At 40.8% G+C, this 72,089-nt stretch overlaps 1 protein-coding gene across 1 annotated transcript; it reads left to right on the top strand.

The window, feature by feature from the left end:
* Positions 1-14,238: 14,238 nt before the first annotated feature.
* RTKN2 (rhotekin 2) lies at positions 14,239-71,686 on the top strand. Its single transcript, XM_077822201.1, has 12 exons — positions 14,239-14,289; positions 21,791-21,990; positions 26,043-26,101; positions 34,546-34,599; positions 35,648-35,765; positions 37,809-38,009; positions 49,025-49,119; positions 53,155-53,258; positions 55,217-55,348; positions 65,203-65,368; positions 68,039-68,146; positions 71,054-71,686. Exons 1-12 carry the CDS (start codon positions 14,239-14,241, stop codon positions 71,617-71,619), a joined length of 1,854 nt encoding a protein of 617 aa, XP_077678327.1. The 3' UTR covers positions 71,620-71,686.
* Positions 71,687-72,089: the final 403 nt, after the last annotated feature.

Here is a 72,089-nt window from a genome sequence, read left to right as displayed (position 1 = left end):
GAACAACTTTGTTAGTGTTAGGAACTACTCCAACACTGGGATTTAGCCTCCATGACTGAAGCAAAGTCCTCATGCTTCAAAACATTTCCCTCTTGTGAATGCGACTATTCCACTGAAAAATGGGCACTCAAAATGACTTTTGCCTTGGGGACAGGCATATGCTCAATATGTATTCAGTTTGTCTTTCGTTTTCAAAGAGGACTCAAACAGTGAGAGAGTCCCACCTTAAATTATTTCTCCTAGAGTGCTCGATGAGAGCCTTCCCAGATCTAGAGGAAAAAGGCTGTAACACAATGTTTCCTAAGTGGTGGGTCCTTCAAAAAAGAACTAGGTAAGTTCTTTAGGGGAACTAGGTAAGTTCTTTGATAGGTCCATCAATGGCTATTAAGAAGGATGGACAGTGGTCGTGTCCCTAGCCTCTGTTTGCCAGAAGCTGGGAATGGACAACAGGGGATGGATCACTTGATGATTATCTGGTATGTTCATTCCCTCTCAGGCACCTGGCATTGGCTACTGTTGGAAGACAGGATACTGGACTAGATGGACCTTTGGTCTGACTCAGTATGGCCGTTCTTATGTCCTAACCCACTAGTGGGTTGCGGGAAAGTTCTAGATGGGTTGTGGCACCCAAAGCAAACGTATGTTTCTCTTAGCATTGTGAGGAGGGGAGGCCCAGAAAGAGGAGGCTGGGTATGGAGAGTAAGCCTGCCCTGTCCTCACCCTGGACTGGCAGCTCCTTTCATGTGAGACTAAGCTTGCAACACTTAGAGCAGGAAGCCGGGCACAGCCCTGTGGGACAGGAGCTGCTGCTGTGGGGGAGTCATGAGTGTGGGTCTGTCTCTGTCTCCAACCCCCTTCCCAGGGCTTCCTTCCACACTGGGCCGTGATTAGGGTTGCAGTGCCGGGGTAGATATTTAATTGTGGGTAGAAAAAAAAGAGAAAATGAAGTTGGTGGGTCACTTTAGTGAAAGGTTTGGCAATCACAACTCTAACAGACCTGAACAGGCTTCATCCCTTAGCGCTCCTGTGAGTTGTGGTTTAACTCCGAGCTCCTGGGCTCATTCACCAAAGAAGGCATCATCTATTGAGACTGGTATAGCAGCTAAGTCCTCCTCGAGCTGTCATATGAAAGGGGGTAGAAAGGAAAACTGATTCTTCACCCTCTCCAGGACCAAGTAAAAATAAAAGGCATACATCATTTCAGGCTGCTCAAAGGGTTCACTGCCAAAATTGGGTTCCTCTGACACCCTGACAGAGCCCAGTCTCCAAACAACACTACCGTTTTGAGTGAACCTCAGTACTTCACCTGGTACCAATTGCTTGGAACCTACATCAGCATACCTAATGCTGACAGCCCTGGCACCTGCAACCAAGGTGCTAGCCATCACAAAACAGTTGCTCTCACCACTGAGAGTACCAAACTATTTCTCAGATCACTCTGTACCAAAAGGACTGCACAGCCTGTCACCATTATTGTCTGTGTCTCTGAGAGTGCCTTGTACAGTACTGACTAATGACACCATGATGGTGCTAAACACTTCTTCAGTTCCAACAAAAGGCAGACTTAGCTCACCCTGGAACCCCTGTGAGGGTAGCCCTGCTGCTAGAGGAGGAGTACACCTGTTCTTCCTCCACTTTAGAGCATCCACTACCCACTCACCTCAGCCCCATTCACTTGACCCTTATTGGTCAGACAGCGAGTCTAGGACCATTACTATAACCATAAGGGATCTAGGAAAGCGCGCTCACCATGGTATCCATCTGCATTGCAACTAGACCCTGACCCCTGTTAGATAATGTTAGATCCTGGCCCTACTGAGGGCCTGTGACGTGCAGCCAGCAAGGAAACCAAGCTCTGCTTCCTCCTCTAAAGCTAGATCTCCATCCCCTGGAAAGTCCCAGAGGGTTATTCAAGAGGCATAGGTGGCGCTCACTCCTCACACTCTTCAGCAAGAAGAACAGGGAAGTGAAGATGAACACCTGCAAACTAATAACATCTGATTCCAGCAGCTATCTCCTCATCCTCCCCAGGTGATGCAGTTATGCCCACTACTTCTATTCAGCCAGGTGATTATGAGACATTTCAAGAACTTCAGCTCTGAATGACAGTTACTATTGAAATCCCTGTAAAGGTAGTGCAGAAAAAAATCTCACAAGCTGCTTGACACTTTGCACATGTCAATGCATGGAAGATTGGCCTTGCCATTTAATGAGGGGCTGTTAGAGCCAGAAAAACATCTTTGGCAGACCCTAGCATCTGTGGTGTCGACCTCCAAAAAGGCAGACCAGCACTTTAGAGTACCTTCAGCTGGGTTTGAATACTTCTGGTGTATTCATCACAAAATCAAATCAGTAACTCTGCCCCTGCCAGGCTTTCACAATATGCAAGCAAACCAGTGAAACGGGCAATTCACTAGCAACCATGAATGGGTTGCGAAGGGCTCTATCCTACAGCATATCTTCTACAAGTAGGCATGCCAGACAATAGGTCTGTTTACCATAGATAAAAACAAAAAGTACCAGACTCCTGTCCTGGGGTAGGGGAGAAGATAGTGATCTGAGCCCAGGGGAATCTGTCAGATAGCTAGGTTCTTGAAGGGCCTCATTCATGTATTCTCCCCAGGCTGGGATCTTAATACAGTTTGATCTGGGTTAATGGGTCTTCCCTTTGAGGCCCTGGAAGCATTCTGTAAAGAGACTCTGAACATCCACCGTCTATGAGGTCACTGCTTCTGAATCACCAGATGGGGAATACTTATTGACAATCACTTGAAAAAGAGAAAAATGTTATGTACCGCACGGTAACTGGTTATTTGAGATGTGTTATCCACATGAATTTCACAACCCCCTTCCTTCTGACTACTACAGAGTCATATATCTCTAGATTCTGTATTGGGAGAGGAACTGAGGGACAATTGGCCTGCTTTGCCCTTTTATGCCCTCAGATGGGGGCGGGGAGGTAAGGCATGAGAGTATCTAGGGCGCTGCAGAGAGCTGCCCCAGTAGACACTGCTGGCCAAAAGAATTTGATCTCGTGCATGGGGTGCATGTACAACAGAAGTGGAATCTGTGTGCACAACACTTCTCAAAAACAAAAAGCCACAGTGACAATGGGGTTAGAAACTTTGTATGAGCAATTTTAGTATCTAAAGCGATGTCAAATTGAAGTTCAGGACTAGAGATGTAGTTGCCTTGATTATTAACGTAATTGTTTGACCAACTCAGAACTGCTTTCCAAATTTACATGGGAAGATTTTTTGTAACTATATTTCTATTACAAAATATATTCTGACTGCAGTTATCCAAAATAAAGACATTTGCAAGAGGCTGAGCTATCTAGTCCTAGCCCTGCAAAGCATTTAAGCATTATTCTTAACATTAAGCATGCGAGTAGTCCCAATTTCTGGATTCTATATGATAGGAGAAAAGCACATGCTATTAATTATTAGCCTTATACTGTTTTGGTCTTTTAATATTTCTGCTAGAAATATTACAAACTACAGATATTACTGACATATTTTATTGATCTGGTAAATGTCTGATATTGCCATAAATACTGTAGAAAAGCACTTTCTTAATTTAAAGAATTAATTTAATTTCCATTGCCATCTGGAATTCCAGAAGCAACTAGCAGAGCACTCCAAAATTGTAAAACTCTCGAACAAAAGGTGGGCAAACTATTACTCATCAAACCCTCAACATCCTTTCTTCATCCATCATTTCCATCTTGTTTGAATTAGGTTTTAGCCAGCTGTCTCTCATCCAAAGGATGACATTCACCCTCATAAAGGATATCCATCCAGGTCAAGACTGAGGCACACACATGGAAGGAAGCTTTCTCTGTTCAGTCTGTTTTATGGACAAAAAGCTTGATCTACTGACCATTTAGGTCTACGGAAGGACTCTCATTGACTTCAACTGTTGTTGGATCAGGCTCAGATAAAAGATGTTTGTTGCTAGGGCTAACACCTGTCTCTTTAAATTAGCACTAACTTTACTTTAATAAGAAGCAGAAGAAGATCAAAGTTGAACTAAATTCCTTTGGTGACAAATCTGTGCCATTAGCTGCATCTAAAATGGTGGTATGTGATGGTAATCCTTAGTAATGCTTCCTTTTTCAATTTAAAATTAAACTCTGAGAAATCAAATGCTATAAAGCCTTGCAAATACTTGCCTATACAAGATTTATATGTGACATATTTCCACTCAGGAGAATATCTAAATAGAGTACAGTATGTGTTGAACACATTTCTGCCAGAAATGTTTGATATTCAAAGAGTAGGTGTAACAAGCTGTGGGAACCAAGAAATTAAGAAAAATATTGCAATGCTGTCAAGAGTAAGTGTAGACATTTTATACCCACTAAAGTAAAAAGAAAAGCCTTACATTTAGAATAATTTGCTGACGCAACACTCAAGCAAAGCAGTAATTTAGATAGATAGTGATGTTTCTTTTACTACCCAACTTCTCTTCTGCTAAAAGAAAGCTAAATCTTTTAATCATTTAACTGCTGTGATGTACAACAGGTGGTGAATAAAAGGATGGTTTGAGGGGCTGATTCTTCTGAAAAAATCTTCTGCCTGTAGATTACCAAAGCCAGGATATGGATCCTGGGCCTAATTCCGGCCTCCTTCTGCTGTTTTGTGCTGCTCCATCTTCAGCAGAATAAAGGAGTCAGAGGCTGGTTTTACCGACTATCTAGGTACTCCACTTGTGGCATAGGGCCAGCATAGTAGCTTTATGACACTTGACTGCAAAGGTGGCATAAAGCCCACCTCATCCCCAGTTCAGAATATCTGCCTGTATCTCCATAGCAGGTCAACCTAGTCAGAGTTAATCAAGTCTGGCCTGCAAAAACAGAGACAACTCACTCCTTCTAAAAATGCAACGTAAAAACATCAATCCCACATTTATTTAAGAGAAAAGGAATAACACTTTTGTTGGAAACCCTCTTTTGACATGTTTTATTTTTAAACAAACATCTTTCAGCTCAAATGAATATAAACCCTGATTTTATAGCAAAACTAGGGCCGTTGTAAATAAACACAAATTACAACCAAAGCAAATGGAGATGAAACTGAATGAAAGACTAAATTTTGAATTAAAATGTTTCTAGTATAAAATAAAATGGACTTTGAACCAGCTGGGGAAAAATGGACTCAAGGAGAGTAATAAATACATTCATTGGGACCCAGTCACACTGTGATTATACACACACAACTTTCATTGATTTCTTCTTGGTTCCAATTCAAGTCAATGTCTGTTAAATGTGTAAGGGCTGCAGGCATGACCCCCTTTATGCTATTAATAGAATGACATTGTGAGGCCCATTAAGATGGATTTGACAAAGTGTGCCTCACAAGCATTCTAATTAGCAATGTAAAATTCTAGGAAGGCTCCCACAGAATCCCATTGGTTGTCTTTACTACAAGGGGAAAAAAAACCTCTTTCAGAGATGTTAAAAGAGTAGTTAATGGTGACTGGCCTCACTTGTCCTTGCAATGATTGATCACAGCCACACACCCACACTGTTTTTGGCAGAACCATTTTGGTGCGCTCTTGAGACTTCCATCCTGTTAAACTCTGTAGTATTTCTGGAAGCGAGTGCTCCTGGGAAACTTGAATATAGGTTGATTTGTTCTGGGATGATCGATTGGAAGAATTAGCTAAGTTGTGAAACACCTGGAGCAACTATTGGGTTGCAGATGCACGGTGTTGTATCTGCATTGCAAGTACCTAGTTTGATGCCGACAGACAGGATCGAACCTGGGGCCTCTGAAGCTTAAAGCATGAGCCAACTGGTTGTTAGCTAAGTCTGTAGCACTGACTCAATCTCTTTCTCTAATTCAGGGGTGGGCAAACTTTTTGGCCCGAGAGCCACATCGGGGTTGTGAAACTGTATAGAGGGCCGGGTAGGGAAGGCTGTGCCTCCCCAAACAGCTTGGCCCCCGTCCCCAACCACTTCCTGCCCCCTGACTGCCCCCCCTCAGAACCTCCGACCCATCCAACCTTCCCTGCTCCTTGTCCCCTGACCACCCCCTCGGCTCCCGGGACCCCCGCCCCTAACTGCCCCCCGGGACTCCACCCTCTAACCAAACCCCCCTGCTCCCTGTCCCCGACTGCCCCGCCCCCTGTCCACACCCCCGTCCCCTGACAGCCCCCCTGGGACTCCCATGCCTATCCAACCCCCCCCTACTCCCCATCCCCTGACTGCCCTGCCCCCATCCATACCCCCACCCCCTAACCGCCCCCCCAGTACTCCCATGCCTAACCAATCCCTCCCCGTTTCCCATCCCCTGACCGCTCCCCCCCAGAACCTCCGCCCCATCCAACTGCCCCCTGCTCCCTGTCCCCTGACTGCCCCTCAGGATCCCTTGCCCCTTACCCAACCCCCCCTCTCCCCATCCCCTTACCATGCTGCTCAGAGCGGCAGGAGCTCACAGCCCTGCTGGAGCCAGCCATGCTGCCCAGCAGGCCAGAGCACTAGCAGCGTGTCGTTGTCACTGCGGGGGAGGGGCCGGGGGCTAGCCTCCCTGGCCAGGAGCTCAGGGGTCAGGCACGATGGTCCTGCAGGCCGGATGTGGCCCGCAGGCTGTAGTTTGCCCACCTCTGCTCTAATTGGTCTTGGTGCCACTAGATGGGACAGAACACCACACCCAGGAGGTGTGTGGGTTACATTGGCACAATGGGGTCATGGCCTCTAGGTGCTACCAAAAGACAAATAAGTAATAATTAGCATGTTCTATTCATTGGAATCATGTTACGGGTTATGCAGTATCATAACATACTCTGTCTGTTTATGTTTGGATTGGGACTAAGAACTGCTAGCCTTGTGCATCAATTTTCAAAGCAATTCTTAAAAGTCATTTATACTTATGGAAATGTCCCCCAAAATATTCTGCCAAGTCTGTGGTTTAGTATTAAAATATGTAGGGGATGCAAGTTTAGTAAATGGATCTTTTTTGCCTAGGCCAGTAGAGCCCTGACACGTTACAGTAAAGATGATTTTAAATTTTGGGAAGAGGTGGCCTCTCACATTGGGTGAAATTCAGTCCAGCATAAGGCCCTCTGCACTACATAAACTCTGCAGTTGGGCTGTATAAATGGGCTGTGCTGTGACCTAACATACGGCCTTCTGCGTCCTGAGTGGGTTTCTCCAATGAATTCAAATATTCCAGCACTGAGGCTAGTTCCAAATGGTTCAGCACAAATAGGATTTTGGGGGCTCGAGCCATGCCACTTATGGCTATATAATCTAGGGTTGTCAACCCCCCACCCCCAAAATGTGCAGTCACTATTCTAGTCCATACACTGGGACATCAGCAATGGAGGAGCTATGTTGTAGCCTGGAGCCCATTGCATGTTGGGGACTGAATACCATACTTTCTGCTCCCACTTAGTTCCCCAAACAGTTACACAGACTTCTTGTGGGGAAGTGTGAATTCCATCCCATATGGGCTCTTCATGCCAGTTGATTCAGAGTTGTGTTACCTGCTGTGCAGAAAGCAAGCACTGAACCCTTCTGCTTAGACTGTAAATGCCATGGGACAATTTTTACTCTCAAACGCATGTGTAACCCTGATGAAGCAATGGAGTTTTAGATTCTCTAAATCTCGTAATACTTTATATTAACATATTGTTCCATCCATTAGAGTTCTGGATTTATCCCACTCCAGCCAACAGCATTCAGTTGTGTCACAAATGCTAACTTATATTTTCTGAAGAAATGTGGTTTCATGAGAGTTGTCAAGGTTCCTCCCCCACTCTGAACTCTAGGGTACAGATGTGGGGACCTGCATGAAAAACCTCCTAAACTTATCTTTACCAGCTTAGGTCAAAACTTCCCCAAGGTACAAAATATTTCCCCCGTTGTCCTTGGACTGGCCGCTACCACCACCAAACTAATACTGGTTACTGGGGAAGAGCTGTTTGGATGCGTCCTTCCCCCCAAAATACTTCCCAAAACCTTGCACTCCACTTCCTGGACAAGGTTTGGTAAAAAGCCTCACCAATTTGCCTAGGTGACTACAGACCCAGACCCTTGGATCTTAAGAACAATGAACAATCCTCCCAACACTTGCACCCCCCCTTTCCTGGGAAATGTTGGATAAAAAGCCTCACCAATTTGCATAGGTGACCACAGACCCAAACCCTTGGATCTGAGAACAATGAAAAAGCATTCAGTTTTCTTACAAGAAGACTTTTAATAAAAATAGAAGTAAATAGAAATAAAGAAATCCCCCCTGTAAAATCAGGATGGTAGATACCTTACAGGGTAATTAGATTCAAAACATAGAGAACCCCTCTAGGCAAAACCTTAAGTTACAAAAAAGATACACAGACAGAAATAGTTATTCTATTCAGCACAGTTCTTTTCTCAGCCATTTAAAGAAATCATAATCTAACACATACCTAGCTAGATTACTTACTAAAAGTTCTAAGACTCCATTCCTGGTCTATCCCCGGCAAAGACAGAATATAGACAGACAAACAGACCCTTTGTTTTTCTCCCTCCTCCCAGCTTTTGAAAGTATCTTGTCTCCTCATTGGTCATTTTGGTCAGGTGCCAGCGAGGTTACCTTTAGCTTCTTAACCCTTTACAGGTGAGAGGAGCTTTCCCCTGGCCAGGAGGGATTTCAAAGGGGTTTACCCTTCCCTTTATATTTATGACAAGAGTAAATGGGAATTATTATCTAAGGAAAGGCTTAAAGGGAAAAACAAAGGTCTGACAAATGAGAGAAAGAGGTAGTACTTAGAAGTCCAACTAAACAAGCTTTTGAGCAAGATTAGAGTTGGTAAAGGAAACCCGCCTCTGCAAAACCGCAGAAGACAGAGATGGTTTCCATTCTTATTATGTTAAATGTGATGAATAATTACATGTATAATTTTTCACAATACACATAACTAGCAGAACTAACACAATTACTGAAGTATCATCACATTAATATTGCATAATTAAAAAGAAAATTGACACCCCAAAAATACGGTTAAAAATTGATGTATTACTTCAATTTGAACTCTGACTACATATGGCCCTCCTATTGTTAAAAGCTCAGGAACAGTTGTCTGTTTCAGTCTGTTTAAAGAATATTAATCTGAAAGAACTGGTATTGACCTATTTTAGAAAAAAATAAGATAATGAATCGTAAAGAAAATAAGTGTCAAGAAAATTAATCTCTTGAAACAGGTCATTATTCAACTTTGATTGATTTTCCTGGTTAGACATTATGAAAATAATAAATGTTTCAATAATATTATCCAAGTATTCAAAATAATGCATTTTAACAATGCATGATTATATTCTTGATGAATATACTCGCTAAAAATCTGAAAATGCAGAACTTTATTGCAAACACCACAAATATTAACTGTAGTAAGGTATAAATTTTGTTGTCATTTATAAATTGTTGTGATTGATAAATGATGCAAAATATTGGCATCCTTTCAATTTCTATTACCTCCACCCCTTCACATAACTTTATTAGCATTTCATTCTAAGAGTAGGTGTCCAAGGATTTGTAATTCACCTACAAAAATTCATTCTGAAGTGAAGCTTCAGATTCACTGTTGTTGTTCAGAAGAGACTGACCCCTTAACAACCACTGGATTCCGCACTCACAATTTTTCAAGAGATGCCTAAAACAGATAACTTAAAACACAAAAAAACAAGAAGAATTTGTATTATTTTAATTTTTCTGACACTCCTGTAGCAGAATCCAGGCACACATTCAGAAAGGACCTTAGGACATGTAGACCAACATTGAGAAACAAAAAGATCTTTAACTTTTTCTTGTAGCCCCAAATCATGTTTACACTGTTCCATCACAGCTTTTTATGAAACCTTGTTATTTATGAGCCATAACTATGCATGTAGCTCTTCCAAAGGAATAAAAGCCAAAGTCCTTACTTTGATGAGTTTATGCACCACGGACCCAATCCTGCTCGCATTGCAGTCACTGTTAAAACTCCCATTAACTTCAGTAAGAAGAAAAGGAGGACTTGTGGCACCTTAGAGACTAACCAATTTATTTGAGCATAAGCTTTCCTGAGCTACAGCTCACTTCATCGGATGCATGCAGCGCAAAACACAGGGGGGAGATTTTATTAACTTCAGTGGGAGCAAGAGCCAGTGTAATTTTGCAAACTGCCACTGTCACAGATTGCAGTTGCGGACATCGGTGGGTGTGCTGTTGTGCCGCCTCTGCCGTTCACCAGGCTCCCGTCCAGCAGGGGGGAGCAAATTGTGACAGATGGGTGGGGGGGACACTTCCAAGTTTCCTTTAGCAGCACCTCAGCCCAGATGGGGAAGCGCTGCTGGGTCGAGGCACTGGGAGGCACCACGCCTCCAAGAACACAGCCCTGGGAAGCGGGAGCTGAGCGGCACCGGCCTGCCGGGAGGGTGCGGAAAGCCCCGTTGCCCCTCTCCTCCCCCACCCTATTTTTGCAGCTCCTGGAGACAGCTCTCCCTGCCCTGGCCGGGTAACTGTCACCCGAGTCCCTAGCCCTCGCCAGGGCAGCGGCGTCTCTGGATATTACTGCGCATGCTCAGTTCCAGCCATGCCGCACGTTCTGACGAGTTTCAGAGTAACAGCCGTGTTAGTCTGTATTCGCAAAAAGAAAAGGAGTACTTGTGGCACCTTAGAGACTAACCAATTTATTTGAGCATGAGCTTTCGTGAGCTACAGCTCACTTCATCGGATGCATACCATGGAAACTGCAGCAGACTTTATATATACACAGAGAATATGAAACAATACCTCCTCCCACCCCACTGTCCTGCTGGTAATAGCTTATCTAAAGTGATCATCAGGTTGGGCCATTTCCAGGACAAATCCAGGTTTTCTCACCCTCCACCCCCCCACACAAATTCACTCTCCTGCTGGTGATAGCCCATCCAAAGTGACAACTCTTTACACAATGTGCATGATAATCAAGTTGGGCCATTTCCTGCACAAATCCAGGTTCTCTCACCCCCTCACCCCCCTCCCAAAAACCACACACACAAACTCACTATCCTGCTGGTAATAGCTCATCCAAAGTGACCATTCTCCCTACAATGTGCATGATAATCAAGGTGGGCCATTTCCAGCACAAATCCAGGTTTTCTCACATCCCCCCCACCCCCATACACACACAAACTCACTCTCCTGCTGGTAATAGCTCATCCAAACTGACCACTCTCCAAGTTTAAATCCAAGTTAAACCAGAACATCTGGGGGGGGGGTAGGAAAAAACAAGAGGAAATAGGCTACCTTGCATAATGACTTAGCCACTCCCAGTCTCTATTTAAGCCTAAATTAATAGTATCCAATTTGCAAATGAATTCCAATTCAGCAGTTTCTCGCTGGAGTCTGGATTTGAAGTTTTTTTGTTTTAAGATAGCGACCTTCATGTCTGTGATTGCGTGACCAGAGAGATTGAAGTGTTCTCCGACTGGTTTATGAATGTTATAATTCTTGACATCTGATTTGTGTCCATTTATTCTTTTACGTAGAGACTGTCCAGTTTGACCAATGTACATGGCAGAGGGGCATTGCTGGCACATGATGGCATATATCACATTGGTGGATGTGCAGGTGAACGAGCCTCTGATAGTGTGGCTGATGTTATTAGGCCCTGTGATGGTGTCCCCTGAATAGATATGTGGGCACAATTGGAAACGGGCTTTGTTGCAAGGATAAGTTCCTGGGTTAGTGGTTCTGTTGTGTGGTATGTGGTTGTTGGTGAGTATTTGCTTCAGGTTGCGGGGCTGTCTGTAGGCAAGGACTGGCCTGTCTCCCAAGATTTGTGAGAGTGTTGGGTCATCCTTTAGGATAGGTTGTAGATCCTTAATAATGCGTTGGAGGGGTTTTAGTTGGGGGCTGAAGGTGACGGCTAGTGGCGTTCTGTTATTTTCTTTGTTAGGCCTGTCCTGTAGTAGGTAACTTCTGGGAACTTTTCTGGCTCTATCAATCTGTTTCTTTACTTCTGCAGGTGGGTATTGTAGTTGTAAGAAAGCTTGACAGAGATCTTGTAGGTGTTTGTCTCTGTCTGAGGGGTTGGAGCAAATGCGGTTGTATCGCAGAGCTTGGCTGTAGACGATGGATCGTGTGGTGTGGTCAGGGTGAAAGCTGGAGGCATGCAGGTAGGAATAGCGGTCAGTAGGTTTCCGGTATAGGGTGGTGTTTATGTGACCATTGTTTATTAGCACTGTAGTGTCCAGGAAGTGGATCTCTTGTGTGGACTGGACCAGGCTGAGGTTGGTGGTGGGATGGAAATTGTTGAAATCATGGTGGAATTCCTCAAGGGCTTCTTTTCCATGGGTCCAGATGATGAAGATGTCATCAATATAGCGCAAGTAGAGTAGGGGCTTTAGGGGACGAGAGCTGAGGAAGCGTTGTTCTAAATCAGCCATAAAAATGTTGGCATACTGTGGGGCCATGCGGGTACCCATAGCAGTGCCGCTGATCTGAAGGTATACATTGTCCCCAAATGTGAAATAGTTATGGGTAAGGACAAAGTCACAAAGTTCAGCCACCAGGTTAGCCGTGACATTATCGGGGATAGTGTTCCTGATGGCTTGTAGTCCATCTTTGTGTGGAATGTTGGTGTAGAGGGCTTCTACATCCATAGTGGCCAGGATGGTGTTATCAGGAAGATCACCGATGGATTGAAGTTTCCTCAGGAAGTCAGTGGTGTCTCGAAGGTAGCTGGGAGTGCTGGTAGCGTAGGGCCTGAGGAGGGAGTCTACATAGCCAGACAATCCTGCTGTCAGGGTGCCAATGCCTGAGATGATGGGGCGCCCAGGATTTCCAGGTTTATGGATCTTGGGTAGTAGATAGAATATCCCAGGTCGGGGTTCCAGGGGTGTGTCTGTGCGGATTTGATCTTGTGCTTTTTCAGGAAGTTTCTTGAGCAAATGTTGTAGTTGCTTTTGGTAACTCTCAGTGGGATCATAGGGTAATGGCAACAAAGCCCGTTGCCAATTGTGCCCACATATCTATTCAGGGGACACCATCACAGGGCCTAATAACATCAGCCACACTATCAGAGGCTCGTTCACCTGCACATCCACCAATGTGATATATGCCATCATGTGCCAGCAATGCCCCTCTGCCATGTACATTGGTCAAACTGGACAGTCTCTACGTAAAAGAATAAATGGACACAAATCAGATGTCAAGAATTATAACATTCATAAACCAGTCGGAGAACACTTCAATCTCTCTGGTCACGCAATCACAGACATGAAGGTCGCTATCTTAAAACAAAAAAACTTCAAATCCAGACTCCAGCGAGAAACTGCTGAATTGGAATTCATTTGCAAATTGGATACTATTAATTTAGGCTTAAATAGAGACTGGGAGTGGCTAAGTCATTATGCAAGGTAGCCTATTTCCTCTTGTTTTTTCCTACCCCCCCCCCCCCCAGATGTTCTGGTTTAACTTGGATTTAAACTTGGAGAGTGGTCAGTTTGGATGAGCTATTACCAGCAGGAGAGTGAGTTTGTGTGTGTATGGGGGTGGGGGGGATGTGAGAAAACCTGGATTTGTGCTGGAAATGGCCCACCTTGATTATCATGCACATTGTAGGGAGAATGGTCACTTTGGATGAGCTATTACCAGCAGGATAGTGAGTTTGTGTGTGTGGTTTTTGGGAGGGGGGTGAGGGGGTGAGAGAACCTGGATTTGTGCAGGAAATGGCCCAACTTGATTATCATGCACATTGTGTAAAGAGTTGTCACTTTGGATGGGCTATCACCAGCAGGAGAGTGAATTTGTGTGGGGAGGTGGAGGGTGAGAAAACCTGGATTTGTGCTGGAAATGGCCCAACCTGATGATCACTTTAGATAAGCTATTACCAGCACGACAGTGGGGTGGGAGGAGGTATGGTTTCATATTCTCTGTGTATATATAAAGTCTGCTGCAGTTTCCACGGTATGCATCCAATGAAGTGAGCTGTAGCTCACGAAAGCTCATGCTCAAATAAATTGGTTAGTCTCTCAGGTGCCACAAGTACTCCTTTTCGTTCTGACGACTGTGATGGCAACAGACTCGGGCCTGCCGCGGGTACCACCGAACGCGGCTCGCGGGACGGGCTAAAACGGGAAGTCGCCGTGGGGGCGGAGCCCGCTGAAGCGCTGTGCGTGGGGGCGGGGCTGGGGCCGAGCTCTCCCTTTGTGGGCGGGGCCGCGGCTACCGTTGGGCTGGACGGGAGGCTGGGAGCGGGAGTTTTGAACGCTGGTGCGGGCGGCTAGAGATGCAGCGCTGCCGGGGTCCCTGGGCCACCCGCCCGGAGCAGGAGGAGCCGGTGAGCAGCTCCCCGCTACCCCCGCGCGTTGTTCCACGAGGCTGCCCGGTGCTTGGAGCCTGTCGAGCCGGATCCCGGCCCGCTTCCCTCCGGCAAGTGTGTGAGGAGCGAGCCGGCACCCCCAGGCCAGCACCCGGCGGGGGAGTGAGGCAGGGCCGGAGCTGTAATTGACCGTGCGCTTACGAACGGAGCATGCTCAGTAACGTCCGCTGAAGCCACCGCCCTGAAGCTGCCCTCCCTGGGGATTGCAGGCTGCTCCCTGCTGTTTACAGCGGTACAGCCTGTGTGGGGGCTGACTGGTTGCGAGGGAGGGGGCGTGAGGGGCTCAGTCAGGGCCGGGGGTAGGGGCGCTGCCAGACAGAGTCCGAGGGGAGCTCCCGCCGGGCTAGGGAGGGTCCCAGGGGGAGTTATCCAGCCGGGGTGAGCCTTCTGTAGGGGCTGCAAAAAATAAGGGGTGGGGGCAGCGGGGCTTCGCCCGCCCCGCAGGACGGTGCAGCTCAGCTCCCGCTTCCCAGGGCTGTGTTCTTAGAGGCGTGGTGCCTCCCAGTGCCTCGACCCAGCAGCGCTTCCCCATCTGGTATGATGCATTGAGCTGCTAAAGCAGATTTGATCCAGTGAAATATTTCACATGCACCCCCCCCCCCGCCTTCCAAAATTATAATTGTCTTATTTTAAAGTTTTAAAATAATTCCTTATTCATTTATATGTCTCATAGCCTTTACAAATTTGTCTCAGCTGCTCTTTTCACTGCCAGAATCGGACTACCTTTTTCTTGTAATCCACTGTAAATGTAGTTTTGGCTCCTTTAAATTATTTACTTTTAAAAATGCTATTTTGCTTACTCTTAGCACTTAGAATGATAGACCCCCATCCATCACAAATTATAACCCCAGGCCGGATCAAGGCATAAACCAACTAAGCTACAATTTAGGCCCTTGCACTATGAGTGGCCTCTAAAAAAGGAAAAAACTGACTTCATTTCAAATGTTATCAAAATTGGTTGATAAACAAAGGAGATGGGGGGAGGGAAAAGAAGATTCTCTCTAAATATAGACATTTTCATTAAAATATGACAAAAATATACACATCTGGCTACACAAATACTCTTACCCTGCCCTTACCCTTCACTAATTGTTCATTATTGACAGGCGGGAAGCCAGAGCTGAGAAAAAAACGATAATTGCACTTGTAATATTAGTATTTCTTTGAGTACGTCTGCTTCAGTCTCCTAAGGCAGCATTTTTTTGGACAGCTGCTACTGGTAAAATTCTGACCATGCCTTCATAACTTATTTAAATAAATAATCTCACTGCCGATAGAATCTGGGAAGAATGTGAGGTTGCAGATGGCAGTGTTGTGAAGCAATCCTGCCAAGCTCATACTTGTATGGGACTCATCCTAGGAGTGACATTACGTATAGCGTCTCCCTTGGCTGGTAATAGCTGGAAGGCCGCCATCTTTTGTTTACGATCCAGCACGCTCAGTTGTATAGGACCTTTGTGCCTGGTTTTTCTTCGTTTTCTTAAGTGTTAGTGTGTTCTTTCTTCTTTTGATCTGTACATACGTACTATTGTGAATTTTAGTGCACACACCGCTTTCTGCTTCATGCTCTATCCATACTTCACATGATTGAGTTTGCAGGTGATCGTCTTATGGACTTGGGTACAGTGGCTCTTGGGGAGGATAAATTTGTGTTGGCTTCCCTCCATCAGTTTCGGGAAGCTCCACAGTAAATATCTGACAAAAGGATACATGGAGGGTTTTGAGAGAAATGAAGGAAGATATGCATATATATATCAAAATATTCTGAGTACTTGGTGAGCAAGTTATTTCAAACTATGTGCATATATGATTTGTAGGCTATTAAAACCTATAATATTCATTATATTTGCTTGAATATAGGCCAGTTTTTCTCACTTTCTCAATGCCATTTCTAGAGATTACCAGTCTTTTTTCTGATGAATTCTTTTTCGCGCATATAGCTTGTTGTTACCTGTGTGTCCGAGGTGTTTATTTGAGATTAATTAGAGGTCCTGGGAGAGACTGATGATAGAAAAGTGAACGTGAAGAGAGATGTCTGCTTAGAAATGCTGAAAGAAAAGCTATGTGCCCTAAACATTCTGTGTGGGTTGCCACTGCGGGTGGGTTTTGATAAGGGTTGAGAATGTGGAGATGGAGAGGAGTTTTAATTTTATTTTTCTAAATTATGGCAGGGTGTTTGTACAGAGTGTTGGATAGGTGTCCCTTAGTTTAGAACATAAATCTAAATATAGTAAAGATCAATTTGCTGTTGGAGCTAACCACGAGTACTTTTATGAGTTGCAGACAGGCAGGAATCCCATTTTTCTAATAGTATGTACTTCAAAAATTCTCTCAGATGGGGTAGCAGTCTCATCTAATGGTTAGATTACAGGAGTTGACATCAAGAGGCTTGGGTTTTATTGTCAGTTGTGCCCTTGATTTGATTTGCACTTACTCTCTCTCATTTTCCCAATCTGTAAAATGGGGCCCATACTTTTACTCACTTCTAAAATGCTTTGTGAGATACAGATGAAAAACACTATGTAGGTGCAAGGTACGATTATTGGACCACTAAGATTCTGTGCATGGAGGAAGCAAAAGGGTAATCAGAACATGGTAATCATGTCTCTTTTTAAGAGCCATGATGTTGCATTTTGTCATGATAGAAACATTTAGCACATGATAGCACAAAAGCTTCACAGCAAGAAACTAGTTGTCGGAAAGAAATTATTGTAGTGCTATCATCTAGAGTAAACATGTTTTATTATTTTATTGCAAAATTCTGTAGAAGAGATATGCTGAAGTGCATGAAAAGCCATTGCAATGAACTGCATACATTTTTGAAAATTATTTGCTTCTAAATTGTGGAACATATGAATTTTTAATAAATGATTTACTGATGTAAACAGCACTTGTACTCTGGCTTAGACCAAAAGTTGAAATACCAAGAACCCATTTATTTACAGTATAGGATATATAGTAGCTATTGTGGAATAGATGCTTTTTTTGTCCGCTAAAAGCTTACTAAATTAATTTCTCCATTTTAACTGATTTCTATGGCTTTTTTTCCAGGAATGATTATAAATGTAACGTTTAAAAATCTTTCTCACAATGATGGAAAAAAAGCCCAATGCTTTAGCCCTGAAATGCTCAAAGAATGTTGTGATAGCAGTTCTGTAGCTAAGAGTGACTTGGACATTCTTTATAAATATAGTCAATTTATATTTTATACTCCATAGCTGCTTTTGCTTTGGTGAGACTCCCTGGCCCCATCAACACCGGGAAACTTTCTAGAATTTTGCACCAAAAGTAGGAATGCTAAGAAACCACTAATGGGGATAAGACTCTGGGAACTTGTGGCATCTTAAGTGTAACCTGCAAAGGAAAACCTGCTTTGAGACGAGTTAGGTCTTGTCTACAGGGAGAAGCTATTGTGAAATAAGCAAAGGTGTGAATTTAAAGTGCAGTAGTTATGCTATAATAGCTTCCCACATGGATATTTCTGCATTAAATGCATGTGTACAGTTTAGTTTAATTCACTTGTAAAGTGGATTAAGCTAAACCTCACACAAGCACTCTTAGAGTGAAATAAGTGTCCACAGGGAAGCTATTGCAGACTACCATTGTAGGCTATTCCCCCTATAGACAATCCTTTAGCATAGCATGCTTAAAATGGCAGTGACTGTCTGGAGCCCTGTCCATGCTATTGCTACCAGTGATATAACTGAATTGGTGAAATTAACAATTGGGGAATCCTGTTGGTATAAAAAGACTAATGTACTGGTAAACTCAGCCTTTGATAAAATGATGGTCTGCCAGTCCTCTCAATGGCATGCTATCACTTTCAGAGGGAAGCTCTGTAAGGTTTAGAAAAAATCAAGTAACCCTTTGCTGATATGAGGAACCCAAGTGATTCCCAAATTAAGCCACTAAATCACTCCTCTAATCAATTAGTTGCCTCTCTTTAGTCATCCTGTCATCTAGGGCTACTCTGATGAAGTGAGCTGTAGCTCACGAAAGCTCATGCTCAAATAAACTGGTTAGTCTCTAAGGTGCCACAAGTACTCCTTTTCTTTCTGAAAGCACAGTAAGTGCTTGCACTTTGCCTGTTCCACAGTTATACTGAAGCTGGCAATGATAGGAAGTTCTTGGGCAAAATTTTTACACAGTAGCATGGGGATAGATGTAAGTAATGTATGGCTATTCCACCCATGGGGAAGATCCAAAGTTCAACTGAACATGAGGAGCACTTCCAACCAGCACACTTGCTTTCAAAACTAGATATTGTGAGAGGGGCCAAGAGTCTTTTGTGAACATTAGAATGAAGCTGAAGAACTGCATAGCATAAGCAATTACCACAACTGTTCTGAGTCCTTAGTACCCTATCACAAAGATTTTTTTCAACAGAATTTGCCTCAAAATATCTTATCAATTTCTGTCTTTCCTTCTGCCCATGTTCACTGACTTGCCCAAGCAGACACAAGTTCAGGGCATTCTACAGCAGAGCCTGGAAAACCCACACTCTGAGAGAAGGAGAAATTTTGCCTGAGCAAGTGGTCTGACTGGTTAGGAAGCTACTGACTCTTTAGAATGGGATGGGAAAGGAGTATAGTGGTCTGTGCACCACTGCTCTGTTATCAGGATTGGAGACAGAGGAAAGGAGTAATGAGAGCTGCTCCCTTTTTTAAAGCTGGGAGGTGAGAGAGAGAGACTCTGCGCTGCTGATCCCTTTAAAAATAGGGAAAGTGGGTCTTCTGGAGTGTAGAGGTGTGAGAGGAGGCCAGCTGGAAGATTGAGAGCCTTCTGTACAGCAGAAGAAAAGCTGGGCCAGAAGCAACAAAAGAGCTCTGCAAAACAAGGTGGGGCATGGTAGTGGTTGCCAAGCAAGTTTACCCTAAACTGCATGTTTGCTTCCTGAATTAGGAGATATCTGGGAGGAGGCCCTTCTTCCCCATTTCAGCTGATGTTCTTGGCTAGAAGTAAGGGTTCTGGGGCTCACCCTCCTCTCTCCTTGCCATTTTTACTCCGCCTAGCTGGAGGGCAGTAGGCTCTGGGGCTCCCTACTTCTTTCTCTCCCATGTGTGAGAGAGAGAGAGAGCAGAACAGGGAGATCATGAGTGGGAGGAGGAGATGATGATGAATGTGGGATATGGAATGAATCGGGGAGGGAGGATAGTGAATGATGGAGGGGATACAGTAAGGAGAAGGGAATGGGAGAAACCTGCTTTTTTTTTTTTTTCTGCATCAAAGGTGGGCTGTTGTCTAACTTACTGAAAAAGGAAATTTCTCCAAACTCCCAGTCTCTGCAGGGTTGCGAGAAGCAGCTAGTGCACCCTTTAATTCTACCCTTTTCGAGGGGAATCCATTGCTTGCTGCCAGGAGCAGGCATCTTAAGGTTTTCAGTCTTTTAAACAAGACAAGTTAATTGTACCACAAAACCTCAATTATTTGCTAACATAGTTTGTTTATTCCACAGGGCACCAGGCAGTTGCTTCTAGTACAAACACACCCATTCAATACAAACCTGCCCCACTGCTTCATAGTCTAGAAGTAATTATGCCCCCACCATTGACTGAGATCAAGACACAGTGCTCTAATCCAGTGATACTCTGACCTCAGTAGTTCAGGAGCCAAATTAGCAATCAACATTACCCAAAGGAGCCACAGTAATGTTCAATTGATTGTTTTATTTACTAGTATATATTTATTTATTTTATTTTCCTCACAGCAAAATGGCTGACCAAGTATTATTATTTTATCAAAGACAATTGGTTAATAACATAGTAAAAACATTCTGATTGGATAATAATTAAATCAGAGTTTCAATATCATGTGCTACAAATAGCTGCAGGAGACACATTAAAGAGCTGCTTACAGCTTGCTAGCCTCAATCTGAGTATCACTGCTCTAACCTGAAGCATGATACAACATCCTTCACTGCGATAGCAAATTGATAGCCTATACAACCAGTAACCGAAAGAAAAAGGAACTGTGATGGTCTGTAGCAGTTGGAGGGAAGAAAGAGACCCGATTCTGATCAGTGCTGCCTTTTACAAACAGCCATCTTCTGACCAGTGCTAATGCTTAGGAGCACTGGCATTATACCTGCCTCTGGAAATTTCCACTACATGCATCCGACGAAGTGGGTATTCACCCACGAAAGCTTATGCTCCAATACGTCTGTTAGTCTATAAGGTGCCACAGGACTCTTTGCCGCTTTGGCATTATCTAGTGGTAGCCCATTTAATGAGAGGACTGGCTGATGGGGGGCAACTGCAAATGGCAATCTGCTATGTGTTACACACCATCCTGTTTCCTTGCTCCCCGACATGGTGCTAGCTGTGAGACCTGGCTTCCTTTAAAATAAATTCTCATCTGTATTAATATGAATTGTTGACAGATTTTAATTTGCAAACCAAGATGATGATATAGTGCAAGTAACCTTTGCAGATTTTCAATTTTTTGGAAGGTAATATGGAAAGTTAACTAAAATTCATATTTCCCACAAGATCTTAAGTATAATGCACAGATAATATTTCCCCACCTCCCCAAGTAGCAAGGTAATATATTTCATGCTGTATTTCAGTGGTAAGTGAGATAATATTTTATAATATATATGTAGCTTCCTTCTGGAAGAAAAGTGCTTTATAAATATTAATTCCTCTGTCAGAGAGAATGCACTCTTTGTAGGTTAATCTTTAAACTATTACAAACTAGTTAAAGTCCGATTTTTAGTTCACTTTAATAAGCATTAAATTCATATCCTATTTGAACAAAGGACAGTAGCATCCTGCAGTCTACCTTTTTACATATTCAGGTGTATCTGAATTCTTTAACTACATTTATCAAAAAGTGCACATCACTATTGATTATATCCCCTTCAAGATGACCAAAGAAGGATATCTAAAATATATATATATATATATATATATATATATATATATATATATATATATATTTTTTTATTTGAAATCTTTCCCTCTCTTTTAGTTGTACTGTGTTCACCTTAATACACAGATGCTCCACTTAAATAAATGTTTTTCAGTGGAATGTTGAAAAGCTTTATACTCTGTAAGCATTGTTTAATTAGGCCTCACAACATCTATATGATGTAGAGAAATATCATTTTTTACAAACGGGATGACTGAAGCATGTATGTTAAGTGACTTTCAGGTCATACAGTGAGTCAATGTCAGTATCTGAATTAGAGCTCACCCTAATCTTCTGGTTGAATGCACAATCCAGTATGCACCAGTTCATTCCAGTATTCTCTTTTATGTAGGAAAAAAGGATACTCATTTCAAATACTGAAGTAGTCTTACTGACTGTGTAATGATTAAAGACCTAGGGTACCACGTGCTTTTGATGATAGGCAAATTCTTAGTTCTTCTAAAAAAAAATACTTAATACGATTTCTGTACTGTTATTAATTTGGATACGTTTGCTCTCTTGACAATCTTGTATGTATCTTGATATCTAGGAATGCAGCATTCAAGAAAAGATTGACTTTGAAATCCGCATGCGAGAGGGAATCTGTAAACTGCTTGCAGTGAGCACCCAAAAAGACCAAGTGCTGCATGCAGTTAAAAACCTGATGGTTTGCAATGCTCGCATACTTGCCTACAAGACAGAACTACAGAAACAAAAAGAGGAGCCAGTCTCGTACAGAACAGGAGGATGGTCAGTAATAATCTCTTGTGTTTTGTTACAAATTAAGAATTCAATGGCAAGCTATAGGTTGTGATTTAAAAAAATAAAATAAAAACTGTTTAGGTAATCGTTAGTGTTGTATCAGGAGGCTTACCCAGAAAATTGGATCTAGTAATGGCTTCCCGCGTCCCACCCCATCAAACTCCCGCTCCCCCCCAAAACAAAAACCTACAGAGACTTGATCTTTTCATTGTACTGGAGCATTAAATCTGCATTTCATAACCTCCTTTCAAGCTACTGGATTTGGTATTTCAGAAAATGTAAATTGAGGTAATTTGTTCTCTACTAAAACATATTATGGGCATTATCCATTAGTGTTCAAGATGTAAGTGTGGGATACCCTGATGAGCATGTTTTGTACAATAGAAGTTTACATTGAACATGTGCAGAGATATCAGGTTATGTGTGTGAAGGAACAAAGCATGGAAAACCTTATGGGTAAGGCTGTACTTGAATTGCAGGATGATTTTCAAAAAATTGCAGCTGAGTTGCAGACAAGTCATGGAAAATTGCAGAAAAGTAATAAAGTCCATTATTACTTTTTCGCGATTTTCCGCTGTTGACCACCTGGGGATAAGAGCGGCGGATCCCGCTGTCGGCCACGTGGGGCTGAGAGTGGGGGCCTGGGGCTGACAGCGGGAATACGGGGCTGAAGACAGGGGCTCCCGCTCTCTGTCCCCAGTGTGGCTGGGGCTCCCACTGTCAGCTCCACAGAGAGAAGGGCTCCTCCTGTCAAAATTGCAGTGCAAGACTAATATTGTGGAATCCTCAATATTGCAAGCTAAGTAGGGCCTTACTTATGGGAATATCTCCAAACTAGCATACCTTTATTTCTAGTTTTCAATCTTTTACTCTTTCTAAATGTACTTTAATGATCGACTGTACACAGTGGTTAATTGGTACCCTCTGCTGGCCATTTTAGTTAATTACAACATAGTAATCAAAATACACAGTTCTTCACAAACATGAAGACAAATGCTTTGTTGAAAATATGCCCTAATTATGACTCCTGAGTGAGTTAAAGTATGACCAGTTTACTTGTATAATGTTGCTCTGCAGAAGGGACTAGAACTTGTATAAAATATTGAAGAGTGATATAGAGCTACCATTTCTTTCAGATTATCATTTTAATGAAGTATTATGTAGCAATTCAGTGCAGAAACTCTTCAAGCAACTATGTGCTTAGTCCCAATGAACTGTATCCATAGCAACAAACTTCTAACATTTTGCATCTAGAAATGTTGCCTTTTGGGGGTAAATCTAGCGAATTTTATTTTGTGGCCAGATTAACCCTGATGATTAAAGCTAATTTTTAAAATTATTGCATATACACAAAACCACAGTACATTTTATGGCCTCATCAAACTTTTACCAGTTATATTGCTTTTTCACATTAAGTTAAAGACTTATATTATCTTTTCTTTCTCCATCACCAAAAGCAGAAAGACCAAATATTTATGCTGATTCTTAGATCTGTGGGCTTTTGATGCCATTGACCACAAGGTAGTGGTTAGGGTAGATAAATACCTATGATTTAAAAAAATTAAATAAAAAAATCCAGTTTTTTTATTTAAATTAGATGTTTCATATTTAAATTTTTTTTTTTAAGAAACCTGTTTAAAATGAAATTTGAATTAAATACAAAATATCGTAAGGTCTAAACTTATTACAGTTTCTTAAAATATGCTGACTCCATGGGCCTCTATCAAAAACTTTGAGTTAAAGGTTGCTTTTCTATATAAAGAAAGATATTTCCCCTACTAATTCTAGATTTTTGAGGCCAAGCTTTATAAATATGGCACAGTAGGTCAGTCTAACTTAAGAGATTGTCTTATTGTCAAGAGACTTAGGCTAATAGGAACTTAAGCTTCGATCACTTTCATTTAGGAATATTTAAAAATGTTCCCCAACTGACCTGAAATAATCAGTTAAATTCGCTGACTACAGTTAATCCTACTGTTTAATAAATCATTTAGTTGTAAATATGAAACCTGGTTTGATAAGAGGAGTTTATGTATCCAAAACATTTAAGATTGTGTTGTTTAATAAAAATACATTTTATATGCTGTTTTGTATGTTTAATTAAATTCAAGTTACTATCCTAACGCAGCTTGACACAAATCTTGAGCAAAACATTAATTATTTAGTAAATAAGCAATATATCATTCACTATTTTCTGACATACTGAAATGTACAAGTAATGAGAATCTGAAAACATTAAACTATATAATTGCTTAAATAAATGTATATAGCTATAGTGTATCCTCCTAGGTAACAAAAAGATGTACCAAATCTAGTGTAAAGGCTCTATGTACTTGTAAATCAACATGTCATAATGGCTATATCAACCAATGAGAATGCACCATTCTTTAGAAAATAACTGACGTACAAATGCCAAAGCTGATTAAAATCCATTATTTAACTTTCCATTAGGTGATTTAAACCAATCCACTTTGGTAGTGGTGATACAGTTGCAGATCAAAGCATAGATTCTTGGAGATACATTTGTGTGTCTGCTGGATTTTTTGGTTTTTTTTGTCAGCGATTTAGAGAACAGCACTGGATGGCTGCTTGTCCACCCAAAAAGCTCTCTTTGACAGGGACTTTATAGAGTTCTGTCTCATCCCCTTTCAGAGGGCACCTGAAACAATTAGCTTTGTGTTACAGTGCCATCAATATTCTGACAACATTTGGGGCAAGTCTACACTTACAAGCTGCAATAGCGCAGCTGCACCGATGCAGCTCTCGTGCTTTAGTGAAGACGCTACTGCGCCAACAGGAGAGCATGTGCCAACAGTGTAGTTAATCCACCTTCACAAAAGTCGGTAGAAACTTTCCCATCGACATAATGCTGTCGATACAGGGGGTTAGGTTGGCATAACTACATCGCTCAGGGGAGTGGATTTTTCACACCCGAGTGATATAAGTATACCAATGTAGTATAGACCAGGCCTTGGATTTTGTCTCTGCTTTGTTGAATGGTCATAATGCAGTCAATCATCTGTACCAGTGTCTGGCATTTGGCTGAGATTTAATCCAGGTAAGACTGGTGGTGCCTGAGGGCTATGGGAGGCAATTGGTTGTAATTGTGGAAGTGACTTCTGCCCTCTCAAATGAGTGATGTGCTGACCTCTTCTTACTTAGATTTACAGTCTAGGTGTCCTAGCTGCTTCTGGATGCCCAGATATCAGTAGTGACTAGGAACTGTTAACTTAACTTGGCCAGGAGATAAGAGAGGTTGCAAATGGATGTGGCGCTCACTACTGTTCATTCCTTTGTTACCTCCAAATTGGTCCACTCCACTATGATTTACATGGGACTACCTTTGAAGACACCTTGGAAACTTTAGTTAGTACAGAATATGGCTGGCCCCATACTTAGTGGTGGTTCTCTCAGGGAACACTTCACATGCTTCAGAGATTGTATTGGCTCCTGATTTGTTTCTAGGTTCATTTCAAGGTGTATTAATTAGAGTTTTTCCCTTATCAAAACCTCAGGTAATCTGCATATTAATTATCATCCAGAAAACACAGCACTTGGAAATAAGAACGTCTGTTAGTTGAGGAGGAAATGTTTATCTCTGCAACTTTTAATATGCTCAAATGGAGAAAGTAAATTATAGTCTCTTCACTTGTGTGTGTGTGCGTGTGTGAAGGAAAGGGAGAAGCAATAGACATAACTAGATTCTCTTGGAGTTGGAAAATGCAGGGAAGACAGATCTGCTCACTTACCCTTTAATGTCCAGTTTACATGGTTTAAGGATCCAATCCTCTGTGAAATTAGGGAAGTTTACAATATCTTCCTTCAAGAATACACCAAACCGAACAACTTAAGCATGGGCGCCTCTACAACCAAAGGTAGCCAAATTCTTCTTTAAAGAAAAGCATCTGGACTGAACACATGTGAAACTTTCATCTTAAACCTGTTCAATTGTGGAAGTTTTAAAAACTGCTAATGTTGTTCAAAAGCTTGCTTTTAGAGGTAAAAGTACATTATTCCAAGTCTTCTGTTTCTTTTGGCAGGTGTTCAGATGTTCGGACTAAAGAGCGTGCAGCATGTAGAGGAAAGGTTGCCATATCAGGTACGCAACTGGGTTGCATTTTGTTGTAAATCTAGAAAAATCGAATAAGTTATATATATTAGCAGTTCTCAATCATTACACAGTATATATGATTGGACAGTGTTTTTCATTTGGCCAAATATACAAACAAGGTGAGATTTTAAAAAATGCCTAGATGGTTTAGGACAGGTGTCGACAACCGATGGCAAGCGAGCTGATTTTTAATGGCATGCTGCTGCCTGCCAGGTCCCAGCCGCTGGCCCCACTCAGCCCGCTGTTGAACCCAGGCTGGCAGCGGGCTGAGCGGGGCCGGGTCCAGGACCCTGGCAGGCAGGAGCGTGCTGTTAAAAATCCTGCCCACCCCAGCCCGCTCTTCTCCACCCCCCTGCGGGGGCAGGGTGAAGAAGCTTGGTCCGCGGCTGCTGCTGCAGGGCAGGCAAGCTCCTCCCTCCTCCACCTCTTCCCCCAGCGTGCTGGGTTCCTGTCCCTCCTCCTCTCCCTCCCTGCCGCCGATGAGCTGATGGCCCTTGCGAGGGAGGGGCAGAAGCGGAGCCACAGCGCACTCGCTGCTTCGGGAAGGAGGCGGAGAAGAGGTGGGGACTGGGCCTTAGGGAAGGGGTGCATATCCCCTCCAGCCCCCTGCCATGAGCTGCTCTGGGCAGGGGGCTGGGAGCATCTCCATGACCCTAGCCCACATCCCCAGCCCTCTTCCCTGACCCCTACACCCCCCCACACACTCCCAGCCCCCTACACCCCCCCACGACCCCATTCCTGACTCCTGCACCCCCCACACATACCCAGCCCCCCCCCCCACACCTCATGCCCCACATTCCCACCCTCACCCTGACCACTAAACGGGAGCTCCTGGACACACACCCCCTCATTCCCACTTGCACCCCTTGCACCAAATGGGAGCTGCCCAGGTAAGCACTCCACACCCAAACCTCCTGCCCCAACCCTGAGCCCCCTCCCTCATTCTAGCTCTTGGCCAGGCCCTACACTCCAACCCCCAGCCTCCTCCTTCACCCCTAGCCCTGTGCTCAGTGCACTCCTACCCTCAGCTCAGTGCAGAGAGAGAGAGGAAGAGAATGGGCTCGAACCAGGGAGGAGGTAGGTACCTGCTCTTTGTGGGCAGGGCCAGGATCCCAGACCAGCAGCGGGCTGAGTGGCAGCTGGCTGAGCCGCTCAGCCCACTGCTGGTCTGGGGTCCCAGCCCCTGGGGTTCTGGCTGTCGGCCCCTTGCCAGCCGGGGTCCTGGCCACAGGCCCCGCTCAGCCTGCTGCTGGCCTAGGTGAATGGAACCCCAGGCTGGTAGCGGGCTGAGTGGGCCGGCAGCATAAGATCAGCATTTTAATTTAATTTTAAATGAAGCTTCTTAAACATTTTGAAAACCTTGTTTACTTTACATACAACAATAGTTTAGTTATATAATATATAGACTTATAGCGAGAGACCTTCTAAAAAACATTAAAATGTATTACTGGCACGCAAAACCTTAAATTAAAGTGAATAAATGAAGACTCGGCACACCAATTCTGAAAGGTTGCCAACCCCTGATTTAGGAGGATAACCTGTTGCCTTTCAGTGGAACCCATGCTCTTTAGTAATTTGGGGGGGGGGGGGGGGGAGGGTTGAAAACCCCACCCAAGATCTTCCTACTACTTTGAAGGACTTTCATGTTATGGAATGCTTTTGTATCTGCCTAAACGCTTATACACATTTGAAAGGTAAATATATTCATTTACTTAAAAATACATGTGTTCAAGTCTTGGGATAAAAATTTCAAAAGTGCCCGAATCCCTTTGAAAGTGAATAGGATTTGTTAGGAGCTTTTAAAAATGTTTTCCGTGATCCCTCATAGCCCAACTTCTACATGATCCTATCATGAAATCTGTAGGATCTTATAATACAATACAGTAGACACTTGTTTCCAGCAACACCTTGTAAGAGCAACCACTGCTTAGGAGCAACATTTTCCCTGGGAACACTTTCCCTACTGTGAATTGTCAACAATCCCCATAACAGCAACAGCCACTTAGGAGCAACATAACAAAAGGGCACCAATATGTTGCTACTGATGAGCATCTACTGTAATAATACTTAACTTTTATTTAACACTTCATCAGTACATCTCAAAGTGCTTCACAATCCTTTATTTATTCTCAAAACACTCCTGCGGAGTAGTGAGGTAGTATTATCCTCAATTTTCGGATGCACCACTGATTTTTGACATGATTTGACACAAGATAAGTACAGGGAAACTGAAATGTTAGATTCCAAATGTATCTTTCAAAATTTTATGATAGGAATTGAAGTTCTTCCGACTTGATGAATCAAGTGTTCAGTTACTGAACGCATTTTTAAAAAGGTTATACTGTAGGTTCTGTACCTAAACAAGCACGTGTACATGTTGGGCCAGCTTTAGCCTTAGTGTAAACATGTGCTACTCTGTTGACCTTATGCCATGACTAAGGCTATGATTTTGGCATGGGTATTGTTATTAAGTCACGGACAGGACATGGGCAATGAACAATAAATCATGGATTTACTGAAGCCAGCGCCATGGGGCTGAAGCTGGAGCCCCGAAGCTGGAGCCCCAGTGTCGCAGGGCTGAATTATTGAAATTTTCAGGAAGTCACAGAGATCTCATAAAATCACGGAATCCGTGACTGACTTGTATCCTTAACCATGACTTAGGTTGGTTCATAGTGTGGTTGCTGCTGGTGCCCGCGAAAATCTGGTAGACATTGACAATGCTTTTTCTAAATCACTGTTTAAATGAGCAATAAACACCAAAAAAACACAAGTTACAATGACTCTATTTTTTATTACAGTAGAGACAGTTTAAAAGTAAGTTAAATTTGTCTTTTCTTTTTTGGGGTGTGTGAAATATGCTGTTCTGTCACCAAGGCTTAATGGAATCTTCTAATCATTTTGTTGGATGCTAGGGCACATAGAATAGACTCAGAAGGGTAGCAGCTTTATCTCAGCATGGAGTGGGGAATACATTCGTTATCCATAATTTTTTCTTGCTTTTATATTGTTTTCATGCATTTAAATCCCCCTTGCATGAATAAACTATATAATTTATCTGTTTTACCAATTACTTTGTCAGCAGACAATAAATTAAATGTTGATCAAAAAGCATAACTGTAATTTAAAGGTCTGTTTTTATAATGATCTATAAATAAAATGTCAAAAGGAATCCTTGGATTTAAAACTGATTAATTGTACTACATGAATGTATCTAATTTAAATCCATATGGATTTACAGCTAATTGTAACTGAAATTAAAATGTGTGAAAATTGATCTGAATTTTTGATAAATGGTTTACAAGTATCATTTTAAACTTGTTCAAGTAATTGAGTGTCTATATCCTGATGACTTTTTCTGATTAAGGCGTAAATTTTTCATCTTTCATGATGTCGAAGGAGGCATACAAAAGTACTCTTAATTGTTAGCCAACGTAGCAGTCATTCATGACTTTCTATGTTAAAGTTTCAAACACTTTTCTACTGTAACTCCATTTCCATATATTATAACTTTTAGACCTTTTGTCTTTTAAGGCTGAAATTTTCCATGCTCAGGTTTTTTTTAAATTTGAGAGATTCCTGTAGCTTTTTGAATTAATAAAAGGAAAATGGACAAAAACACTTTTCTTATTTTAAAAACCTTTACTTTTAGACAGCTAGAATGACTGAAATTTTGAAACTGAAAGGCAATTTCAGAAAGTGTCTTGGCTTAGTTTGAGGTATTTGGCATTGATTTTTAAAAGTTAGGATCATCTAAAATTGTATACTCGCCATCCACTGTATCAGAGGGGTAGCTGTGTTAATCTGTATCCACAAAAACCATGGGGATTCCGGTGGCACCTTAAAGACTGAAAGAAAATTCATCAGGTCTCCTGTACACACTTAAAAATAGATGAGCCTGTAAAGCTCCGCCATTGTGACACTTAATATTGTGAATCACACCTTAATCTTGCCTAAATGTAAACATTTGAATTTAATGTAACTCCTGAAACTCTTTCTACAGTTATTCTGGTTCATCTTGTGTCCCTTTACCACAACCATAGATTTTTCCAGTGTTGGGCACATGATATGGCCTGATCTGTAATCCTGGTGAGATCTTTCTGGTGCACAGTTCCTCCAGGAGCCAGAAGACCCACAGATGTTCTGTGGTTTGCAGTTCACCTCAGTCATGTGTGTCTAGGTAGTTGGAATAGCTTCCCTTCTGCATATTGACTTTTGACCTGTCAGCTCTTGATCGGAGTCATTTTAAACATCTCCAGGTTAACCAATCTTTTTCTGCACCTGCGGGAAGGTGTTTGGCAATGTAGATGGGTATTTGGCATCTTCATTGGGTATGTTGAGCCATTTGAGCCACATTTCCACTTGTTTAGCTGTCAGCGATTTTTTTAAATGATTCTGTTGCAGTTAGGAAGCTTTTCCGAGATTTCAGGCAACTAACTGCTATGACCATGAAGCAGATGTCTGCTCTCCTAATAGCCACAGAAGCTATTTGTTTTAGGCATCATATGATGTAGCTGTAGCTGTTAATTCAGCACATGGTCCAGGTTCTTTGTGTGAGCTGACCTTTCTCACATTGGACCTGCGTATTCAGCTGTCAAATAGCAAAGTGCAAGTGCAGTGGCTGTTAGTGTTGCTGGGTTGGTTCCCCATTTTGAATTTGCAAGTTTACTGAGTATGTTGTTCCGGGCACTAACTTTGCCTTTTGTCTTCTTCATGTGTGCCTTGAAGGAGAGAGTACCGTATAGCGTCACTCCAAGGTAGACAGGATTTCAGTGTTGAGCAAGCGGTACCCCATTCCAAATGATGATGAGCTGTATATTGGCCTCAGATGCTGAGGATGGAAGAGATTCGCTTGTGTTTTGGCTGTGTTGGCATGCAACTAGTTCCTAGTGTAATAGACTAAGCGCCCAGATGGTGCTGATATTAATGTAGCTTACATCAGGGTGAGATCCTTGGCTGGGGCAGCAACATATAGATCATCGGCATAGATAAAACTTCTTGTGTTGAGCTGGAACAGTTGATCATTTGTGTAGATGTTGAAGAGTACTGGCAAGAGTATGCTTGCTTGTGGTAGGCCATTTTCTTTTGCTGCTATAAACTCTGCTTCCTGCGTAGTTCAATGTAAGAACATCAGTGCTCTAATAGAGATTGAATCAGTTATACAAAGTGGTGATCTTTCAGCATGTTGTATTTTTTAGAGAGGAGCCTTCAGTAATTCATTATGTCATATCCTGCTGATAGGACAACAAACACAGTGCCTGCTACCATATCCTTTTCAAGGCCATCTTTGATGTATTGGCTGATGTTTAGCACTTTTCCCGTGCATGATTTTCCTGGGTAGACTCCACCTTACTCTGGGATTAGGTGCTTTTCAGCAACTGGTGGTAGATGATTTAAGATGTGATGCTTGTATAGTTTGCAGAGGTGATAATAGTGATATAGGCCTGAATTTCTTCAGAAATACCAGCTCCATTGCATCCTTCTGTAGCTTCAGGAGTGTCACAACACATGCTCATTGCTTTGTGTGTGACTGAGCACATGTTAAACAAGCAACCAGGTCTTTGTTGCTGGTCCGAAGTGTTTGATTTGGTCAGTCCAAATGTCAGCTAGTCTGGTGGCTAGATTCTCTAAATCTGTAAATCATGCTGAACACCTATGACTACAATCTAACCAAAGTATTTCTATGCGTGCAGACCAACTCAGTCATCAACATAACCGACTGACTGTACCTGAACATCAAAGCAGTTGTCAATGTCATTCAAAATGGTCCTCATCAAGGCCAGCACTGACAATAATATCAGCAAATGTCAAAGGGCTCTGGTGTGCAAAACACAACCTGGTAGCCAAAATGTGCACGGACGACAATTGTGAAGAACTGGTCTCTGCACTAATGGAGGAAAAACGGAAGTCATGGCAGAATCTTATTGAGAGTACGGATACGACCCATAGCAGCAAGAAAGCATGGATTACCATCTGGAAGCTTAACAATGACCCAAGAAAGGCAGAGCAACAATACAATGTTCTTGAAGACCAGGTTGTACACCAACTCCTGGAAAATAGCAGGGCACCAAACAGACAACCCAAGATCCGGCTTGAGTAGCAAGAAGAGCAGGAAACTTACAATTTTGAGGCACAATGTAAAATGACCAAATTAACCTCCAGAATAACACCCTGAAGAATGGCAAAGCTGCTGGTCTAGATAACATTCGTACTGAACAAATCAAACACTTTATAACAACCTTACTGCTGGTCCAATTAAAACAACAAGAAACCTTGGATGAAAAGTCCTCTGGGAATAACTGACTAATGGGACTTGCTGCAGAAGTATCTGTGTATTTTTTTCTGTATACTTTCTGTACAGACCAATTCCACAGCTAGTAAAGTTCCTATATAAAAAGATGTTAAAGATTTTTTAATGAAAGCCAGCATATTTGCACTAATGCCGTTCACTGATGCCATCTCAAGTCACCTAAATATTGCATGCTCTTTATAAAGTTGCCGTATTGTACTTCTGGAGCCAACTTTGTTTTATAGAGTTCACTTCACGTGACATGTATTTGAGGAATAAATCTATAAATAACAATAGGCACTGCTGTCTGCCAGTGTCAGATAAAATTGAACTTATCAGGGAAGATGAAATAAGAAGTTTGTTTAAAGAAATACCAGCTCCATTGTTAATTACCAAAAGCAAGTGACTTAGAAGAATTAAGCTGCTCTGCCTTTAGCCCTTTAATATGGTTATAAAGTAAAAGGTAACTTTTTCTTTTAACTAAAAAGGGCTGTCAAGTGATTAAAAAAAGTAATCACGATTAATCACACTGTTAACCAATAATAGAACACCATTTATTATTTTTGGATGTTGGTGGAGTCAGATGCCACCAGCAGAAGGTTGATTTTCCTTTTTGGTGGTTCAGGTTCTGTAGTTTCCACATCAGAGTGTTGCTCTTTTAAGACTTCTGAAAGCATGTTTCACACCTCATCTTTCTCAGATTTTGGAAGGCACTTCAGATTCTTAAACCTTGGGTCAAGTGCTGTAGCTATCTTTAGAAATCTCACATTGGTACCTTCTTTGTGTTTTGTGTAATCTGCAGTGAAGTGTTCTTAAAATGAACAACATATGCTGGGTCATCATCCGAGACTGCTATAACAGGAAATATATGGCAGAATGCGGGTAAAACAGAGCAGGGGACCTGCAATTCTCCCCAAGGCGTTCAGTCAGAAATTTAATTAACACATTATTTTTTTTTAATGAGCGTCGTCAGCATGGAAGCATGTCCCCTAGAATGGTGGCCGAAGCATGAAGGGGCATATGAATGTTTAGCATATCTGGCACATAATTACCTTGCAATGCCAGCTACAAAAATGCCATGCAAATGCCTGTTCTCACTTTCTGGTGACACTGTAAATAAGAAGAGGGCAGCAATATCTCCCTTAAATGTAAACAAACTTATTTGTCTTAGCGATTGGCTGAACAAGAAGTAGGACTGAGTGGACTTGTAGGCTCTGAAGTTTTACATTGTTTTGTTTTTTGATTCCAGTCATGTAACAAACAAAAAAAAAATCTATATTTGTAAGTTGCACTTTCACGACAAAGAGATTGCACTACAGTACTTACATGAGGTGAACTGAAAAATACTATTTTATCATTTTTACAGTGCAAATATTTGTAAACAAAAATAATATACACTTTGATTTCAGTTACAACACAGAATACAATATATATGAAAATATAGAAAAACATCCAAAATATTTAATAAATTTCAATTGGTATTCTATTATTTAACAGCACAATTAAAATTGCAATTAATGTTTTAAATTGCGATTAATTTTTTTGTTATCGAATCAGTTAACTGCGATTAATCAACAGTACTACTAAAAAGCTTTTTTAAATTTTTGTGCCAGCTAAGGTGATCCAAACTTGGTATGTAATTGCAAGTGGTATTTGCTCAATGACTGACTGGCAAGGCAAGAATAAGCACTTGCCACACAAACTTCTCCCAGTTAGCTTTAAATATAGAAGGGTTGTCTTTCTTGTAGCAAAATGAGTGGTTACCAGCACAAACATAGCAAGAGTATTTCACGTAACATATCTTCACTGTAAAATGGACTTAAATATCACTCAGAGCCACATTCCAGCAGCCACCCGGAGATGTTATTTCAGATATTCTTAAATAAGATTATGAACTATGCTGGGATTAAGAACATTTCTAAAGGAGAATGACACTTCATATTGAGCTAGTTAAGTTATGAAGTTTCTTTTGGCATTAGTGGTAGTGATTGAATTAGTTATGCTATTTGTTGGATCGAAAGAGTAGGCCATACTATGGCCAGAAATAGAACGGTAGAAAAACAGACCAGAAATATTCTGTGTTTTATTTGGACCGCAGGACTACACTGTTGCTTATAACTTAATTTTTCCTTTTCTTCTTTAGATATTCGCATACCATTAATGTGGAAAGGCTCTGATCACTTCAACAATAAAGAAAGTATGTTAGATTTTATTGAACTGTTATATAAACAGGTAATGTTTATCAAAGTTTAAATTGGACATGGAGTGGAGACCCTCCTTTTCACTATATCTTTTTGAGAGAATTTTGCAGAACTATGTGACTATCTATCTGCACTACTGCACAGTAACTCTTACCCTGAAGGAAGTGGTGGTGGCCATTTAAAATAGGTTAGAATTATGCAGTTTCTATTCATTTAAATTGCTACTACTGAGAAAGTGGTGCTGTGGAGAAGCCTGGGCGTATCTGAGCTGAATGAAATTCTAATACTGTAGTTTAGGTGGATGTTGGAGATGCTTTTGAGAGAGGAAGATTGAAACTTCAGAGGAAGAAATAGAAAAGTGGCACCACTAAGTTGACTAACAGCTGAAAAAATTCTGAATAAACTTGTTGTATCTTTTTTCCTGAATTTGAAAGCATATTTGGTGGGAGATGCCTTTACCAGAGAAGGATTTAAATGAAAGTTCTCTCTGTTGGCGTTGAGTGGATTATTTGGTAGTCTTCACAAATGCATGCACTTCGCTATGTAATGGAGATTAACCCTAAATCTGTTCCAGCTGTCACCTGGCATTGATTTCACTTTGTTTTCAATAGGGTCAGAGGGGCTTAGTATGGCAAAATACTCTAATCCATTAGTGCATTCATAATATGGTATACACTCTGGTGTTCAGCTGTTTTGGTTTGGTTTTAATTGATCTTATTGAGCACAAATACTTTTTACTGAAGTATTTGAAATTATTAGCAAATATTATAGATGCCTGTAGAAAGGAATGCTTGAGTAGAGGTTGAAATTAACTTTTCTTTCTAGAAATGTTGCTTAGCAGATGCAGCAGCTTTGATGGTTCAACTACAAAATGCATAACACTCTAGGATGTATAATTTATGATTACAAGAATTCTTTGATAACGCATCATAGATTCAAGTTAAATTTCATTTGAAACTCATTTCAATGTCTTCATTTACAGGAAAACTTTAACGTTGTGTTACATAACGTCTCTGCTAAAACATTTCTTTGGTTCTTCCCCAGGATCACCGCGCTATGCAATTTTTTGCTTATTCAAAATGGGAGCTGAGGTTTTTGATACAGACATGGTTATTGTGGATAAGGCAATAACTGATATCTGTTTTGAAAATGTAACCATATTGTGAGTATCAAGTTTTGTTGAACAAAGTAAACATGTTAACTTTTGTTTTTTTCTTATGAAACAAGACATGATGTGATATGTACATACGTCTTGATCCAATAGCTACTGAAATAAATGGAAGTTCTTCTGATGACTTGGATGGGTGGTGAATCCTTCTCTTTACCCAAGGAATTTGGGCTCCTATAGTGATGCTATATTTAGCTAGATCACTTGAACTATAGCCTTTTCCATTGTGTCATATTCAGAAATGTTTTACTGTGATTTAAATGAATGGGGCTGCTGTGTGTGTGCGTGTGTGTGTAATTAAATTAATGCATTAAAACTGAAAGTATTTTACAGAACTTCATGTAAACGAGAAACATTAATACTTAAAATGTTGGATACAATCACCACATAAGGCAGCTATCATATTTTTTTTCAGGGATCCCATAGTTCACCTCCTTATTGCCAGTAGGTACTGAAAAACAAACAAACTCTCTGCTTGGTCTTCCACTGCACCTTCATGAGCCTGTGCCACAGCCACCATCCTTCTCGTTGTGAAAACTGGACAGGAAGTTATTCACCGCCCATTAAAGGTGGAGGAGGAATTGGGCTTGTATTCCTTTGTGTGTTTTTAACTTATAAAGAGAGGTTGTGAGGCACTTAGTGGTTTTTTCCCCTCGTTTTTAATTAAATATTTGAGTCATATCTACCCTGGAAGCTCTCTGGTAACTCAAGAACTAGTTAAAACAAAAGCTGATAGACTGAAAACTGAGAAGTTGAGAAGGAAAGGGATTTCTAAACAGACTTTAAGAATGTTTTTTGTTAACACCTGTTCAAATGAATATGTAAGGCAAAGATTTAACTCCACCCATTAAAGGGTAGGAGAGCTAACAATAGACCTGTAGTAAGTCTTGCAGCAAACCACAGAAGACTGTTTTGATATTCCAGATGTTTCAAAGGTTAAAGAATTTTTATAAAATCTTTATCTTTATGAAGCATAAAAAAGTAGGGCAAAAAACTACTTAAAAATATTTGTAGATCATCATAAGCCTACTCCTTAATTGCCCAGGTTTCTGTCTAACAACTCGAGAGAACATTTCAATTCATTCAGCTGTTGTTGATACATATAGCAAAGCCACATTAGAGAATGCAGGGCCTTTGGAGAAACTAATCTAAAGGCATAGTTTAAACCAAACAATCTCAGTATGTTAAGAATAATTAATTTATTTTATTATACACTTTTTTTACTATTCATGTAGTTTCATTTACAAATGTAGACTTTGGTAACCATCACTTAGAAATGCTGTATTTTTAAAAAATTGAAATTTTGATAATGAATAGAAATGTCACTTTTTAGCATTCAGAATATTTATCCATTTTTTGCCTTGTGAATCTAATCTAAAGCTTCAGCATTGGGAGTTTAAAATTAAATTGTATGAAAAGCCCAAGCATTTTGTAATCCTTCACAAAAAACTTAACCGTTTTAGATTGCCCAAGTGTCCTTGCTATTAATGCAATGACTAAAAATCAGGTAGGCCAGTATTAATATTCACAGCAACTTACATGCCTTTGCAGCCAAACATGGTAATATTCAAACTCATTTATGCACTGCAACAAAATCTTTATTAATTTCACACACAGCTTTCTGTGATGCACATATTTAATTCCTTACAGTCATACTCTCAAACAAACTTGAACTTCAGCTTCAAGTAGATTGAGGTATATTTGTTACCGAGGTGTATGTACTGGTACAGCGTATCATGTTGCTTGTTCATTTGGATGCCTTATCTGCATTTCCATAATACATTTGGCTTTCTCACGTTTTAGTCTAAACTTTGAATTTCCTGTGTTTTTATGATGTTTGTTTATGGGATAATTATAACATCACTATAATTTCTATTCTTAAATTGCTGATACATACTCTTGTCCTTAATTCCATTTTAACATACAATTTGTTCTGGCAATCTAATGGAATTCTTTGCCTTGATGAACAGTATACATTATTGTACTTTCATTCTGTACTCAGTTAATTCACAAATTATCCAAAAAAATTGTTTTCAGTGATGAAGCGGGGCCAGACTTCCAAGTAAAGTTTGAAGTGTATAGTTGCTGTACAGACCAATCTTCAACTATAACAAACACTCCTAAGAAGCTAGCCAACAAATTTAAGACATCCATTGGTAAAGCTACTGGAAAGAAAATCAACTCTTTGCAAGAAGAAGACAACCCTGAATCCCTTTCATTCACTGACCCAATCATGCTGTAAGCTATTTTTTCTTAATTGTGTTTCTTGTAGGCTAAAAAATCTTGTAGAACTTTAGAAAATTGCTAAGATATGAGTAGTTCAATATATGTCCATGTGGAACATAACTTTCATTTCAAGAGAAAATCAGAATTCAGGAGTGAATTCACATCATGTACATCAGCCTTGGGTCCTGATTCTGACCTTAACTACATGAACAGGTATTACTTCATCACCACACTGCTGCAAAAATCGACTATTTTTTACAAGCTACATAATCGATTTCTTTTTTAAACAGACATGAGAAAACGTACATGGTGGTAATCAGCAGGTGGAACACCACAACTGCACACCGTGTAGTGTGGAATACTTGACAAATATTTTGACTGAGGTTTTCAAATTGGGGTGCTTAAAGTTAGGCCCCATAATTTATATAAATAGAAGTGGCCTAATTTTCAAAGGTACACAGTACCTTCTGTTCTCTTTGACTTTAGTGAGATTTGTGGGTGCCAAGCACACTTGATATATTTTAATACTGCTGTTGGAAATCTTAATTCTTTAATATTAAATGAAAAAAACTATTAATATAATGATTAGAGGTTTTAAGGTGGGAAAAATCTAGTAGACCTCTAGTCCACCTTTTGTGCAGTACTCAGTACTGTCCCTACTGAATATCCGAGTGCCTTACCTAACATATTGTGAATAGTTATTTTGAATAACTTGTGCAATTAATTAAAAAAAAAATTGAGATTAATTGCAATTTTAATCATACTGTTAAACAATCATAGTGTTAAACAATAGAATACCAATTGAAATGTATTAAATATTTGTGGATGTTTTTCTACATTTTCAAATGTATTTATTTTGATTTCAACACAGAATACAAAGAGTACGGTGCTCACTTTATATTATTATTTTTGATTACCTATATTTGCACTGTAAAAATCACAAACAGAAGAAATAGTATTTTTCAATTCACCTCATACAAGTACTGTAGTGCAATCTCTTTATTGTGAAATGCAACTTACAAATGTAGTTCTTTTTGTTACATAACTGTATTAAAAAACAAAACAATGTAAAACTTTAGAGCCTACGAGTCCACTCAGTCCTACTTCTTGTTCAGCCAATCGCTAAGACAAATAAGTTTGTTTACATTTACGAGAGATTGTTTTTACAATGTCACGTGAAAGTGAGAACAGGCATTCGCATGGCACTTTTGTAGCTGGCGCATCTGATGAAGTGAGCTGTAGCTCACGAAAGCTCATGCTCAAATAAATTGGTTAGTCTCTAAGGTGCCACAAGTACTCCTTTTCTTTTTGCGAATACAGACTAACACGGCTGTTACTCTGAAACCTGTCAAGGTATTTATGTGCCAGATATGCTAAACATTTGTATGCCTCTTCATGCTTTGGCCACCATTCCAAAGGACATGCTGACGATGCTTGTTAAAAAAAATAATGCATTAATTAAATTTATGACTGAACTTCTTGGGGGAGAATTGTATGTCTCCGGCTCTGTTTTACCCGCATTCTGCCATATATTTCATGTTCTAGCTGTCTCAGATGATGACCTAGCACGTGTTCATTTTAAGAACACTTTCACTGCAGATTTGACAAAATGCGAAAAGGTACCAATGTGAGATTTCTAAAGATAGCTACAGCACTTGACCCAAGGTTTAAGAATCTGAAGTGCCTTCCAAAATCTGAGAAAGATGAGGTGTGAAACATGCTTTCAGTAATCTTAAAAGAGCAACACTCTGGTGTGGAAACTACAGAACCCGAACCACCAAAAAGGAAAATCAACCTTCTGTTGGTGGCATCTGACTCAGATGACGAAAATGAACATGCATTGGTCCGCACTGCCTTGGATTGTTATCGAGCAGAACCCGCCATCAGCATGGACACATGTCTTCTGAAATGGTGATTGAAGCATGAAGGGTCATGTGAATCTTTAGTGCATCTGACATGTAAATGTCTTGCGACAGCAGCTATAACAGTGCCAGATGAACACCCGTTCTCACTTTCAGATGACACTGTAAACAAAAAATGGGCAGCATTATCTCCTGCTAATGTAAACAAACTTGTTTGTCTGAGCAATTGGCTGTACAAGAAGTAGGACTGAGTGGACTTTCTAGGCTCTAAAGTTTTACATTGTTTGGTTTTATTTTTCAATGCAGTTATTTTTTGTACATAATTCTACATTTGCAAGTTCAACTTTCATGATGAGATTGCATTACAGTTGTATTAGGTGAATTGAAAAATACTATTTCTTTTGTTTTTTACCATGCAAATATTTGTAATAAAAATAAATATAAAGTGAGCACTCTGCACTTCATATTCTGTGTTGTAATTGAATCAAAATATTTGAAAATAGTTTTCTATTATTAACAGCACGATTAATTGCAATTAATTTTTTTAATCACTTGGGAGCCCTAATTGTGAATAGTGTGTTTAGTGATGGAGCTTCTGCATCTTACCTTGGTTCCTGTTCCATATTTGAACCATTGTTACCAATAGAAATACCTTTTATACTTTTTAAAACACCTTTTTTTTCTGGTACTCCTAATTATCCTTCTCTGTATCACAGTTCTTGTTCTTTCAGATGTGTAAACTCTAATTACCTAAGCTCCTTTTCCCTCAAGCCATACACTTGCAGCTCTGTTTTTTGCTTATACACAACTCCTCAACCTTTCTATCCTCTTGATAACTGTATTCTGAACATTTCATATCTTCAATATTTTATACTGAGGCAGCCAGCACTGTACATAGCTTACTATCATATATGTTCATGCTACAGTGACTTAGAAAAAGGGTATATTACCTCTCTGTTCTCCCAACATTCTGTTCTACTCTGTTGTATGTTGGAAGAAACAAAGTAAAATGTACTAGGTTTTTCCATTTAAAAGATGGCTGTTTTATCCTGTTAAACAGTTGTTTTGCTGTTAAATCTAGCACAGTGATTTCCCTCCACTCTGCGTTCATGAACCAGTGTCCAGAGTCTTTCATTTGTTGTTGTTTCCATAGTATATGCTTATAGTAGCTTTTCTGCCCACTTGCTGTAAAGCACAGGTGTGTGCAATATCTAAGGCATTAAGTGCTTACTAGCCACTTGGCAGGAGCTTACCTAATTGAATTTGGCACAGAACAGTGTTTTCTTCAAGCGATGGTCCCTATTACATTCCACTGAGGGTTATGCGCATGTGCCTGGAGCCAGAACTTTTGAAAGTAGTGTCGTTTGGCATGTGCCCTTCTATTGCCTCGTGGTTTCACCCGAGGCGATAAAGTGCGGGGCGGACCGCCAGAGTCTCCCGTTCCTCCTCACTGCTGCATGGTCCAAGTCGGAGCTTTTGTTGCTCTCTTGTCCTTAGTGAGGCATTTTCAACAAATTTTAGAAAAATTGATTTTATCCTCATTCATAGTTACTGTTTTATTGTTTTATTAAAAGTAATTTCTAGTTTCATAGTAGCTGATAGGATTAAGGACTTGGAATGCTGCTTCAGCAGTTTTCCTGCCAAACAATCCCTCCTCCCTACCCATCCGTGCCTGGATACTGGATTATGCCAAATATGCCAGGATTCAAAACATATGGTTTGTGCCCTCGCTCGTTTTCCATCAGTGATGTGCACCAGTGCTGTCTGGGGGAATCCCACATCGTATCCATATGTAGTATCTGCCTCTCCTTCCTTGTCCATATGTGGGAAAGCCAAGTTCTTCAACTCAACCTCATGGAGGCTGCCGTGGGGCCAAAATTGGATCCTAGCCGGGGAACACCCCTGTATATCGGCCTGAGCACCCTAAAGACCCTCCCTGTACCGCAGAACCTCCGTTCAGCTCTGCTGGTATCAGTGCTACAGATGCCGTGCTAAGGCCTAGTCATGAGTCCCAGAAGCACATGCATAAGCATAGCAGTAAGTCTTCCTCCAAGTCCAAGAAGGACATTGCACCATCCATGACTTCCAGCCACAGAGGAATGATGCATTTCAAGGTTCACAAGAGTAACTAAAGGCTGCACCACTCACTGAATCCATTTGTACTGATTCCAGACTCTTTTACTCTGTCTACTTCAGCTCCACCAGCTTCCCTTGAACCGTTGGTTCTGAGACAGATGCCCTTACCAGTTCTGGTCCCATCAATAGTCCAGATACCACTGATGCCTGGTAGACTCGGAAATGTTCCTGGCCCCCATGAGCTATTCGCCTTGGAGGGACTGAGGTCTCCCCGTGCTCTGATGCGCTTACTTGCTCAGAGGGCCCCATCATCCCCCACTACTTCTGCCACATGCTACCCATGCTACTCTCACACACCTCGTTCTAATAGCTCTGTTGGCAATGCCATTTGTGGAGGTCTCCAATTCTGAGGATGTGAACATTAGACACAGCCCGCCGCTCCCACTCTCGAAGCACGACTACCAAAGGGTTCGGATGGCACTATGGCAGTTCCCCACTTTGCCTTATCCCTGGCGCTGGTACCCTGCTCCATGGGCACAGGCTCAACAGCAGCAAGCTCAACCAGGTTGGCTATATTGGAGTTCGTGGCCTCAGTATTCGCCTTCAGAGCGGTCCTGTTTGCCTCGAGGACTCCCCCATCTCGTCCCCACAAACTTTGTCCAGCAGAGATTCAGAAATGGGGTTAGATGACTCACTGATTTGCCTGGTTCTGACAATACCGGTGGATATGGAGAGACTAAGTTTGTTGTCTCCAGATGCTGCCGTGTCATCGACAACTTCCTCCCCACCAGACGACTGCTGACAGTTTCAAGAGCTGGTACAGAGGATAGCCAGTGCTCTTGAGATCCCACGAGGAGAGCTGTAGAACAGTCAACATCAGTTACTAGACATTCTGCATGCATTGGTACCAGCAAGGGTGGCTCAACCAATCAATGAGGCCATTCTTCAACCGGCGCAAACCGTGTGGCATATTCTGGTCCCATGCACACCACCAAGGCAGCTGAGAAAAGATACTACATCCCCACTAATGTGTCAGAATTTCTATTTTCACATCCGCCTCCAAAATTCTTGGTGATACAAGCTGTGTGGGAGCAGACCAAACAACAACAACCACGCTCCATCCCGGCAGACAGGGAAGGTAAGACCTTATGGGTTGAAAGGTCTTCTCCTCAGATGGACTACAGCTATGGCTGCAAGGGGTCTACTCTCCTATACACCAATCCGTGGACACTATACTCACCATCCCACTGGAAGTCACCTCCTTACCACTGGCCTCTAATGAAGAATGATGACTTCATTCCCTTGATGTGTGTAGAGCCCTGGCCTTTTGCATCCAAAGGACAAAGCCATTCCAGAAGTCTCCAAGGCTAGTTTGTCACCATAGCAGAGAGAATTTAAGGGCAGGTCATTTCCACCCAGAGAATCTCTAAATGGGTCTCTGGGTGTATTATGCGCTGCTATCAATTGTTGGGATGCTCCCCACCAGGTGGATACAGGCCCATTCAACGAGAGCACAAATATCAACCTCCATGACATGCCCCTTGCAGATATATGTAAGGTAGCCACGTGGAGTTTGGTACGCATCTTTTCCTTCCACTACGCTCTAGTATGTGATTCCACGACAGTCGCCTCATTTGGCACAGTGAGCCTCCATTTTACAGTTCCATCATCTTCCTCGCATCCTTCTCCTATCTAGACACTGCTTGTCAATCACCCTCAGTGGAATACCATAGAGACCATCATGCGAAGAACGAGGAGAGGTTACTTGCCTGTATGTGGAGGTTATTTGAGGTGTGTGGTCCCTGTCTGTATTCCAATCCCACCCTCCTTCCCCTCTGCTGCAAATCTAATAAATCTGCAGTGGAGAAGGAACTGGAGATGCTGGCAGTCTGTCCCAACCTTTATTGCCTTGGGTGAAACCACAAGGCAATACAAGGGCACATGTGCGGACCGCTGAACAATACTACTTTAAAAGCCCGGGTGCATGGCACTTGCACGTAACCCTCAGTGGAATACAGATAGGGACCACATATCTCAAAGAACGTCCAGTTACAGGTAAGTAACCTCCCCTTTTTGATTCCACGTTTTTCCACATTCACATAATCTGTAAGTGCTGTTCCCATAATAAATAGTCATTTTAAAAATAATCTTTAATTTTTTGTAGTTTGCCCAGTAACATTTCCCAACACTTTAAGTTTGCTTGTGATTTAAACAAAGTACGTCAATGGTGGTAATTAGGAATTTTTAAAAAAACTCTTCAGTGGCTGTTGTTTCTGTGGATGAAAAGGTAAGACAGAATAGTGGTACTCTTTAGTGTCATATTCTAGGTCAGAGTGAAGCCAGAGTCATGGTTCATAAATCTGTTCTACTGTTTTTTAAACATTAAAGGGAAACGTTAAAAAACCCTCCAGTTTTCTTTGTTTCAAACTAGCAAGACTGTTTATTGGCTTTAGTTTAAAAACAGGCCTGTACCAAGAAATCTTACCCAGTAGGACAAAACAAAATCTTGGAAAGCTCATTCCAGCATGCTCCAACTCAGTACAATGTATATGATTTGGTCCATGTATCAATAAGCAATAGTCTTAAAAGTATCTGAATTTTAAAGAGTAGTACTGGGCACCAGTGAGGCCTTACCTAGTCTCTAGTCACCCACGTTTTTCATATGAATTGGCTAGCCTCTTAAAGTATTGTTAGAAGTCTGAAGAGGCATCATCGATCGCAAATACAAAAATCTGGTTGGTAACCATTTTAATAACATTAGTTCTAGCCTTTCTTCTGTTCCAGGTCCTGAACTTTTGGTCTCAGAAATGAGACACAAGTTTATTTAAATTATTACTTGAGTATCTGAAACCTCTAACACTAACCATTTGTTTTAAACACCAACACTTGTTTTAAAAAGAACATTAGTGGCTAAGACAGTGAGCGGATTTAGGCATGTTCATTTAGCTGCTTCAACTTTATTGTTGTCAGTGGTTTTGAGTAGGCCTGGGCTGGAGTAATAGGTTAATTTAGAAAGAAGTATGTTGCAGAAGGTCTGGTGATTAGCTCAGCTAGATGCATTTGCCATGTATCTAAGTTAAGCAGAGACATCCCTTCACTGGCTTTGTTTTGTTTTTAGGTGTAGCAAATAAATTAGTTGCTAGCCATATTTACCTGCATATGGTTTACAGCTTTCAAAGAGAGAAGCAACAGAAACCATCTAAAAATAGCCCTCTTCTCTCCTGAGCTCTCTGTCTTGACTCCTGGTGACTAAGAGCCTCCTGAGATAGATTCTCCTATCTTTCTTTTGAGAGGAGAGATGCCCTTCAATGTGTTAATGGAAGGGGGAGGGGGCAGGAGAGGAGTAAATGGAACATTAATGTTAAAAATGTAAATATTTCAAATAATGAAATGAGAAAGTTACTTAATAAGAAACACTGACATCATATATATATATATACTATTGATTACTGTTTCCACTATTAACTTTTTTCTTATGCTATAAATGAGATGTGACCAAATAAGTGTTAGTATAGCTCAGTCAGTACTAGCAAAACTGAATTTGAAGTGTTGCATGCTATTAACAGTAACATTTGGGGACTGACAAATCACAGCCACTCATCTCAAAAAACCAGTTTTAATTTCAGTTGCGCACACTATCTCTCAAATATTCTTAGTAAAAAGCTTCTTTACATAATGGTAATTTATCAAATTTTGCTTCCCATCTTTCCTTGAGAGATGCCACTTCCAACCTATATCATCTAGTAGCGACTCTTGCATCTTTAACAGGGTTGATTGAAAATACCTATTGACAGCTTTTCTAGGTGATTACCTGTGACATTCTGGGGAACAACTGTGTTATAGCAGCTGGTTGTGGATAACTTTTAGAGAATCTTTGCTTGATATTTATTTATTTAGAGTTTGATATTTTAGCATTTTGTGCTTGTTTGTTTCTGTTTAGGTGGTTTGAAAGGATTTTAAAATAATCCAGATGAAATCCAGTAGCTAACTCAAAATTAAACCACAACCCTTTCCTACCCAAAAGGGAAAACTTTCCTCATCAGAAACTCCTGTACACCTGAACCTCCTCAAAAGCCTACATAAGGTGGTTTCTGGATGCAAGGCATATTTATTATAGACTTCTAATTTCTATATTTAGTCAATATGTTCTCAGACTTGTAACTCCTTTAAGATGCCTAATGACTACATGTTTTAATAGCAAGCTTGGATTTGTTAATTTCAATTTTGGCTGCTTCAGTATCTGTTTCATTCTAGCCATTTTTGGGTTTTCACCCTGCTGTGATTGGAAATCAATTTTTTCCTCAATGTGGCCTCTACTGAATTCAAGAGCAAATAAGGCCTCTCTTTGGAGAGGTCATTCAGGTTTCCATGTTCACCAAGGGCTTTGTGGACATATTTCTTGTTCTTATATATGGACTAACATACAGTTCCTGCCCACTTGGTATCAGCTTGGGAGGAGGCATAGCTACAGTGTTCTATTTTTGATTTGGAGGATCCTCCCGTTTTTTAATCCTGTCATTCTGCTCCTGAAAGGATAATCTTACTTGCTTGTGGAATTTTTGCATTAACTGTTTGTTTGTTTTTTAAAATCTGGTATGTCTTCATCTTCTCTCATTTTGGGTTGGATTGAAGGAATCCCCCTGTAGGTTCATCTTCAGGATAAACATCTGGCATGTTAGACTTCCTTGAATTAGTTTTGACTTCCTAATACTTTACCCAGACTCAGATCAGCGTACTAATATGTGAGTTTCTAATATAGGTTTTAATCTTCAGAAACAGGTGGGTGGCATCTGAAATGAACAAATGTTCATGGATAGGAAAGGTGGTCATGTGGTTAAGGAACAGGACAAAGAGTCAGAGCATCTGGGCACTAACCTCTGTGCCTCTATTCCCTTATCAGTATATAGGTATGTTTCTCTACCTCACAAATGTTGTGAATAATGCTTGATAAAGTACTTTGAGGTTGTTAGATGGAAGGTTGCTATAGAACTGCAAAATACTATTCCATAAGTGACATTTGACCAAGAATGGTTAGATGTGACCACAAAGAAACTGCAGTATAAGATAGTCAGCTAATTCTCTCAAATGTGTAGACAAAACACTGTCAGCAATGCTAATTAGCCCATTATCAGTACTTATTTTTTAAATTAAAACTTTTTGGAAATGATATTGAAGTTGGCTGAAAGGAATGCCTGTTACATTTTAGAAAACATTACTGTAAAACATATTTTAAAAATGAAGTAGTTGTTTTCTTTGGCAAAGTTGCTGCTATAATTAGTCATGCTTGAAGTAACTTGAAAATCAGTACAAAAATTTATGAGATGAAACTAAACTGTGTACAGTTTAAATAGCACAGTCACAGATTGATTTATACATTATATTTGGTACCTAGTTATGGAGAATCTTTTGCTTGGAGACAGTTTATCACGGTGCATACACAAATGCTGACACTTTTGTGTTAAGGCATGTAAGGATTTCCCCTATCCCCCACCCCTTAATAGATTATACAACAATAATACTTGACACACACAATGCCAGTATCACATTTAATTCTCTCAACACTGCCATGAGGTAGTTGAGTATTCAAATGGAGGCCCTACCTCCTTGCCACCTATGTTTCATTTTTTGGCTTCCTCTCCTACAGATAGGGATAGGGCAGGGCAGCTCATGCTTCCTCTTTGGAGCCTGTTTCCACAATGCCAATAGGAAAAACATTATTAAAAGCATATTCATATACTTCAGTAAGAGTAGAAGGTGATGGGAGAGCAAAACTTTAAGTATCTCTTAATCTAATTTTGCTTTTTGTCCTTTTCCCCTATTACCCAATAGTCTTTCTTTATACTGAAGATATTTTAAGGGTATTATGCTAAAGCTATTAGTGTGAATAGTGAGTGGTATTGAGCAGTTTTCTTGTGAACTTCACTTAGTTTAAACTCATTAGCCAAGGGGAATAAGTATTACATTGCTGGGCTATAAATCTGTTAATCTGTCTGAAGTGTATTTGAAAAAAGATTAAACATGAACAAAGTTTGTACTAGGTCATTTCAAGAGCAGCATTCCACATGCACTATGCTGAATTCTAATTATGATTTTTTTCCACACTAGATAAAAGCCAGAACAAAAACTCAAATGTTCTGAGATTTGTAAGTGCAATTTGTCAAATGATCCATCTACGCTATAAAACTTACTGTCAATGTTCTGTGTTACCACATAGCCTGGTCTTTCTGTATAGAAAGATCAAACTGTTATACCAATATTACAAAACCATATTACAGCCCTGCTAGAACATGTGGTTTGGTCCCTACTATAAAGGCAAACTGAAGTGTAGAACGCAGAGCTCTATACAGCTTTTTTTAAAAAAGAGAGATGCCTTTAGAATAACATAAGAAAACTGACCAGGCTAAGCACTAAATATGTTATGAAACATAATGGCATAAGGGTCACAGAAGTGAACAAAATAGTTTTTCAAACAAGATGTTTGTTCCAAGGAATAAATGTGAAATAAAAATAAAAGAGAATACCCAAGTTAGTTTTAGTGTAAATATAACGAGGAGTCCTTGTCGCACCTTAGAGACTAACAAATTTATTTGAGCATAAGCTTTAATGGGTTAGTACTCACTTCATCAGATGCATGGAGTGAAAATACAGGAGCAGGTATAAATACATGAAAGGATGGGGGTTGCTTTTAGTGCATGTAGTGTAAATGGAGATCAGAACATGTCAGTCACAAAACCCCTGCCTCTCCCACAAAATAATCCTTTAATGGTAACTGGTGCTACAATTAAAATCCTTCAATCAGTGATTCAGAGTGGCTATTCCCAAGCAATGTGAATACATGATAAACTGGAATATTTTCAAAAAGGTACACAAACTATTTTGTGGGGACAATACCACAAAGAGTTAAAACAGGCATATGCAGACTCTTGGTGATTAGCTCAACTTTGTGGTCATTAACAGGTGCTGCCTGGCAGTTAACATATTTAGATACTGTGGAATGGTTATCTCTAGGACTGTCTAGACTCCTTTTAATAACTGCCTGAGAAAAGTTATGTAGAAATACTGAAACCTTGCCTTGTTTTTCACAATCAGTGGTGCAAAATACAGTTTGCTGGCACATACTACTTTGGAGTTGGAGAGTGCTGAGGACAATTTCAGGACCCACAACCTTACCGTTACAGGAAATGGTAAGTACATAGAGTCCTGATGTAAGGAAGTAAAAAAAATAAAATTAAAAAAAGCTAGTAAAATCATGTATCTCCGTTTTTAGTAAACTAAAAGGCTTATAAGACTTTATTTTTAAACAGTTGAAAACATTTTATTTAAACATCTATGTATAACTGATTAAATTGAAAAAAGACTTGTAAAACTTCTCTTTTAAAGTTCAGATCCAAATTTAATCACATGTATGGGTAATGTTTTTACCCACATTAATATCTTCTGATCACTTATAAGGGATACTTATAATACTTGTCGGGATTTTGTGGTCTGAATACTATACTCTTTATTCTGTAGCTGTGGAAATGCTTTTAGTGTCATAAATGGTAGGTAGGAACATGTATTGCTGTGAATAAAGCAGTTGTGGAAAGGTTGCAAGAGAGAAATGGTCTTTATATACAGGCAGACTGTTGCAAGAGTGTTTCCCCTAAATAGATATAAGTAATTCCCATGTTAGGGGTATGAGGAAGCCTGGGTATATGGGAAAATGGGCTATTGGATGAAATGCTTATTGCAAAACCAGTGATGTGCTTCAGAAGTATATTCAAACTCAAAAGAGAAGTAATTCCTATTGGGGATGGTTAATCAGTATCCAGAGAAGGGAGATGAACTACACTAGAGATGGGCATCCCCTACTTCTCCACCTTGGCCTTCAGTGTGTATACATATATGCTACTCATGTCTATTTCATTCCAATATTTTAACATTCAATTCTTTAAAAAATTAACTTGTTATAATTCTGGTTCCTATTTCCTATCCTTCATTTCACTTTTTATCTTGTTATATTTTCTTTTTGCTTATTTTCATGTGTTGTTTTGAGCTCCTCTAAACCTGATTATTCCTTTCTTTTTAAACCCACTCTATGCTTTGTTTTCTTTGTTCTTTTTCCCTTCAATCTCACTAGCTTTAGTTTGATTTCCCTTCTCGTCCCAGGTCTCCAGAGCCTTGTCAACATCTCTATCTCTCCACCCCAAAATCCACTTAACTGATTGTCCAGTCGGCCCCAAGTTCATTTGTTCCATCCACAATACTACCTCACTGCAATGACTCCTGCATCATCTCCCCCAGTATGCAGTCTTGCAGTGTCTGGGAATAGAGTATCCAGGAGCTGTGAAGATATTATATTTCCCTCTCTCCTCACAAAGGTCTCCCAGAGCCCCTGAGAGTTTTCGCTGCCATTCTCATCCCAATCTTGAGGGGAATAGCTGTATAGAAATTCTTTCCTTTCCTCACAAGAAAGGAACGGTGTCATAGGAAAGAGAGTTGTTTCTTCCTCCTGTGTTGGCAGAAGGAGAGGAAGTAAACAGCAGAGGCTCAAACTCTATTAGGTCTTTTAGGCCCTAATTCAACACAGCATTTAAGCACATGCGTAAGTGCTTTATTGTATTGGTGGTCCTAACTAAAAGTTCTTTTCAGCAGGAGTTCTTGCCCCTAGGTAGATCCCAGCATTGAGACAGCACAAGTAACTACTAGCAGCCTCAGATCTAGAGTGCTAACCTGGGGCTGCTGAAAACATGGCAGCAGGTAATATAATAAGCAGAAAGAAAATAGTTCCATTCTATCATTTACTCAAAGTGCATAAAACCCTAGACATTATTTTGTTTTAGCTCATAGTATCTTTATCTGATACAAGTTTACAGTTTTCCCTCAAAGACAACTTCATTCTTTCAGCTTTTTTATTGAAAAGAGGTAAGATGATATCTTGTATTTCCAGGCTTATTATATTTAATAATTCATAATTTTCTCTAGATATATATCATAGCCTCTGAGAGTCTTTCCACACTTGCACCCTACTGTTGCATCCCAGCAAAGATCAATATTTTTGACTCTTTTTTTCCTTAAATTCCATTTTATGTTGGCCATAACTTAGTATCACAACCTAGCTTGGTCCTAGCTTGACATAATAGGGATTTCTTTGATTTATAATAAGCATTTCTGAAATGTTGCTGAATGGTTAGTCAATGGAACACTAGAATACCTGGGTCTAAACTAAATCAGAAAGGACCGATTACGTTGCAGAGATGAGGGGAATACTACTATACCTGAAAAAATTCCTTAGAATATCAGATTAAATTTCTGATTATAGAAGACTATACAGTGACATGGCTGGGGCTGGGGCAAGGAAAGCGGAGCAGGCTGGGGCTGCGTCGCTCCGCTTCCCGCCACTGGTGAGTGTGGGGAGTGTCCTTTCCCCAACCTCCCTGCATTCACTGGCGGTGAGAAGCGGAGCAGCCCAGCCCCAGCCCGCTCCACTCTGCCAGCTCCCAGCCACGGTGCTCCGTTTCCTGCCACAGGTGAGTACGGGGGGCATCCTTTCCTCAACCTCCCCGCACTCACCGGTGGCGGGAAGCGGAGCGCCGCTGCTGGGAGGTGGTGGAGTGGAGCGGGCTGGGGCCGCGTCGCTCCACTTCCCGCCGCTGCCGGTCAGTGCCTGTCAGGTGGTGGGGATAGGGGGCAGGGCAGTCAGGGGACAGGGAGCAGGGGGGTTGGGTAGGGGGTGGGGTCCTGGGGGTGATTAGGGACAGGGGGGTCTTTGGAGGGGGTGTTCAGGGAACAAGGAACTGGGGGGGCCAAAGCAAGTTCAATATAATGCAGTCTCACGTATAACACGGTGAGATTTTTTGTCTCCCGAGGACCGCGTTATATCGGGGTAGAGGTGTACTTACTAATTCTAATGGAGTTGGATTGCTTGCTTCCTTGATCTGTGTCCGGCAAGCACACAGAACAGACAGACCAAAACCTTCCCCCCACCCCGCCCGCCCAGATTTGAAAGTATCTTGTCCCCTTATTGGTCCTTTTAGTCAAGTGCCAGCCAGGTTACCTGAGCTTCTTAACCCTTTAAAGGTAAAAGGATTTTGTGCCTCTGGCCAGGAGGGATTTTATAGTACTGTATACGGGAAGGTTGTTACCCTTCCCCTTATATTTATGACAGCCCCTAAAGAATAATGGCCACAATTTAATGAAGCTCAACATTCTTCTAAGAGGGGCTGTACCAATAGCTAGCCCTATTATACTATATTTTAGGAATTTGCGTTTTTAAAAAAGGTTAGTTAAAAGTGAGGAAATGAAGTAGTCTACATGATGAATCTGAGTTTTAAACATACTATAATAGTCATAGATGGCATGTGTATTACTTAAAAAATGAATCAGAAAGGTAAGAAAAACTATTATAATTAAATTGTAATGTTCAAAAGATTAATCAAGTCATATGCATCTTCTTCAAAAAATGGAAATCCAACCCAAGTGAAGCCTATAGAAAGGAGCTTGCACATGTCAGATAAAAGGTGAGGTGAATATTAAAAAGATTAAGAGAATTTAAAGATGAAATAGCCAAAAGATACACCCTGAAGAAATTTTCAGTATATCAGAAGGAGGGAGTCTGTGTCTGGCTGCATGTGGCTACCAAATAGTGAGAACAGGGAGATGATTTTTATATCACACTTTATCCCAGAGGCTATTGGGGAGATACTTCTCTTGAATAGTACAGGTCAGCCATCAAGGTGTTAGGAAGAGGTGCTGGAACAAATCATTAAATAGCAAGAAGTCACCAGGACCAGACAGCATTCATCCAAGAGTTCTGATAGTAATTAAGGACAAAGTGGCTAAATTGCTAGAAAAAATATGCAATCTCTTGTTAAAATCAGCTGCTATATTGAATGAGTGGAGGCTAGCAAACGTATTTATCTTCAAAGAAGGTGCTAATGGTGATTCTGAAAATTAGAGCAGTGAGCCTAACTTAAATATTGGCTAAATTGTTTGAAAGGATAATTAAAGATACCTATAAAGTACTTACGAACATAAGAACAAACCAGCATGACTACTGTCAAGAATGGTGTCATAGCAAAGAGAGATAAAAACTTAAGAAATAGGACAAACTCCTATTTTCAATCTTTGCTTATATGAAAAGATTTACTTCTTTAATATGTTCTTAAATTAAAATGTATGCAGATCCTTAATCTGTGAGTTTATGGGCAATGGTCATAACTTTATAACTTTTCTTTTAGAGGAATCATTCAGGCTTCCCTTATATGGAAACATGTGTTGTCGTTTAGTTGCTCAGCCATCCTGCATGGCCAAGGATGTGATGTCAGGATTTCTTAATCAGCAGGTAAAAAGAGCTTACTTGATTTATATCCTCTAATATCCAAAGTTCCCTCTAAATTTTCTGCGAACTCCACTGAGCAGTACATATTTGTCGTTGGACAAGTTTACACTTTTGCTTACAGTGAACTAATGAATCACTGTGTTGCTACAGCTATATATGTACCATGTTTTCAGCTGCTCTTTCTTTTGGCTGATTCCAAATGCAGCTACCTCCCTCCGCCCCCCTGGGTCCTGCTCCCCTGACTGACAGCATACCCAGCCTGTTTATTTGCTGACACTGGCCCAACTCACTGGTGCTATTAGTAGCTCCAACAGGATCAGGATTGCCCCTCTTGGAAATCAGGCCTCTCCCCGTAGTCAGCCTCATGAGATGCCAAAAATTCCTAAAGTGCCTGTGGGGGACACCGGGGGATGCAGAACCCGCTGGGGCAGGGGTGGGAAGGGTGAGCTCACAGGTGGAAATGGCGAGTCCTTCCTGTTCAGCCTCATGGAGTGAGAGGGCTCCTGGAGGCAGCATCAATTCCACAACCAGGGCTGAAAGGGTGCACCCCCTTATTTCCGGGAGTTTCTTGGTGGGGGAAGGAGGGAGTGGAACGCCTTGGGATATTTGTGAGGGGGAATTTGGGGGAGATCGGGGAGAGTCAATTTGGTAAGTTGACGGGGAGGGTGTTCCTTGGAGTTGGGGAAGGTGAGGGGATACCCAGAGGAGATGTGACCGGAGGGGTCAGAGGTAAAATTCCTGGGGTCCTCGTCCTTCCTGGAGTAGTATGATGGGAGTAGGTTACAGGAGGCAGGGTTCCCAGGGAGAATAACAGGGGATACACCCTCCCATGCTCCCAGAGGAGTGGGGGGCTCTGGGGCCTGGAGGGAGGTGACCAATTCTAGGGGTTTGTGGGGAGGGGAGGTAGGAGGAACTCATCACCCACCTGCAGGGAGGAGGAAGGAGCTAGTGACATGCTGCCTCTCACGCGTGCATCCTCCAAAACTGCAGCCACTGCAAGCGTGAGCAAAATCTTACATGAGCCTCTTACCTTGCCACAGCCCAGCAGTCACCTGGTCTGTAGCTGGTCCATCTGCCATCACATTTGCAGTGAGCAGCATGGCTAGGTGCCTATCACCTGACCTGAAGCTGAGTGGCTCAGTTTGTATACATGTATTGCATATTCAGGATAGTTGTGCTGCCATGCCTGCGTGCAATTTACAGGGAATGTTGCTCATATTAACAATTGACTTTCAGTGGTATTAAAAAGTGAACAGTTTCCTCTGGTAGTCTCTTGAGGACTAGTATCTTTTACTCTAAATATGTGGGAAGCTGTTATCTTGTGGTGGCTGCTGATAAACACTGACCTTTTAATGGCAACCACTGTGTGGCTAAGAGTAAGATAATCAAATGTTTCCTCAGTGGGATTATCAGTAAAACAGCCTAGATTGCTGCATAAAGACCAATTAATTGGAAATGTCTAGCTGGTATGAAAATTGGAATGTATAGCTGCATGTCTAATTTTTAAAGTCAGAATTTTTTAAATGAGAGAATGTTATTTTGATCTCTTCCTGTAACCAGCTAAGTTAGTGTAGCCATTGAAGTAGATTCCATCGGAAATTACTCTTTTTTCCTTATCGGCCAGCCAACACATTCCATGTTCCAAGAGCACCATGAGACACTATTAGTGGCAAAAACTGTAAAACACTGAGGGATGTTCAGCTAAACAAACTTCTGGCTTGGCTGAATGTTACTAATAATTAAGTCCTTGAGTCAAATAGTAAAATATTCTGCAGGAACCATTCCTTTATGACAATGTGTTGTGCACAGCTCTGATCTTACAGTCTGATGTCTGAATAGTTCACAAGATGGACTCAATGAGATGTAACACATGGAAATTCAATAGAACGTTGAGTAATCCATAAATTAGGTGGTTAAGGTAATGTGTGACTAGTAACTTATTGAATATTTCTCCCTTTTAGCAAATGGTAAGAAGCCTGACTAACTGGAGGAGGCTGTACTGTGTACTGAGAGGTGGTAAACTCTTTTGTTATTATACATCTGAAGAAATTGAAGCTAAAGTGGAGCCAGCTTTGACAGTTACCATCAACAAGGTAAATTTAACAGTTTTTCACATAGTCTAATTTGGGTCCCAAGCTCCAAACTGACAAGCTGAAAAGTACTCTGCAAGAACCATGTGTGAGGGATATGCCTTGTTTCACTATTAAGGGCACTACAAAATTAAGTCAACCTAAGTTATGTCAATGAACAGCATCACAGTAATTAAATAATTTTTGCATGTCCACACTACGCTCCTTGTGTTGGCAGTGTGCATCCTCACTAACAGTGTTTGTGTCGATGCAGAGAACAGTGCACTGTGGGTAGCTATCCCACTGTGCAACTTGCCACCATATAGCGCAGGGTGTTTTGGGCAGGGTTTCAATGCCTTATGGGGCCAAACGAGTTGTGCAGGGGTGACTGGGAACATGGTTTCAATGTCCTGTGATGGAGTTTTCTCCATTCCATAATTCTATCTGCATCCCATAATGTTTCACACCTCTTTTCAAAAGCCCCCCAAACCTGTGTGTCCGACATCTATGTGAGAAGCATGATCCTGCACAGCTCTGCACTGTTGTGACGAATGTTAACGAGCACAACTCGCCTGATCCTGCAGTATTTGCAGAGCCTCCAGAGGGGCCGCGGGGAACATGAGAATTCCTTAGAGGCTAGCTTGCTGTGGGACATAGAAACAATTCAAGGTTATTGTTGGCATTCACAGAGTAGCTGCAGACCATGGAGAACTGGTTCTGGGCCCGAGAAACAAGCACTGACTGGTGGGATCGCATCGTTATGCAGGTATGGGATCATGAGCAGTGGCTGCAGAACTTTCAGATACGCAAGGCAACATTCTTGGAATTGTGTGCAGAGCTCATCCTGGCTCTCTGGCCCAGCAACACCAAAATGAGAGCTGCACTTATAGTGGAGAAGTGAATGGCAATTGCTGTGTGGAAGTTTGCAATGCCAGATTGCTACTGATCAGCTGGGAATCAGTTTGGAGTTGGGAAATCCACTGTAGGGGTTGCTGTGATGCAAGTGTGCAGGGCCGTTAATCGCATCTTGTTACAAAGTACTGTGACTCTGGGCAATGTGCAGGACACAGTGGATGGTTTTGTAGCAATGGGGTGTCCATACTGCGGTGGGGTACGATAGATGGCATGCATATCCCTATTTTGCCACGGAATACATCAACACAAAGGGCTACTTTTCTATAGTATTGCAATCACTGGTGGATGACCAGGGACTTTTTACCAACATCAACACCGGTTGGTCAGGGAAGGCGCATGACGTGCACGTCTTTAAGAACACAAGCCTGTTCAGAATGCTGCAAGCAGGGACTTTCTTTCCAGACCAGAGGTTTACCCCTGGGGATGTTGAAATGCCAATAGTGATGTTGGGAGACCCAACCTACCCCTTACTCCCGCAGCTTATGAAGCCGTACACCGGTCACCTCGACAGCAGCAAGCAGCGCTTCAACTACAGGTTCAGCAGGTGCAGAATGACAGTTGGATATGTCTTTGGCAATTTGAAAGGCCACTGGTGCTGTCTACTCACCAGATTAGACCTCAGTGGAACAAGACGTCCTAATGGTTATAGCTGCCTTCAATATCTGTGAAGCAAAGGGGGAAAAGTTTCTGCTGGGATGGAGATGAAATGGCTGTCTGTTGATTTTGAGCAGCCAGATCCCAGGGCTATAAGAAGAGCTCAACGGGGAGCCATACGGCTTAGGGAGGCTTTGAAAGACATTTTTAATAGTGAGCCACAGTAATGTGTCTTGCTGTAGTGTGCTCTGCCTGGCATTGGTTTTTTGCACCCTAATATGAACCTTGTGATGAGTGCTGTGTGTGTAGTATTAGAACATTGCAAATGCACCTATTGCTATTATCTGAATGGTGTCAGCCCCACCCAGCATATGTTGTGAACTAATAAAGAGGAAGTCAGTTTCTATAAATACTTTTTTTATTCTAAACTCGTGGACATATTTATAACTGAATGAAATTTTATAAATACAGGGAAAAGAACTTTTGAAGGGGGGAAAACAGTCATTTTCATTTCACAAACAAATACACCAACCATGTCTCTCACAGGTCAGTGCATGTGCAGCTGTTGTTGTCTGTACTCTCCCCCAGGGTGGAGTGGGAGGGGTAGTGCAACAGCCCCGGATGCCATGTGGAATGTGGGGGCAGGGGGTGTAGGTAGGTCCAGAATGCAGTTCTCTATAGGCTGCAAAGGGAGGCGAGCTTGGTTCTGTTGAACCTGAAGGTTAACAAGAGTCTCCAGCATATCTGTCTGCCACTTAAGAAGCGCTAGCATCATCTGCTGCACTTCTCTCCCTTTTTCTGTGCGTTTTCTCCTCTCTGCACTATCCCTGTCCATTCTGTCCACGAGCACTGGGTTTGGAGGATCTCTTGGAACATGTCATCATGCATGTTCTTCCTTAGCCTTATCTGGCTGAGCTGCTCCACTAGTGTGAATGGAGAGACCCTCAAGGCCACATTTCTAGCTGCAAAAGACACAATGCACAGAAGGACTATTGTGAGTGTATTCACAAGATAAATGGAAACTTGGTATACTGAACTCACTCCCCTTGATCCATGCAAGTTACAAGCACTACATTCTCATTTCTCCTTGGGATTCATAGAGCACAGCAGTAGTCTCAGCCATGGTGAGTATGGCCTGAGAGGAAGGGGGTGAGTTGGGACAATAAGGGGAGGGACAGGTGGCTCACGGGCATGAATATATGCAGATAGGGCGATTGAACTGAATATTGGCACAGTTTTCCACAGGTGGAAGTGATTTTAGCTAATATCTCACTCCTGACAATAACAGAAACTGAAAGAGAATAGCTCCTGCAGACCAGGTTTGTATGCTGCTAGTCTGTGTGCTGCAATGGTACCTGCTGAAGTAATTACTGAGTGGTGTGGGAAAGTGTCTTACTGTGGTGGAAGAAATAAGGCAGCCCGCCCCAGAAACCTTCAGAAGAGGATTGCAAACCATCCCCAGGAAAGTTTCCTCGAGATCTCTATGAAGGATTCATGGAACATCCCAGTGCACATAAACTATTCTTCGGGGCCCCTTCTGCCTAACTTCACAGGGGAATGAGAAGCAGATAGTGACTCTGCGTCTATTGGTTATTTCTTCTAGCTTGATTAAAAAAGAGTAAATGAACAGACGTGTCCCTGAAATGTCAAAGCAAACTGCATACTTCCCGTCCATCAGGCTCACCCATGCTGGACTGTAGGGACTGGCTTGACTGCTCTGGAGTCAAAAACACATCCTGCCTTGCACCACTAGATCCCCCGATTGCCTGTCCCCCATACTCTGCCTCCCCCTCCTTCTTCCTCATGCAACACCACCTCCCCACTGTTCAGGCTGGGGCCTGTGACTCCAGCTCCCTGAAGTATCGTGGTGGTAGGGTTTCCACCGAGGTTGGCATTCAGCTCTTTGTAAAAGTGGCATGCGTTCAACTCTACACCAGAGCAACTGCTAGCTTCCCTTGCCTTCTGGTACATCTGCTGCAGCTCCTTGGCTTTCATGTGGCAGAGTTGTGGGTCCCTCTTATAGCCCTTCTCCCTCACGCCTCGAGCGATTTGCTCGTACATATTGACGTTTCTCCTGCTGGATCAGAGCTGTGCCTGTGCAGCCTCTTCTCCCCACAGACCCAGGAGATCCAACATCTCCTATGTACTCCATGCAGAAGCGCCTCTAGTGTGGAGCTGGCATGATCAGCTGGGCAGTTGCTAGGTGAGCTTTCCATCCCAAGCAAACAGAAAACGGAATTTCAAAAATTTGTGGGGCTTTAAAAGGGGGAGGGCATGTACCTGGCCACTGGGCAGTGGAATTCAACATCATGACCAGAGTGATCACGGTGGGGCATTGTGGGATAGCTCCTGGATGCCACTAAAGATGTTAATAACACAGTGTCTACACTGACACTCCATTGACCTAAGTGCTATGCCTCTTGCGGAGGTGGACATAAGTCAGCGTAGTGGTCGAGTTACATTGATGGGAGCAAAATTTAGTGTAGACACTTAGAGTTAAGTTGATGTACCCTGCTTTGCATCAACCTAGCTCAGTAGTGTAGTCCAGGTCTAAACAACCCTTTGTATCTGATCCAGGAGTGGCATGTAAGTTCTTAGCAATGGACATAGGTGCCTTCTGCTGGTTTGAGACTGGTCAAACCAACGCAAATCCTCAAGGAGAAAAAAAAAAAAGCAAGTTATGGAAACTGTTTTCCTTTAGAAAAACTGATACATTATAACATAGTTTTTAAGTTACACATGAGGTGCCATGCAAATCTGCAGGGTATGTAGGCAATGTTCTCTTAGACTTTGTCCCCAAATCTGTGGAATTTCTGCAATTTTATTTTAATTGTTCATTATGTTATTTGGCCTTACTCTTAATCATAATGAGGGTTATTCAGAAATATTTTAGCTTTTTAAAATAAACTCCTTTTGCTAATAATCCAAAATTTTATATAAAACCTATCTTAACTTACAAACTATACAAAAGGACTTCAGTACTTTAAAGATGGCACTAAATACCATTTCTACCATCATTTAAAGATATCATATTTAAAATTAACAAGTATCTCTATCCGAATAATCAAAGGCATAGTATGTTTGTAGTGTTACTTCCGCAGAAGGCCTTTCCAATGAATACTAAGTGTTGAAAGACTGTAGTTAACACCTCATAGAGATGGATAGAGAGAGTTAACATTTTTTGCTGTTGATCTGGTTGCAGATTCTGAGCATGTCTAAAATAAGCAAATTGAATGTGTTGGGAGATAGTTAGTGTTACAACGCAATTTGGTCTTGACTCTGAAGCCTTGTCCAGTCTAGCTTAAAACATGTTTTAAAAATGTTAACTTTAACCAGCAGCAACACATTACAACTTGTCCTGGCTACAGTAAGGTTTTATTTTAACTTGTTGAGGTGAAGCCTTAACAGAAAGGGCACCCTTTCTAATAGTGTTGAATCTTTAACAAAGTTGTTTCAAGCATTTGAGTTAAATAGGTGTTTTTAAAAAAACAAATATCGTACAGATATTTAAAAAGTCACTTATTCTTTCAATCAGGTATAATTGCATGGCTTCTCTAATGTCATAGTTCTACCATCCTCTAGTTGTTCATAGTGCCATTCAGGGGAAAATTATATTAATAGAATTTCTAACATTAAAAAAGCAGCAAAAATATTTTAGAATCTTTCAGGCCACCCTTATAGCTTTTCTTTGTAGATCACCATTTTAGTCTATAGCCTAGTTTTGTATTTCTTGGAAGTCAGATTTTTTTGTCTTCTAAAACTACAGCATTCTAATAAAGTGATTGTTCTTCATGAAGTTATAAATGCATTTTACAACCTAAAATCCGTTTTCATGAAGTTTTGCCAGGAATTGGTCCACATGTTTGATGCAGATTCTCTTCAAACATAATATGTATGTGATACATAAATCCATGACCTTTTTTATGAAAATGTCAGACACTTATGGTTGCTGTATATAAGCTGCTAGAGAGATTCCTTTTCTTCATTCTATCTTCAGTTAAATTAAAACCAAATAAATTCACGTTCAAAACACATATGAGTGTCTTTCTACTTAAACTGTCTACTGAAAATATTCTTTTAATGCTGATAGATGTTTCCTGAGTTTTGTCTAGAAATGTCTTGGATATCAGATTCTTAAATGCGCAAAAATCAAGCTAACAATACTCATTTTTACCTCCCCTCCCTGTTGTATGGAAATAGCAATTTAAAAAATAAGATTTAGAGAACTTCTGAAGTTGACATTCAAGCTAAAATCTCCTCTAGTTGCTAAGATACATAGCATTTTTTATTCTTAGTGCTGGATGTGATCTCTTACCCTTATCCTTTCAAAGATGGTTTATCTTTAAAATGAATGAACTTGACATAGCCTTACAAGAAACTAGCCATAGAAATATTCACATCAACAGAACTATTCCCTTCCCCCTCTGAATCCAAACTTGAAGTAGCCCTTAACTTGAAAGTCATTACATCAACTTCAAATGACTTCAGTGCAAACATTGTTGAGCAGGAATGTCTCAACACTTTCAAAACAGGCGTCACAGAACCTATTATGTTGCCAAATAAATGCCACTGAAGCACTTTATGTTGCATAAGCAACTAGAGTGAGAAGCAATCTTTTTTGTATCCAAGGAAGTTTGCCTTAGTCAAATCTGAGCAAGGACTTTTGCATTTACCCTTTAAAAATATTACTTGAAAATATGATGGTGTCCCCTTTTGACTTGACATGATGATTAACATATCCTTGGGGCCTGGCTTTTCAATTGTGCGAATTTGAAAAACTCGTCATGAGTTGCTCATGCTCAAAGGTGCCCACACTTTCATACTGTGTCCGGTACCAGGTCTGCTGGGGAGTTCTACCCAGGACTGTAGTCACAAAGGAAAATCTCTGGAAAATTAATTTTGTTGGAGCCTAATTCCCAGGAACTATAGGCATAGGAGCACCTTCCAGTAAAATAGTTCTGCAGCTTCACAGGAGCATATCTGTCCCTCCAGCCAGTTGGCAGGCCTTTTCTCGACTAAGTCTTACTAGTAATCTGATCCATTCTCTTCTCTGTGGCTTTCCCCCCACTTTCAATTCAACATGCACATGAGGGGACCCTTCCACTGGCCTGGTGAAAGCAGATTTGCCCAGTTCACTTCCTCACCAGCTCTGCTCCTTCCTTTCGCACTAATGATGGTTCAGGCTCTGCCTGCTGGATGGCCAGGCAGGCCCAGCTCAACCAAGACTTCTAAAATGTAAAAGCTGGACCGATGGCATCAACTAACCCTGTTCCTCCTGCTGGACCCTGTTCCCCAGTGCATCCTATGACTGCTCTCCTGCTGGTTCCCCCTACCTGCCTTCACATTTTTAGTGACATGCCTCCAGCCTATCAGCACAGCCTTGAACACATTCCTATTCTTCTCTTATCTAAGGGTATTTCCTATGACCTGGGGTTGTCATGCATCTCAGTGATGCTTTTAGGCCAAGGCCATCACTTTGTACCCCCTAAGTCTGTCTCCTGCATCATGGCTAGTCCTGGTGGGGACCCTTCTTTTTTGTCTACCTTTTATTCCTCCTGTCTGTTTCCCCTTCTTTTACTCTGAACTAGTCCTCACAGAGAAAGCAAGAGGGGGAAATACATCATGTGCTTCCTAAAGTTCCTATTCTGCATAGGCATTTACTGTAGTTGTCACATGGATATTATGTAATTACAAATGAGAGGGAGGTGGTTCAGGATGATGAAAGGGAGGGGGAGGTATCCATGAGCTAGTCTGTAAAATGTGATCTTCACTATTAGCAAGTTTGAGAGCATTGTTCTAAGTCTAATCATAATTATCTGCCAACCTGAAACAAAACTAGGGGAAATTGTAGATTATTTTTGACATGACAGACAAAAACAGCGCACAAACACTCTTTTGATTTTAAAGCTATCTTTATCTGTTTCTGGATTAAAACTTGAATAAAAATGAACTGTGTGTCATAAATGATAAATTGTGTTTAATCTTAGAGTATACAAAGTTTCTAGACTATTTAACATTTGTCTTGACTTCAGAAAGTTAATTAGTTTCTGGGTTTTGAAATGAACCTTTTTAGCCAACCTTCATTGTCCTTCAGTTTTTTCATGATTGACTTTGGAGAGGAGTGGCACTGCTCCTTTAATGGAAGGTCCTCCCTTTTATAACAAGCCTTCACATATGGAAGTTTTCTGGGAGAGAGGTGCTGCGGGGCGAAGGAACGTTGGTTTTGAGGAAGTGAGAAAGGGAAGTTCTAAGCTTTATCATACAATGCCATGGAATTTCAATTTCTCTTCCTTACGTTCTTGAAGGGATGGAAAAATGTATCCTGTATACTTAGAGCACAACACTGTCCCCAACAGGAGCAATACCAACTCCTCAGGATTGCCTATACTAGAAACACTGAACTCAAGCAGTATGATGGTCCTGGCCTTTACAAGGGTGTAGCATAATTTGTTCAATAATTTTAACACTATGAAAGGTAGGAACACTATTGTATTATAACATGGTGCCTTATGGTACGTTTTTGTATTTGTTTTTGGTGACGATGTGCATGTAGTGTAATGCATCGCTGGTAGGTAAACTGATCAGCTCATTACTCTAATGGCATCTTGTATCACTACTTAAATGCTCAAGTGTGAGGTACAGATTGTTGCTTGAGAATTTATCTCCTTATAATAACAACATATTTTGTGGAATAAACCTTGCAGCAAACATCATTAAATAAACATGTATATGGTATGCTTGAAGTTCTTACCTGTCAAATGTTCATTTGTTTTGTTTAATTTTTTGCCAGTATCTATGGTTACCTGAGTTAATGGGATGTTCAGCACTTATGGATGAATTACTTCACCTCCTATTTTTAGACAGAAGAATTTAAATGAGCAAATCCATCAGATATGCTACAAACAGCTATGTTAGTATTTCAAATGGTTACCTCAGTAATGCATTTAAAAATCTGGGGAATGTTCTACAGAACAATCTTTGTTTTTCAGACTATCAGTACTGGGATTATTCCCATAGGACAAAATATATAACTTAATTTCTATAGTTCTACATTTGAAATCTGTAACGGGTGTTGAACATTCATTTGAAATGGGTTGCAGGGAGGGGAGTTCAATCAGTTTGAAGTGAAAGAAGTTTAAAGGATAAAGCACTGTCTCATTTTAGTGAAATCTAGATTTTTGCTTGTAAATGAAGTATGGTTAATGGCTATATTTTATTTCATGGAAAGCAGCATTATTGTCAAAGTGTGTGTAAGAATATTTTACTCTACATCTTACAAGATTTTTAGTCTCTTAAAATACTTTGGTATCTTACATTAGAAAAAATACTTATGATGACCAACCTCTATTTTTAATCGGATTGCAACAAGTGCTATTTTGCACTGTAGTAACATTATATCAGGGAACCAACATATGATTAAAATACCATTAGGTCCAGTCTAGATTTTGAAACTGTTTTAACCATGTCCCTGAACAGTGCAAAACGTTGGGCTGAGTAGTGCTGCAGCATAGTTCAAGAACACTATTAAAACAGCAAAGTCCTTTCCATGCTGTTGGTTAGAACTTTGTTTTAGTTGGTGCTATGGGACAATAGTATTTTAATTGGACCTAGCCAGAACTAATCAAATAAAGCTGTTACATACCCCAATATTTCTTTTGAAGGAACAAATGGATTTTTGGCATGAGGGCAAAGTGTAAGACTTATAATACTCTGAAGTTTGAATTTTTGAATATTGGAAATTTGTTCCATTAGATCTGTGTGGGTAGCTTTCTATAAATATCCCTTTCAGCTTGGACTGGATCATTTCCTTTTCCAAATTCCTGTTACTATAGTATTTGACAATGCCTTGATTTGCTGAAACTAAACTAAAATAGTTCCAGTTGAGAATGCACAACTGCAGCCAAAAGAAACATCTTCCATTGTTATCCTACGAAAACTAAATACCATCTATAGAAATATGGTTGACCAGAATAAGAATTGAGAAACAGAATAACTTACTTTCTCTAATAACTTGCTGTCTCTGAACTGTACTGAGGAAAGGTGAACCGCAGCAGGATGAACTGTTTAAGGAAAAAATAACTTATAATATGTATCCTTGGTGTATCTCTGAACATACACTGCATCAACTCAGCTTTATTGTCTTATCTTTTATATCTGTTACCTTTTCTTTTAATAATTATGTAATAAATTAATTTGTATTGTCAGTTATTCTGTTTACCTTTTCATAAGTCCTGTCCCCCCCAAACCTACACGGGATAAATACCCTAATTTGTATCTGCCTGTGATATTAATGTTGAAATGAAGATTCATGATTGGGTGGAGCAATAACTGATTACCAGAGTCTCAATCTATTTTATTGTCGTTCCTAGGAAACCAGAATCCGTGCTGTGGATAAGGGCACCAAGAAAAGAATTAATAATTTTTCTGTTATCAACCCTGTGGATGGAGAGGCTGTCACCCAACTTTTTGCAGCTGACAGCAGGGAAGAACTTCATAGGTGGATGGAAGCTTTCTGGCAGCATTTCTACGATCTTAGTAAGTATGCAGTTTTGGCAGCATGTCCTTTTAGTGGCGTAGCTATGTAACATCAAAAGAAATGTTGAACAATCTGAACTGAAATTACATAATAATCTGTCACCTGTAATGAAGAGAACAAAAATGTTCTCCATGTACACAGTGGGTAGTGTGTTCTCTGCCACTGAAAAATAGAGGTATTTTAATGAACCATAGTCACCTCCTCAGGGCTCTTATTTTTAACGCATCCTATAAATTCCAATAAGTCCAGAAACATCCAGTCTGAATTTTCTCAGGAAATCAAAATAGACGTAGACTTCTTGTGTTTTCTGTGTGTATGGTTTCAGAAGAGATTGGTCTGTTAAGCAGTTTAATGAGGTTATCTTTCAAAGGCCTGCTGGAGTCTCACCATTCTTCCCTCATCTGTAGTAGTAAAATATAGTTACTTATTTTGTTGAATCCTGATATCATTTGAGAAAAATGGAAACCTTTGGGTATGAAGCATTAGAGAGAACCTGAGGATGCTGAGCTGATGGTTGGCCTTTGAAGTTTATTGAAAATTTGGTTTGGATCAAAATTGGATTAACTATAGCAGATAGAAAAGGTCACAATGACTGAGGCCCGACCATGTAGGATTATGGCACCCATGATTCAGTGTTTGCTTAGATAGCACTCTGGGTGAATGAGTTGTCAGTTTTATAGAACTAAGCAGTCAGGGATGATCTGACTCCAGTGGTACCTCCTTTGTTTTGGTACCCCTTCTGACCATAAGGTTTTATACCTGGCATTTCCTGCCCCCCATCTCGCACATGACTGTTGGTTAGGGCTAATAAAAATAGTAGGTGGGGCTTTACTGCTCAAGAGATACATGAGATAATTGGTGCCTTGTTCCCTAGTCTTGTTTTTCCAGTGGTGAAATGTTTCAGTGTGTTCACTTTTAGATTTCTAGAGGAAGCTCACTTACTGACATTGGCTAAACTGTGTGACTTCACTGCTCTTACTCTAGATAAAAGATATGCTCTCTAGGTGTAGGACAGTTAAATCTCACTTGCCTTTTTAGTCTCTTTAAGTAGTATATTGTGTTGCTTGCTTAAACTTAACTCCAAATATTACAGGATGAAGTGTGCAGAGGGATTGGTTAGCCTTAGGGCAGGTCTACGCTTAACTCGCTCCTCCCCGAGCGATGCAAGTTACAGCAACCTAAGCGCTTCACACAGGTGCTATGTCGGTGGGAGACGATCTCCTGCCGACATAGCTTCCACCTCTCGTGGAGGTGGAGTACTTATGCTGATGGGAGAGCATTCGCCCATCAGCACTGAGCATCTTCACCAGATGTGCTACAGTGGCGCAGCTGCACCAGTGCTGTAGTGCTTCTAGTGTAGAACTGCCCATAGTCGTCCCACTACTGCACCTTTAAATGTAGCATATTAAATGCATAAGTAGATAAAGAATAGAGATACCATTTGATGGACTAAGTTTAAAAAAAAAATTAGCTGGAGTCTGAAAAATCATATTCTTCATCAGGTCATGGGGAAACAGAGCCAGGTAGATAGAGAGTATCCGTATTGAATTGGGAACCACACCAATAAAATCGAAAAACTGGGGTTTTGGAAATTGGGTATTCTGTAGTTTTGTATTTCTTCTTTTATAGCTCTGTCTTTATTACAATTAATTAGAAAAACCACAATGTAAAAACTAGTATATCCTCCTTCTATTAGATGGGGAAGGGTGAATGGACTACTTTTTTTCCCCCCATTATAGATAACATTAGAATACCAGTGGATTTTCTGAGACCGTTTCTTGTAGTATGGGAAAAACTAGGTCACTTGGCATTCAAATGCCTGTTGTTCCTTGGTGGTTCTAAAATTCTCTTAAAACTAATGTGGTCAGAAAAGAAATGGGAGTGAGAGATTAGTTTGTAAAAAGCAATTTTACTGGCAGGGCCTATTTTCCTTAAAGTCATATCTATTAATAGAAACAGGTTTCCTTGGCTTTGGTTAACTGCTAAGAGGCTTTTCGTGCTCTGATAGCCAAGAAAATTATTAAAGTCAAAACTTCCAAATATAACTATGGTATAATATTAGGTTTGCTGTATACTGGATTCTTATACTTCCAGATGAATAACTTGCATGAAGCTTCCTTGCTTTAAACTGTTATGTTTTATCTGATATTTGAAGATGTAAACACTTACAGGCTTGTATTTGAGGATTTTTGTGTGAGTTATGGGGTTTAGCCTTGCTGTCTGATAGTACTGCTTGGTTGATTAAATTGGAGCTCTTAGTTTAATATCTGCTTATAATCTTTGTGTTAAGGGTTAGGATGAAATTTCAGTTGAACATACAGTATCTACAAAAAGAAAAGGAGTACTTTGTGGCACCTTAGAGACTAACCAGTTTATTTGAGCATAAGTTTTCGTGAGCTACAGAAGTGAGCTGTAGCTCACGAAAACTTATGCTCAAATAAACTGGTTAGTCTCTAAGGTGCCACAAGTACTCCTTTTCTTTTTGCGAATACAGACTAACACGGCTGTTACTCTGAAACCATACAGTATCTAGTGAGGACTGTTGCAACATTATAGATACTATCCAGATTTGCTTGTGATAGGTAGTTCACAAATGCAACTTAATGACTTAAAACTCTTTAAAAGGTGGAGTGTTTACATTCTAATCATTGTTCTCTATTCCCTCTCAGGCCAGTGGAAACATTGTTGTGAAAAATTTATGAAAATTGAGATTATGTCACCACGGAAACCACCTTTGTTCTTGACAAAAGAGGCAACCTCAGTCTACCATGATATGAGTAAGTGGGATTTGTCTTTTCAAGCTGCAGGGTAACAGAAACAGTGTTGTCTCTGTTCAAATAGCTTCTGCTCTTGGTGTTAAAATGCTGAATTTTTCAAAGGCGAGGTCAGATAATATAATGGAGCACCATAATAAACACACCAAGGAGTTCATATTAAATATTTTTCTTAATAATAGGACAAAAATAATGAACACATTTTCATACCTTGAACAAAAAAAAAAAATCAATATGAGCTGTAATTAAGGAGCCCTAAAAACATTTAGACAAAAAAGCTGTTGCTAGAAATAAACGTTCACCATAGAAATAGTTCAAAATCCAGAGGATTAAAATGTAATGGTTTTAAATAGTCCAGACTACAGACCAATAATGCCTTTAACTAGTTGCATTCAATTACTGTTTTTTCCAAGCTATATAAGATCTACTTAGAAGTTGTTTGGTTGCTGGCAACAAGCTTCAAAAATAGACTTGTAAAAAATCTCTCTAAAATGGATTTGAGCTGTACCAATGTTCAGACATCAATTTTTGCATAGCGAAATACAATGCAGAGGGATTATTTTAATAAAATATGTTACAGAAATAGTTTTTATAGACTAGAAGTAGGTCATTCTATTTTAATGGATCTGATGTGGTATTGGCTGAAAAACATTTTATACGGATAAGTTTAAATGTCTGCCTGCCTGGTGCTTGATCTCCTGTCTGAATTGCAAAAATGCTCAAATTGACATGTGGGTCATTGAGTTATAATGCATCAGTGCATTAATTTAACAGTCTAAAAAGTTATATTTGAGCTATGAATACAGAGCAGAAAAACACTAAATCACATAAGACATGAAGGTATACATTAAGTTTTTTAGCATGTTGCTGCAGATATTTAGAGACATCACTGAGGAATTTTAAGTGTTTCCTGACCAATTATGACATTCATAAATAAATACAAATCCACAATCTAAATTTTAAGAATTTATTAAAGTTGTTTATGTAGGATCTGTGTGTGAGGGGTTGTCACCCTGGAGTGCAGTCTGGAAGCCGTGAGAAACTGTTGCGCCCCTCTGACCACTCAGTTGTACTGGCCCTGCCCACACTGCTTCCTGGGTTGGGGACACAGCCAGCCTCACCCAGGCCCTGTTATCAACCAACACAACAGCAGGTGGTGCTACGCTCCCAAACTGAGCTACCTGAGAGTGCTTTACCTAAGCCACCCAACTACAAACAGCCAGACCCCAGCCAGCGCCCCTCCCCCCACCCCGGGAGTATAAACCCCAAATTATATAGTCTTGCACTGCACAGGGATCTGTACAGTGTAAACTCATTAATATGTCTGCCCCTGCCTCAATGTGGAGAGGAATATGCACACTTGTGTTAACCAAGCTGAGATTTTTCCCCAGACACTTCACTTAAAGGCACACTGGTTTAGATTATAATAAAAACAAGTTTATTAACTTCAAAAAGATTTTGTGATAAGTAATAGCAAACAGATCAAAGCAGATTACCTAGTAAATAAACAAAACTGCAAACTAAGCCTAAGATACTAGAAAGAAAGGATATGAATTAGCAAATTCTCACCCTGGCTGATGATACAAGCAGGCCTGCAGATTCTTAAGGAACAAGCTGCATTTGCTTTGCAGCTTGGGATCCCTAACGCCATTCCAAGTCCTTTTCTTTCTGGGCTTCTCTCAGATGTTGAGTTGTGTGGGAGTGAAGAACAACAGATGATGTCGCTCCCTGACTTATATAGCTTTAGCTATGGCTGGAACCCTTTGGTTCAAAAACAGTTCCCAGCCCAGTTTGTGGGAAAAATACAGGCCCCAAAATGGAGTCCAGAGTCATGTGAGCTGGTCACATGCCCTTGCAGAGTCATAGCAGCCATTACTTTCATATTGGCCGAAACGTTCACAGGAAGGCTCACTGGGAGAGGGATAAGCTTCTCCTCAGGCCTATTGTTCTTCCTAATGGCCCATTACCCTCAATAGGCTCTTCACAACCAGCTATTTAGACTGGAAGCATCTAGTGAGTGTCACCCAGGTGTGACTACATGTGAAAATACAGATACATAATCAATATTCATTATTTCAGATACAAAAATGATACATGTATACAAATAGGATAATCATATTCAGCAAATCATAACTTTTCCAATGATGCCTTACATGCCCCATCTTGTACAAAATGCATCATAATTATGCCATAATCATGTTATAATAATATCACTATGAAGAATATGGGGTGCAGTGTCACACTGTGATATCTTTATGCTCTTATTGATGTTTTAGAGACGGAGGTAGCACAAGGGATACTGACATACAAACAGGGAAATCAACAAACTATGCATATATTCTGGCTGATGCACTGTAAATTATGTTACGGGGGGGAGGAGGAATTGGACCGGGCTATCTTCAAGAACTTACTGAAGAAAAAACCTTGAGTGTAAAAGTGTACTTTGGGGGTGAGTGGGGGGCTAGCACAAGAATGTTTAATAGTTTTGACTTTTTCACACTTAACTATGTGAGATTTAGGAGTTTCACATTGATCTTTGGGCATAGATTCTGTACACCTTTGCTGAAATGAAATGTTTCAAGTAGTGTACAAGAACATTATTATAGCTAGGTCTGTTTCTAGTAGTGCATTGCATTTTTTATTTTTTCACAAAATAAATAAAAATTAAACCATGACCACAGCCTATTAAGTGCATGAGGCCTAGAAACCGTGGAAAGCTTCTAGACCTATGTCTGTAATCATGATAATCTTTTCCTTCTAGACTGTTGTAGGTCTTAATGCTAGTCTAAGAATTGGGGGACATACTTTGCACAGTTTTGTATTCAGACAATTAATAACCCCACTCAGGGTGAGTAAAATATTTAGGAACCATTTTAATCACAGTTCATCTAATTTCTTCTAAAATTATAGGTATTGATTCTCCAGTGAAACATGAAGGTTTAATAGATATCATACAAAGGAAAATTGAGGAGACTGATGGAGAGTTCCTGATTGGCCAGCAGAAGGAGTCTGCACCTTCTGTATGGGCCCCATTATTTGATGGTTCTCACCAGATGCTTGTCCAGAAAAATATTGTGTTTCCAGATGCAAATAGTGAGATAGTAAGTCCTAATGATGGCAAAGGAAAGAAAAGAAGAGCTCCACTTCCACCATCTGATAAGCTACCAAACAGCTCAAAAACACAGATGAGCACAGATCAGCTGGACAAGGAAAACGTGTGGAAGAAGCCTGCCATTGCACGTAGGACCTCTTCTTCTTTTGATGCCAAGTTATCTTCCATGATGCATCAGTTGCAGAGGCCCATTGCTGCTCCTCGCAAACTGGTTCCTTGCAGGAAAAGCAGCTCAATTGATAGTGAAAATCCTCTCACTTCAGTTACTGAGACAGAGTCTGAAACCAAACCACTGCCAGCTCCTAGACAGAAATCCATCAAAGAAATACTAGACCCTAGATCATGGTTGCAGTCACAGGTGTAACATTTAGTTTATAAAAGTGACCAACATATAAAGTTTACCAGCATTTGACGTTTATCAGTGACCTGAGTCTTTGACAAGAACTTGGCCATTAGAAATATTTTTAATCTAAGCCCATACTTCGTAGTGCAATCTCAGCCCTGCTTGTCACTGCCAAGATCTAAAGAATTCTCTAGCAAAGTATAAAGGGTACTCTGTGTGTGTGTGTGTGTGTTTTGTAGAAGGGAACATCTCCAAGATATTTAAACCTTGAAATTTCTGCACTACCCTTAAAGCACGGTCATGCTCTAAAAAGTAATTCCAAGGTTTGTTTCAGTGACTCCATATCAGATGTGCTCAATTTATTAATTAAGAAGTTTTTGAACAACTCTGCCAGCTCAGTCTGAGATCTACGAGATTTTTTTCTGACTCATGTACTGTCAGAATTGACCAATGCAGGTTATCCATTAATTCTGATAGCACTCAAGACAGAA

Source organism: Eretmochelys imbricata, chromosome 7 (genome assembly GCF_965152235.1).
Source record: "Eretmochelys imbricata isolate rEreImb1 chromosome 7, rEreImb1.hap1, whole genome shotgun sequence".
NCBI lineage: Eukaryota > Metazoa > Chordata > Testudines > Cheloniidae > Eretmochelys > Eretmochelys imbricata.
Note: the sequence above shows the minus strand (reverse complement) of the source record. Positions and strands in the feature narration are given on the sequence as shown.

What these genes read in the sequence shown, in the direction of transcription:
- RTKN2 (XM_077822201.1), top strand. Translation starts at nt 14,239, where the DNA reads ATGCAGCGCTGCCGGGGTCCCTGGGCCACCCGCCCGGAGCAGGAGGAG. An exon ending in GCCCGGAGCAGGAGGAGCCG is followed by an intron (nt 14,290 to 21,790) that starts GTGAGCAGCTCC and finishes CTTGATATCTAG; the next exon opens with GAATGCAGCATTCAAGAAAA. An exon ending in AGGAAAGGTTGCCATATCAG is followed by an intron (nt 26,102 to 34,545) that starts GTACGCAACTGG and finishes TTTCTTCTTTAG; the next exon opens with ATATTCGCATACCATTAATG.